Genomic DNA, 70,378 nt, shown 5'->3' with positions numbered 1-70,378 from the left:
CCCTGGCCCTCATGATGGGGGGGAGAAAGAAAGAAAGAAAGAGTGCAGCCTAACCCCTGACGTGGGGAAAAGTGGGTACCCTGGCCCTCATGGGGGGGGAGAAAGAAAGAAAGAAAGAGTGCAGCCTAACCCCTGACGTGGGGAAAAGTGGGTACCCTGGCCCTCATGATGGGGGGAGAAAGAAAGAAAGAAAGAGTGCAGCCTAACCCCTGACGTGGGGAAAAGTGGGTACCCTGGCCCTCATGGGGGGGGAGAAAGAAAGAAAGAAAGAGTGCAGCCTAACCCCTGACGTGGGGAAAAGTGGGTACCCTGGCCCTCATGGGGGGGGAGAAAGAAAGAAAGAAAGAGTGCAGCCTAACCCCTGACGTGGGGAAAAGTGGGTACCCTGGCCCTCATGGGGGGGGAGAAAGAAAGAAAGAAAGAGTGCAGCCTAACCCCTGACGTGGGGAAAAGTGGGTACCCTGGCCCTCATGATGGGGGGAGAAAGAAAGAAAGAAAGAGTGCAGCCTAACCCCTGACGTGGGGAAAAGTGGGTACCCTGGCCCTCATGATGGGGGGAGAAGAAAGAAAGAAAGAAAGAGTGCAGCCTAACCCCTGACGTGGGGAAAAGTGGGTACCCTGGCCCTCATGGGGGGGGAGAAAGAAAGAAAGAAAGAGTGCAGCCTAACCCCTGACGTGGGGAAAAGTGGGTACCCTGGCCCTCATGATGGGGGGGAGAAAGAAAGAAAGAAAGAGTGCAGCCTAACCCCTGACGTGGGGAAAAGTGGGTACCCTGGCCCTCATGATGGGGGGAGAAAGAAAGAAAGAAAGAGTGCAGCCTAACCCCTGACGTGGGGAAAAGTGGGTACCCTGGCCCTCATGATGGGGGGAGAAAGAAAGAAAGAAAGAGTGCAGCCTAACCCCTGACGTGGGGAAAAGTGGGTACCCTGGCCCTCATGATGGGGGGAGAAAGAAAGAAAGAAAGAGTGCAGCCTAACCCCTGACGTGGGGAAAAGTGGGTACCCTGGCCCTCATGATGGGGGGAGAAAGAAAGAAAGAAAGAGTGCAGCCTAACCCCTGACGTGGGGAAAAGTGGGTACCCTGGCCCTCATGGGGGGGGAGAAAGAAAGAAAGAAAGAGTGCAGCCTAACCCCTGACGTGGGGAAAAGTGGGTACCCTGGCCCTCATGGGGGGGGAGAAAGAAAGAAAGAAAGAGTGCAGCCTAACCCCTGACGTGGGGAAAAGTGGGTACCCTGGCCCTCATGGGGGGGGAGAAAGAAAGAAAGAAAGAGTGCAGCCTAACCCCTGACGTGGGGAAAAGTGGGTACCCTGGCCCTCATGATGGGGGGAGAAAGAAAGAAAGAAAGAGTGCAGCCTAACCCCTGACGTGGGGAAAAGTGGGTACCCTGGCCCTCATGGGGGGGGAGAAAGAAAGAAAGAAAGAGTGCAGCCTAACCCCTGACGTGGGGAAAAGTGGGTACCCTGGCCCTCATGATGGGGGGAGAAAGAAAGAAAGAAAGAGTGCAGCCTAACCCCTGACGTGGGGAAAAGTGGGTACCCTGGCCCTCATGGGGGGGGAGAAAGAAAGAAAGAAAGAGTGCAGCCTAACCCCTGACGTGGGGAAAAGTGGGTACCCTGGCCCTCATGGGGGGGGAGAAAGAAAGAAAGAAAGAGTGCAGCCTAACCCCTGACGTGGGGAAAAGTGGGTACCCTGGCCCTCATGGGGGGGGAGAAAGAAAGAAAGAAAGAGTGCAGCCTAACCCCTGACGTGGGGAAAAGTGGGTACCCTGGCCCTCATGGGGGGGGAGAAAGAAAGAAAGAAAGAGTGCAGCCTAACCCCTGACGTGGGGAAAAGTGGGTACCCTGGCCCTCATGATGGGGGGAGAAAGAAAGAAAGAAAGAGTGCAGCCTAACCCCTGACGTGGGGAAAAGTGGGTACCCTGGCCCTCATGATGGGGGGAGAAAGAAAGAAAGAAAGAGTGCAGCCTAACCCCTGACGTGGGGAAAAGTGGGTACCCTGGCCCTCATGGGGGGGGAGAAAGAAAGAAAGAAAGAGTGCAGCCTAACCCCTGACGTGGGGAAAAGTGGGTACCCTGGCCCTCATGATGGGGGGAGAAAGAAAGAAAGAAAGAGTGCAGCCTAACCCCTGACGTGGGGAAAAGTGGGTACCCTGGCCCTCATGAGGGGGGGAGAAAGAAAGAAAGAAAGAGTGCAGCCTAACCCCTGACGTGGGGAAAAGTGGGTACCCTGGCCCTCATGATGGGGGGAGAAAGAAAGAAAGAAAGAGTGCAGCCTAACCCCTGACGTGGGGAAAAGTGGGTACCCTGGCCCTCATGGGGGGGGAGAAAGAAAGAAAGAAAGAGTGCAGCCTAACCCCTGACGTGGGGAAAAGTGGGTACCCTGGCCCTCATGGGGGGGGAGAAAGAAAGAAAGAAAGAGTGCAGCCTAACCCCTGACGTGGGGAAAAGTGGGTACCCTGGCCCTCATGGGGGGGGAGAAAGAAAGAAAGAAAGAGTGCAGCCTAACCCCTGACGTGGGGAAAAGTGGGTACCCTGGCCCTCATGATGGGGGGAGAAAGAAAGAAAGAAAGAGTGCAGCCTAACCCCTGACGTGGGGAAAAGTGGGTACCCTGGCCCTCATGGGGGGGGAGAAAGAAAGAAAGAAAGAGTGCAGCCTAACCCCTGACGTGGGGAAAAGTGGGTACCCTGGCCCTCATGGGGGGGGAGAAAGAAAGAAAGAAAGAGTGCAGCCTAACCCCTGACGTGGGGAAAAGTGGGTACCCTGGCCCTCATGGGGGGGGAGAAAGAAAGAAAGAAAGAGTGCAGCCTAACCCCTGACGTGGGGAAAAGTGGGTACCCTGGCCCTCATGATGGGGGGAGAAAGAAAGAAAGAAAGAGTGCAGCCTAACCCCTGACGTGGGGAAAAGTGGGTACCCTGGCCCTCATGAGGGGGGGAGAAAGAAAGAAAGAAAGAGTGCAGCCTAACCCCTGACGTGGGGAAAAGTGGGTACCCTGGCCCTCATGGGGGGGGAGAAGAAAGAAAGAAAGAAAGAGTGCAGCCTAACCCCTGACGTGGGGAAAAGTGGGTACCCTGGCCCTCATGATGGGGGGAGAAAGAAAGAAAGAAAGAGTGCAGCCTAACCCCTGACGTGGGGAAAAGTGGGTACCCTGGCCCTCATGGGGGGGGAGAAAGAAAGAAAGAAAGAGTGCAGCCTAACCCCTGACGTGGGGAAAAGTGGGTACCCTGGCCCTCATGATGGGGGGAGAAAGAAAGAAAGAAAGAGTGCAGCCTAACCCCTGACGTGGGGAAAAGTGGGTACCCTGGCCCTCATGGGGGGGGAGAAAGAAAGAAAGAAAGAGTGCAGCCTAACCCCTGACGTGGGGAAAAGTGGGTACCCTGGCCCTCATGGGGGGGGAGAAAGAAAGAAAGAAAGAGTGCAGCCTAACCCCTGACGTGGGGAAAAGTGGGTACCCTGGCCCTCATGGGGGGGGAGAAAGAAAGAAAGAAAGAGTGCAGCCTAACCCCTGACGTGGGGAAAAGTGGGTACCCTGGCCCTCATGATGGGGGGAGAAAGAAAGAAAGAAAGAGTGCAGCCTAACCCCTGACGTGGGGAAAAGTGGGTACCCTGGCCCTCATGATGGGGGGAGAAAGAAAGAAAGAAAGAGTGCAGCCTAACCCCTGACGTGGGGAAAAGTGGGTACCCTGGCCCTCATGGGGGGGGAGAAAGAAAGAAAGAAAGAGTGCAGCCTAACCCCTGACGTGGGGAAAAGTGGGTACCCTGGCCCTCATGATGGGGGGAGAAAGAAAGAAAGAAAGAGTGCAGCCTAACCCCTGACGTGGGGAAAAGTGGGTACCCTGGCCCTCATGGGGGGGGAGAAAGAAAGAAAGAAAGAGTGCAGCCTAACCCCTGACGTGGGGAAAAGTGGGTACCCTGGCCCTCATGATGGGGGGAGAAAGAAAGAAAGAAAGAGTGCAGCCTAACCCCTGACGTGGGGAAAAGTGGGTACCCTGGCCCTCATGATGGGGGGAGAAAGAAAGAAAGAAAGAGTGCAGCCTAACCCCTGACGTGGGGAAAAGTGGGTACCCTGGCCCTCATGGGGGGGGAGAAAGAAAGAAAGAAAGAGTGCAGCCTAACCCCTGACGTGGGGAAAAGTGGGTACCCTGGCCCTCATGATGGGGGGAGAAAGAAAGAAAGAAAGAGTGCAGCCTAACCCCTGACGTGGGGAAAAGTGGGTACCCTGGCCCTCATGGGGGGGGAGAAAGAAAGAAAGAAAGAGTGCAGCCTAACCCCTGACGTGGGGAAAAGTGGGTACCCTGGCCCTCATGATGGGGGGAGAAAGAAAGAAAGAAAGAGTGCAGCCTAACCCCTGACGTGGGGAAAAGTGGGTACCCTGGCCCTCATGGGGGGGGAGAAAGAAAGAAAGAAAGAGTGCAGCCTAACCCCTGACGTGGGGAAAAGTGGGTACCCTGGCCCTCATGGGGGGGGAGAAAGAAAGAAAGAAAGAGTGCAGCCTAACCCCTGACGTGGGGAAAAGTGGGTACCCTGGCCCTCATGGGGGGGAGAAGAAAGAAAGAAAGAAAGAGTGCAGCCTAACCCCTGACGTGGGGAAAAGTGGGTACCCTGGCCCTCATGAGGGGGGGAGAAAGAAAGAAAGAAAGAGTGCAGCCTAACCCCTGACGTGGGGAAAAGTGGGTACCCTGGCCCTCATGATGGGGGGAGAAAGAAAGAAAGAAAGAGTGCAGCCTAACCCCTGACGTGGGGAAAAGTGGGTACCCTGGCCCTCATGGGGGGGGAGAAAGAAAGAAAGAAAGAGTGCAGCCTAACCCCTGACGTGGGGAAAAGTGGGTACCCTGGCCCTCATGATGGGGGGAGAAAGAAAGAAAGAAAGAGTGCAGCCTAACCCCTGACGTGGGGAAAAGTGGGTACCCTGGCCCTCATGGGGGGGAGAAAGAAAGAAAGAAAGAGTGCAGCCTAACCCCTGACGTGGGGAAAAGTGGGTACCCTGGCCCTCATGGGGGGGGAGAAAGAAAGAAAGAAAGAGTGCAGCCTAACCCCTGACGTGGGGAAAAGTGGGTACCCTGGCCCTCATGGGGGGGGAGAAAGAAAGAAAGAAAGAGTGCAGCCTAACCCCTGACGTGGGGAAAAGTGGGTACCCTGGCCCTCATGGGGGGGGAGAAAGAAAGAAAGAAAGAGTGCAGCCTAACCCCTGACGTGGGGAAAAGTGGGTACCCTGGCCCTCATGGGGGGGGAGAAAGAAAGAAAGAAAGAGTGCAGCCTAACCCCTGACGTGGGGAAAAGTGGGTACCCTGGCCCTCATGATGGGGGGAGAAAGAAAGAAAGAAAGAGTGCAGCCTAACCCCTGACGTGGGGAAAAGTGGGTACCCTGGCCCTCATGGGGGGGGAGAAAGAAAGAAAGAAAGAGTGCAGCCTAACCCCTGACGTGGGGAAAAGTGGGTACCCTGGCCCTCATGGGGGGGGAGAAAGAAAGAAAGAAAGAGTGCAGCCTAACCCCTGACGTGGGGAAAAGTGGGTACCCTGGCCCTCATGGGGGGGGAGAAAGAAAGAAAGAAAGAGTGCAGCCTAACCCCTGACGTGGGGAAAAGTGGGTACCCTGGCCCTCATGGGGGGGGAGAAAGAAAGAAAGAAAGAGTGCAGCCTAACCCCTGACGTGGGGAAAAGTGGGTACCCTGGCCCTCATGGGGGGGGAGAAAGAAAGAAAGAAAGAGTGCAGCCTAACCCCTGACGTGGGGAAAAGTGGGTACCCTGGCCCTCATGGGGGGGGAGAAAGAAAGAAAGAAAGAGTGCAGCCTAACCCCTGACGTGGGGAAAAGTGGGTACCCTGGCCCTCATGATGGGGGGAGAAGGAAGAAAGAAAGAAAGAGTGCAGCCTAACCCCTGACGTGGGGAAAAGTGGGTACCCTGGCCCTCATGATGGGGGGAGAAAGAAAGAAAGAAAGAGTGCAGCCTAACCCCTGACGTGGGGAAAAGTGGGTACCCTGGCCCTCATGATGGGGGGAGAAAGAAAGAAAGAAAGAGTGCAGCCTAACCCCTGACGTGGGGAAAAGTGGGTACCCTGTCCCTCATGGGGGGGGAGAAAGAAAGAAAGAAAGAGTGCAGCCTAACCCCTGACGTGGGGAAAAGTGGGTACCCTGGCCCTCATGGGGGGGGAGAAAGAAAGAAAGAAAGAGTGCAGCCTAACCCCTGACGTGGGGAAAAGTGGGTACCCTGGCCCTCATGGGGGGGGAGAAAGAAAGAAAGAAAGAGTGCAGCCTAACCCCTGACGTGGGGAAAAGTGGGTACCCTGGCCCTCATGATGGGGGGAGAAAGAAAGAAAGAAAGAGTGCAGCCTAACCCCTGACGTGGGGAAAAGTGGGTACCCTGGCCCTCATGATGGGGGGAGAAAGAAAGAAAGAAAGAGTGCAGCCTAACCCCTGACGTGGGGAAAAGTGGGTACCCTGGCCCTCATGATGGGGGGAGAAAGAAAGAAAGAAAGAGTGCAGCCTAACCCCTGACGTGGGGAAAAGTGGGTACCCTGGCCCTCATGATGGGGGGAGAAAGAAAGAAAGAAAGAGTGCAGCCTAACCCCTGACGTGGGGAAAAGTGGGTACCCTGGCCCTCATGGGGGGGGAGAAAGAAAGAAAGAAAGAGTGCAGCCTAACCCCTGACGTGGGGAAAAGTGGGTACCCTGGCCCTCATGGGGGGGGAGAAAGAAAGAAAGAAAGAGTGCAGCCTAACCCCTGACGTGGGGAAAAGTGGGTACCCTGGCCCTCATGAGGGGGGGAGAAAGAAAGAAAGAAAGAGTGCAGCCTAACCCCTGACGTGGGGAAAAGTGGGTACCCTGGCCCTCATGGGGGGGGGAGAAAGAAAGAAAGAAAGAGTGCAGCCTAACCCCTGACGTGGGGAAAAGTGGGTACCCTGGCCCTCATGATGGGGGGAGAAAGAAAGAAAGAAAGAGTGCAGCCTAACCCCTGACGTGGGGAAAAGTGGGTACCCTGGCCCTCATGGGGGGGGAGAAAGAAAGAAAGAAAGAGTGCAGCCTAACCCCTGACGTGGGGAAAAGTGGGTACCCTGGCCCTCATGGGGGGGGAGAAAGAAAGAAAGAAAGAGTGCAGCCTAACCCCTGACGTGGGGAAAAGTGGGTACCCTGGCCCTCATGGGGGGGGAGAAAGAAAGAAAGAAAGAGTGCAGCCTAACCCCTGACGTGGGGAAAAGTGGGTACCCTGGCCCTCATGGGGGGGGAGAAAGAAAGAAAGAAAGAGTGCAGCCTAACCCCTGACGTGGGGAAAAGTGGGTACCCTGGCCCTCATGAGGGGGGGAGAAAGAAAGAAAGAAAGAGTGCAGACTAACCCCTGACGTGGGGAAAAGTGGGTACCCTGGCCCTCATGAGGGGGGGAGAAAGAAAGAAAGAAAGAGTGCAGCCTAACCCCTGACGTGGGGAAAAGTGGGTACCCTGGCCCTCATGGGGGGGGAGAAAGAAAGAAAGAAAGAGTGCAGCCTAACCCCTGACGTGGGGAAAAGTGGGTACCCTGGCCCTCATGGGGGGGGAGAAAGAAAGAAAGAAAGAGTGCAGCCTAACCCCTGACGTGGGGAAAAGTGGGTACCCTGGCCCTCATGATGGGGGGAGAAAGAAAGAAAGAAAGAGTGCAGCCTAACCCCTGACGTGGGGAAAAGTGGGTACCCTGGCCCTCATGGGGGGGGAGAAAGAAAGAAAGAAAGAGTGCAGCCTAACCCCTGACGTGGGGAAAAGTGGGTACCCTGGCCCTCATGGGGGGGGAGAAAGAAAGAAAGAAAGAGTGCAGCCTAACCCCTGACGTGGGGAAAAGTGGGTACCCTGGCCCTCATGGGGGGGGAGAAAGAAAGAAAGAAAGAGTGCAGCCTAACCCCTGACGTGGGGAAAAGTGGGTACCCTGGCCCTCATGGGGGGGGAGAAAGAAAGAAAGAAAGAGTGCAGCCTAACCCCTGACGTGGGGAAAAGTGGGTACCCTGGCCCTCATGGGGGGGGAGAAAGAAAGAAAGAAAGAGTGCAGCCTAACCCCTGACGTGGGGAAAAGTGGGTACCCTGGCCCTCATGGGGGGGGAGAAAGAAAGAAGAAAGAAAGACTGCAGCCTAACCCCTGACGTGGGGAAAAGTGGGTACCCTGGCCCTCATGATGGGGGGAGAAAGAAAGAAAGAAAGAGTGCAGCCTAACCCCTGACGTGGGGAAAAGTGGGTACACTGGCCCTCATGATGGGGGGAGAAAGAAAGAAAGAAAGAGTGCAGCCTAACCCCTGACGTGGGGAAAAGTGGGTACCCTGGCCCTCATGAGGGGGGGAGAAAGAAAGAAAGAAAGAGTGCAGCCTAACCCCTGACGTGGGGAAAAGTGGGTACCCTGGCCCTCATGAGGGGGGGAGAAAGAAAGAAAGAAAGAGTGCAGCCTAACCCCTGACGTGGGGAAAAGTGGGTACCCTGGCCCTCATGATGGGGGGAGAAAGAAAGAAAGAAAGAGTGCAGCCTAACCCCTGACGTGGGGAAAAGTGGGTACCCTGGCCCTCATGATGGGGGGGAGAAAGAAAGAAAGAAAGAGTGCAGCCTAACCCCTGACGTGGGGAAAAGTGGGTACCCTGGCCCTCATGATGGGGGGGGAAGAAAGAAAGAAAGAAAGAGTGCAGCCTAACCCCTGACGTGGGGAAAAGTGGGTACCCTGGCCCTCATGATGGGGGGAGAAAGAAAGAAAGAAAGAAAGAGTGCAGCCTAACCCCTGACGTGGGGAAAAGTGGGTACCCTGGCCCTCATGGGGGGGGAGAAAGAAAGAAAGAAAGAGTGCAGCCTAACCCCGGACGTGGGGAAAAGTGGGTACCCGGGCCCTCATGTTGGGGGGAGAAAGAAAGAAAGAAAGAGTGCAGCCTAACCCCTGACGTGGGGAAAAGTGGGTACCCTGGCCCTCATGGGGGGGGAGAAGAAAGAAAGAAAGAAAGAGTGCAGCCTAACCCCTGACGTGGGGAAAAGTGGGTACCCTGGCCCTCATGGGGGGGGAGAAAGAAAGAAAGAAAGAGTGCAGCCTAACCCCTGACGTGGGGAAAAGTGGGTACCCTGGCCCTCATGATGGGGGGAGAAAGAAAGAAAGAAAGAGTGCAGCCTAACCCCTGACGTGGGGAAACGTGGGTACCCTGGCCCTCATGGGGGGGGAGAAAGAAAGAAAGAAAGAGTGCAGCCTAACCCCTGACGTGGGGAAAAGTGGGTACCCTGGCCCTCATGGGGGGGGAGAAAGAAAGAAAGAAAGAGTGCAGCCTAACCCCTGACGTGGGGAAAAGTGGGTACCCTGGCCCTCATGGGGGGGGAGAAAGAAAGAAAGAAAGAAAGAGTGCAGCCTAACCCCTGACGTGGGGAAAAGTGGGTACCCTGGCCCTCATGATGGGGGGAGAAAGAAAGAAAGAAAGAGTGCAGCCTAACCCCTGACGTGGGGAAAAGTGGGTACCCTGGCCCTCATGGGGGGGGAGAAAGAAAGAAAGAAAGAGTGCAGCCTAACCCCTGACGTGGGGAAAAGTGGGTACCCTGGCCCTCATGGGGGGGGAGAAAGAAAGAAAGAAAGAGTGCAGCCTAACCCCTGACGTGGGGAAAAGTGGGTACCCTGGCCCTCATGATGGGGGGAGAAAGAAAGAAAGAAAGAGTGCAGCCTAACCCCTGACGTGGGGAAAAGTGGGTACCCTGGCCCTCATGATGGGGGGAGAAAGAAAGAAAGAAGAAGAGTGCAGCCTAACCCCTGACGTGGGGAAAAGTGGGTACCCTGGCCCTCATGGGGGGGGAGAAAGAAAGAAAGAAAGAGTGCAGCCTAACCCCTGACGTGGGGAAAAGTGGGTACCCTGGCCCTCAGGGGGGGGGAGAAAGAAAGAAAGAAAGAAAGAGTGCAGCCTAACCCCTGACGTGGGGAAAAGTGGGTACCCTGGCCCTCATGGGGGGGGAGAAAGAAAGAAAGAAAGAGTGCAGCCTAACCCCTGACGTGGGGAAAAGTGGGTACCCTGGCCCTCATGGGGGGGGAGAAAGAAAGAAAGAAAGAAAGAGTGCAGCCTAACCCCTGACGTGGGGAAAAGTGGGTACCCTGGCCCTCATGATGGGGGGAGAAAGAAAGAAAGAAAGAGTGCAGCCTAACCCCTGACGTGGGGAAAAGTGGGTACCCTGGCCCTCATGAGGGGGGGAGAAAGAAAGAAAGAAAGAGTGCAGCCTAACCCCTGACGTGGGGAAAAGTGGGTACCCTGGCCCTCATGATGGGGGGAGAAAGAAAGAAAGAAAGAAAGAGTGCAGCCTAACCCCTGACGTGGGGAAAAGTGGGTACCCTGGCCCTCATGATGGGGGGAGAAAGAAAGAAAGAAAGAGTGCAGCCTAACCCCTGACGTGGGGAAAAGTGGGTACCCTGGCCCTCATGATGGGGGGAGAAAGAAAGAAAGAAAGAGTGCAGCCTAACCCCTGACGTGGGGAAAAGTGGGTACCCTGGCCCTCATGGGGGGGGAGAAAGAAAGAAAGAAAGAGTGCAGCCTAACCCCTGACGTGGGGAAAAGTGGGTACCCTGGCCCTCATGGGGGGGGAGAAAGAAAGAAAGAAAGAGTGCAGCCTAACCCCTGACGTGGGGAAAAGTGGGTACCCTGGCCCTCATGGGGGGGGAGAAAGAAAGAAAGAAAGAGTGCAGCCTAACCCCTGACGTGGGGAAAAGTGGGTACCCTGGCCCTCATGGGGGGGGAGAAAGAAAGAAAGAAAGAGTGCAGCCTAACCCCTGACGTGGGGAAAAGTGGGTACCCTGGCCCTCATGGGGGGGGAGAAAGAAAGAAAGAAAGAGTGCAGCCTAACCCCTGACGTGGGGAAAAGTGGGTACCCTGGCCCTCATGGGGGGGGAGAAAGAAAGAAAGAAAGAGTGCAGCCTAACCCCTGACGTGGGGAAAAGTGGGTACCCTGGCCCTCATGATGGGGGGAGAAAGAAAGAAAGAAAGAGTGCAGCCTAACCCCTGACGTGGGGAAAAGTGGGTACCCTGGCCCTCATGGGGGGGGAGAAAGAAAGAAAGAAAGAGTGCAGCCTAACCCCTGACGTGGGGAAAAGTGGGTACCCTGGCCCTCATGGTGGGGGGAGAAAGAAAGAAAGAAAGAGTGCAGCCTAACCCCTGACGTGGGGAAAAGTGGGTACCCTGGCCCTCATGAGGGGGGGAGAAAGAAAGAAAGAAAGAGTGCAGCCTAACCCCTGACGTGGGGAAAAGTGGGTACCCTGGCCCTCATGGGGGGGGAGAAAGAAAGAAAGAAAGAGTGCAGCCTAACCCCTGACGTGGGGAAAAGTGGGTACCCTGGCCCTCATGGGGGGGGAGAAGAAAGAAAGAAAGAAAGAGTGCAGCCTAACCCCTGACGTGGGGAAAAGTGGGTACCCTGGCCCTCATGATGGGGGGAGAAAGAAAGAAAGAAAGAGTGCAGCCTAACCCCTGACGTGGGGAAAAGTGGGTACCCTGGCCCTCATGGGGGGGGAGAAAGAAAGAAAGAAAGAGTGCAGCCTAACCCCTGACGTGGGGAAAAGTGGGTACCCTGGCCCTCATGGGGGGGGAGAAAGAAAGAAAGAAAGAGTGCAGCCTAACCCCTGACGTGGGGAAAAGTGGGTACCCTGGCCCTCATGCTGGGGGGAGAAAGAAAGAAAGAAAGAGTGCAGCCTAACCCCTGACGTGGGGAAAAGTGGGTACCCTGGCCCTCATGGGGGGGGAGAAAGAAAGAAAGAAAGAGTGCAGCCTAACCCCTGACGTGGGGAAAAGTGGGTACCCTGGCCCTCATGGGGGGGGAGAAAGAAAGAAAGAAAGAGTGCAGCCTAACCCCTGACGTGGGGAAAAGTGGGTACCCTGGCCCTCATGGGGGGGGAGAAAGAAAGAAAGAAAGAAAGAGTGCAGCCTAACCCCTGACGTGGGGAAAAGTGGGTACCCTGGCCCTCATGGGGGGGGAGAAAGAAAGAAAGAAAGAGTGCAGCCTAACCCCTGACGTGGGGAAAAGTGGGTACCCTGGCCCTCATGGGGGGGGAGAAAGAAAGAAAGAAAGAGTGCAGCCTAACCCCTGACGTGGGGAAAAGTGGGTACCCTGGCCCTCATGGGGGGGGAGAAAGAAAGAAAGAAAGAGTGCAGCCTAACCCCTGACGTGGGGAAAAGTGGGTACCCTGGCCCTCATGGGGGGGGAGAAAGAAAGAAAGAAAGAGTGCAGCCTAACCCCTGACGTGGGGAAAAGTGGGTACCCTGGCCCTCATGGGGGGGGAGAAAGAAAGAAAGAAAGAGTGCAGCCTAACCCCTGACGTGGGGAAAAGTGGGTACCCTGGCCCTCATGGGGGGGGAGAAAGAAAGAAAGAAAGAGTGCAGCCTAACCCCTGACGTGGGGAAAAGTGGGTACCCTGGCCCTCATGGGGGGGGAGAAAGAAAGAAAGAAAGAGTGCAGCCTAACCCCTGACGTGGGGAAAAGTGGGTACCCTGGCCCTCATGGGGGGGGAGAAAGAAAGAAAGAAAGAGTGCAGCCTAACCCCTGACGTGGGGAAAAGTGGGTACCCTGGCCCTCATGATGGGGGGAGAAAGAAAGAAAGAAAGAGTGCAGACTAACCCCTGACGTGGGGAAAAGTGGGTACCCTGGCCCTCATGGGGGGGGAGAAAGAAAGAAAGAAAGAAAGAGTGCAGCCTAACCCCTGACGTGGGGAAAAGTGGGTACCCTGGCCCTCATGGGGGGGGAGAAAGAAAGAAAGAAAGAAAGAGTGCAGCCTAACCCCTGACGTGGGGAAAAGTGGGTACCCTGGCCCTCATGGGGGGGGAGAAAGAAAGAAAGAAAGAAAGAGTGCAGCCTAACCCCTGACGTGGGGAAAAGTGGGTACCCTGGCCCTCATGGGGGGGGAGAAAGAAAGAAAGAAAGAGTGCAGCCTAACCCCTGACGTGGGGAAAAGTGGGTACCCTGGCCCTCATGGGGGGGGAGAAAGAAAGAAAGAAAGAGTGCAGCCTAACCCCTGACGTGGGGAAAAGTGGGTACCCTGGCCCTCATGGGGGGGGAGAAAGAAAGAAAGAAAGAGTGCAGCCTAACCCCTGACGTGGGGAAAAGTGGGTACCCTGGCCCTCATGGGGGGGGAGAAAGAAAGAAAGAAAGAGTGCAGCCTAACCCCTGACGTGGGGAAAAGTGGGTACCCTGGCCCTCATGGGGGGGGAGAAAGAAAGAAAGAAAGAAAGAGTGCAGCCTAACCCCTGACGTGGGGAAAAGTGGGTACCCTGGCCCTCATGATGGGGGGAGAAAGAAAGAAAGAAAGAGTGCAGCCTAACCCCTGACGTGGGGAAAAGTGGGTACCCTGGCCCTCATGATGGTGGGAGAAAGAAAGAAAGAAAGAGTGCAGCCTAACCCCTGACGTGGGGAAAAGTGGGTACCCTGGCCCTCATGGGGGGGGAGAAAGAAAGAAAGAAAGAGTGCAGCCTAACCCCTGACGTGGGGAAAAGTGGGTACCCTGGCCCTCATGGGGGGGGAGAAAGAAAGAAAGAAAGAGTGCAGCCTAACCCCTGACGTGGGGAAAAGTGGGTACCCTGGCCCTCATGGGGGGGGAGAAAGAAAGAAAGAAAGAGTGCAGCCTAACCCCTGACGTGGGGAAAAGTGGGTACCCTGGCCCTCATGGGGGGGGAGAAAGAAAGAAAGAAAGAAAGAGTGCAGCCTAACCCCTGACGTGGGGAAAAGTGGGTACCCTGGCCCTCATGGGGGGGGAGAAAGAAAGAAAGAAAGAAAGAGTGCAGCCTAACCCCTGACGTGGGGAAAAGTGGGTACCCTGGCCCTCATGGGGGGGGAGAAAGAAAGAAAGAAAGAGTGCAGCCTAACCCCTGACGTGGGGAAAAGTGGGTACCCTGGCCCTCATGGGGGGGGAGAAAGAAAGAAAGAAAGAGTGCAGCCTAACCCCTGACGTGGGGAAAAGTGGGTACCCTGGCCCTCATGGGGGGGGAGAAAGAAAGAAAGAAAGAGTGCAGCCTAACCCCTGACGTGGGGAAAAGTGGGTACCCTGGCCCTCATGGGGGGGGAGAAAGAAAGAAAGAAAGAGTGCAGCCTAACCCCTGACGTGGGGAAAAGTGGGTACCCTGGCCCTCATGGGGGGGGAGAAAGAAAGAAAGAAAGAAAGAGTGCAGCCTAACCCCTGACGTGGGGAAAAGTGGGTACCCTGGCCCTCATGGGGGGGGAGAAAGAAAGAAAGAAAAAAGAGTGCAGCCTAACCCCTGACGTGGGGAAAAGTGGGTACCCTGGCCCTCATGGGGGGGGAGAAAGAAAGAAAGAAAGAGTGCAGCCTAACCCCTGACGTGGGGAAAAGTGGGTACCCTGGCCCTCATGGGGGGGGAGAAAGAAAGAAAGAAAGAGTGCAGCCTAACCCCTGACGTGGGGAAAAGTGGGTACCCTGGCCCTCATGGGGGGGGAGAAAGAAAGAAAGAAAGAGTGCAGCCTAACCCCTGACGTGGGGAAAAGTGGGTACCCTGGCCCTCATGGGGGGGGAGAAAGAAAGAAAGAAAGAGTGCAGCCTAACCCCTGACGTGGGGAAAAGTGGGTACCCTGGCCCTCATGATGGGGGGAGAAAGAAAGAAAGAAAGAGTGCAGCCTAACCCCTGACGTGGGGAAAAGTGGGTACCCTGGCCCTCATGGGGGGGGAGAAAGAAAGAAAGAAAGAGTGCAGCCTAACCCCTGACGTGGGGAAAAGTGGGTACCCTGGCCCTCATGGGGGGGGAGAAAGAAAGAAAGAAAGAGTGCAGCCTAACCCCTGACGTGGGGAAAAGTGGGTACCCTGGCCCTCATGGGGGGGGAGAAAGAAAGAATGAAGAAAGAGTGCAGCCTAACCCCTGACGTGGGGAAAAGTGGGTACCCTGGCCCTCATGTGGGGGGAGAAAGAAAGAAAGAAAGAAAGAGTGCAGCCTAACCCCTGACGTGGGGAAAAGTGGGTACCCTGGCCCTCATGGGGGGGGAGAAAGAAAGAAAGAAAGAGTGCAGCCTAACCCCTGACGTGGGGAAAAGTGGGTACCCTGGCCCTCATGGGGGGGGAGAAAGAAAGAAAGAAAGAGTGCAGCCTAACCCCTGACGTGGGGAAAAGTGCGTACCCTGGCCCTCATGAGGGGGGGAGAAAGAAAGAAAGAAAGAGTGCAGCCTAACCCCTGACGTGGGGAAAAGTGGGTACCCTGGCCCTCATGGGGGGGGAGAAAGAAAGAAAGAAAGAGTGCAGCCTAACCCCTGACGTGGGGAAAAGTGGGTACCCTGGCCCTCATGGGGGGGGAGAAAGAAAGAAAGAAAGAGTGCAGCCTAACCCCTGACGTGGGGAAAAGTGGGTACCCTGGCCCTCATGGGGGGGGAGAAAGAAAGAAAGAAAGAGTGCAGCCTAACCCCTGACGTGGGGAAAAGTGGGTACCCTGGCCCTCATGGGGGGGGAGAAAGAAAGAAAGAAAGAGTGCAGCCTAACCCCTGACGTGGGGAAAAGTGGGTACCCTGGCCCTCATGGGGGGGGAGAAAGAAAGAAAGAAAGAAAGAGTGCAGCCTAACCCCTGACGTGGGGAAAAGTGGGTACCCTGGCCCTCATGGGGGGGGAGAAAGAAAGAAAGAAAGAAAGAGTGCAGCCTAACCCCTGACGTGGGGAAAAGTGGGTACCCTGGCCCTCATGATGGGGGGGAGAAAGAAAGAAAGAAAGAGTGCAGCCTAACCCCTGACGTGGGGAAAAGTGGGTACCCTGGCCCTCATGATGGGGGGAGAAAGAAAGAAAGAAAGAGTGCAGCCTAACCCCTGACGTGGGGAAAAGTGGGTACCCTGGCCCTCATGGGGGGGGAGAAAGAAAGAAAGAAAGAGTGCAGCCTAACCCCTGATGTGGGGAAAAGTGGGTACCCTGGCCCTCATGATGGGGGGAGAAGAAAGAAAGAAAGAAAGAGTGCAGCCTAACCCCTGACGTGGGGAAAAGTGGGTACCCTGGCCCTCATGGGGGGGAGAAGAAAAAAGAAAGAGTGCAGCCTAACCCCTGACGTGGGGAAAAGTGGGTACCCTGGCCCTCATGGGGGGGAGAAGAAGAAGAAAGAGTGCAGCCTAACCCCTGACGTGGGGAAAAGTGGGTACCCTAGCCCTCATGGGGGGGGAAAAAAGAGTGCAGCCTAACCCCTGACGTGGGGAAAAGTGGGTACCCTGGCCCTCATGGGGGGGGAAAAAAAGAGTGCAGCCTAACCCCTGACGTGGGGAAAAGTGGGTACCCTGGCCCTCATGGGGGGGGAAAAAAAGAGTGCAGCCTAACCCCTGACGTGGGAAAAAGTGGGTACCCTGGCCCTCATGGGGGGGGAAAAAAAGAGTGCAGCCTAACCCCTGACGTGAGGAAAAGTGGGTACCCTGGCCCTCATGGGGGGGGGAAAAAAGAGTGCAGCCTAACCCCTGACGTGGGGAAAAGTGGGTACCCTGGCCCTCATGGGGGGGAAAAAAATAGTGCAGCCTAACCCTAATGTCAGGAAGAGTGCGGCCTAACCCGAATGTCAGGAAGAGTGCGGCCTAACCCGAATGTCAGGAAGAGTGCAGCATAATCCTAATGTCTGGAAGAGTGCGGCCTAACCCTAATGTCATGAAGAGTGCACCCTAACCCTAATGTCAGGAAGTCTGTACCCTAACACTAATTTCAGAAAGAGTGCACCATAACCCTAATGTCAGGAAGAGTGCACCCAAACCCTAATGTCAGGAAGAGTGTACCCTAACCCTAATGTCAGGAAGAGTGCACCCAAACCCTAATGTCAGGAAGAGTGTACCCTAACCCTAATGTCAGGAAGAGTGTACCCTAACCCTAGTGACGACCCTAGCCCTAGCGGCGACCCGGGACGGATCTACCTAGCGCCTAATTTGCCTTGCCTTGCCGTCATCTATCATCTCTCATCTGCCATCTATCATCTGCCATGTATCATGTATACATCTGTCATCATCTATCATCTACCATCGATCATGTACTCATCTAACATCATCTATCATCTAGCATTGACTTACCTGCAAAATTGACTTACCTGCAAAATTGACTTACCTGCCAAAACATCATAGGGGTACAGAAACAACCCATACAAGTACAAGATCAATAGCCCCTCCCATCCACCCCCACCCTCTGCTTTTTCAGTTAAGGCAACAATTACAACAAGTTACAGTCAGGGAGGAAAAAATCATAGGGGTACAGGAACAACCAATACAAGTACAAGATCAATACTCCATCCCATCCACCCTCACCCTCTCCTTTTTCAATTAACACAACAATTACAACAAGTTACAGTCAGGGAGGAAAACATCATAGGGGTACAGAAACAACCCATACAAGATCAATAGTCCATCCAATCCACCCCCACCCTCTCCTTTTTCAGTTAAGGCAACAATTATAACAAGTTACAGTCAGGGAGGAAAACATCATAGGGGTAGAGAAACAACCCATACAAGATCAATAGTCCATCCCATCCACCCTCACCCTCTCTTTTTTCAATTAACACAGCAATTACAACAAGTTACAGTCAGGGAGGAAAAAATCATAGGGGTACAGAAACAACCAATACAAGTACAAGATCAATAGTCCATCCCATCCACCCTCACCCTCTCCTTTTTCAATTAACACAACAATCATAACAAGTTACAGTCAGGGAGGAAAACATCATAGTGGTACAGAAACAATCCATACAAGATTAATAGCCCCTCCCATCCACCCCCACCCTCTGCTTTTTCAGTTAAGGCAACAATTACAACAAGTTACAGTCAGGGAGGAAAAAATCATAGGGGTACAGAAACAACCAATACAAGTACAAGATCAATAGCCCCTCCCATCCACCCCCACCCTCTGCTTTTTCAGTTAAGGCAACAATTACAACAAGTTACAGTCAGGGAGGAAAAAATCATAGGGGTACAGAAACAACCCATACAAGATCAATAGTCCATCCCATCCACCCTCACCCTCTCCTTTTTCAATTAACACAACAATCATAACAAGTTACAGTCAGGGAGGAAAACATCATAGTGGTACAGAAACAATCCATACAAGATTAATAGCCCCTCCCATCCACCCCCACCCTCTGCTTTTTCAGTTAAGGCAACAATTACAACAAGTTACAGTCAGGGAGGAAAAAATCATAGGGGTACAGAAACAACCAATACAAGTACAAGATCAATAGCCCCTCCCATCCACCCCCACCCTCTGCTTTTTCAGTTAAGGCAACAATTACAACAAGTTACAGTCAGGGAGGAAAAAATCATAGGGGTACAGAAACAACCCATACAAGATCAATAGTCCATCCCATCCACCCTCACCCTCTCCTTTTTCAATTAACACAACAATCATAACAAGTTACAGTCAGGGAGGGAAACATCTTATATGTACAGAAACAACCCATACAAGTACAAGATCAATAGTCCCTCCCATCCACCCCCACCCTCTGCTTTTTCAGTTAAGGCAACAATTACAACAAGTTACAGTCAGGGAGGAAAAAATCATAGGGGTACAGGAACAACCAATACAAGTACAAGATCAATAGTCCCTCCCATCCACCCTCACCCTCTCCTTTTTCAATTAACACAACAATTATAACAAGTTATATTCAGGGAGAAAAACATCATAGTGGTACAGAAACAATCCATACAAGATTAATAGTCCATCCCATCCACCCTCACCCTCTTTTTCAATTAACACAACAATCATAACAAGTTACAGTCAGGGAGGAAAACATCATAGGGGTACAGAAACAACCCATACAAGATCAATAGTCCATCCCATCCACACTCACCCTCTCCCTTTTTAAGGCAACAATTATAACAAGTTATAATCAGGCAGGAAAAAATCATAGGGGTACAGAAACAACCCATACAAGTACAACATCAATGGCCAGTCCCATCCACCCTCAGCCTCTCCCTTTTCAGTTCAGACAGTAAGTACAACAAGTTAAAGTCTGGGAGAAAAACATTATAGTGGTACAGAAACAACTCATACAAGATCAATAGTCCCTCCCATCCACCCCCGCCCTCTTCGTTTTCAGTTAAGGCAACAATTATAACAAGTTATAGTCAGGGAGGGAAACATCATAGGGGTACAGAATCAACCCATACAAGATCAATAGTCCATCCCATCCACCCTCACCCTCTCCTTTTTCAATTAACACAACAATTACAACAAGTTACAGTCAGGGAGGAAAAAATCATAGGGGTACAGAAGCAACCAATACAAGTACAAGATCAATAGTCCCTCCCATCCACCCTCACCCTCTGCTTTTTCAATTAACACAACAATTATAACAAGTTATATTCAGGGAGAAAAACATCATAGTGGTACAGAAACAATCCATACAAGATTAATAGTCCATCCCATCCACCCTCACCCTCTTTTTCAATTAACACAACAATCATAACAAGTTACAGTCAGGAAGGAAAACATCATAGGGGTACAGAAACAACCCATACAAGATGAATAGTCCATCCCATCCACACTCACCCTCTCCCTTTTTAAGGCAACAATTATAACAAGTTATAATCAGGCAGGAAAACATCATAGGGGTACAGAAACAACCCATAAAAGTACAACATCGATGGCCAGTCCCATCCACCCTTACCCTCTCCTTTTTCAGTTCAGACAACAAGTACAACAAGTTACAGTCTGGGAGAAAAACATCATAGTGGTACAGAAACAACCCATACTGTTGGGGGTCGAGCATGGGTGCTTGAACAGGCCTACAGCAAGCTGTGAGAAAGTGAACTTATGACCCCAGGTTAAAAGAAGAAGAAGTGTCAAGATCAGCAAAACAGGAATCCAATAACAGGATGCCGGTAATTGCAGAAGCATGATGTAATGCTAAGCTGATGCGAAGGTGTGAAACCAATCAGGAGAGGTAAAGGGGAGCGTGTATCCCTCATGGGCAAAGTGAAGCAGCCAATCAAGTAATGCGTGATCGCGTGTAAGACAGTATATTAAGAGCAGCTTTGTAATCAATAAACGGAGCATTTTGTGAACCTATATCGTATCGGTGTTTTCTCCCCTCCACCTGGCCGCGGCATTCTGGTGACCCTACGTGATACCAGGAGAGAGAGAGACCGTGGACGAGAGAAGGTGGAGATCCCGGCTGCCCGAGAGAGGCAGGCTGCCCGAGAGAGGCAGGAAAAGAGCTCAAATTACGTGGCCACGGCTGACCGGTGAGTCAGGCAGACTGCGGTCTGGTTCGGGATGGGTTTCGCTGTATCAGCGATAGAAAAGGCTACGACAGAAGGAGTGCTATGTGTAGCGAAGAAAACAGGGTACTCAATACCCCGACAGGAACTTGTGGACTTTTTATTTTGGTGCTGACGAAGGGGGTTGTTAGAAAATACGGGACAGTTATTCTCCAAAGATCAATGGCGTAAGACAGGGGAAGAATTGTGGGAGTCGGTGAAGCTTTTAATCTCGAGACTTGGGAGAAAATTACTAAGGAAGAAGCCCCTGATTTATGGATGTTTTCAGTCCTTCCTAAGGTGAAGGGAGCAACCCTTAAAGAGACAGACCTAAAGTTAATGTTGAAATGGTCGAAGACACGTTACCCAGAGATTTATGAGTCTACCGGATTTGAGATATCCTTGTGGAATGGGGCATGAGTTAAGCTGTGGAATGCAGCTACAAAAGGCAATGATGCTGTGAAAAGTTTGTCAGTCATTTGGAGAACTGTTTTAGAGATGTTAAAGTAAAAAAAAAAATGAGATCATGGAGATCAGCGTGCCCCCCCCCCCCCCCCGAACCTCCACTGGTTGCCGCTGCAGCAGCGAAGACTGAGGACGGGGATGAAGACGATCCTTTCGACCTGAGCCCTATTGACCCCGAGATGGAGCCTGTGCACGTTCATCAGTTTGCTGTTGCTGCTCCTGAGATTCTGATGCCTGATAATGCTGATGCTGACCTGGATGGTGCTTTTGACCTGGAGCCTATTCATCCGGAAAAGAAGCCTGATTTATATCCCCCATATCCTCATGATAAATGGGTAGCTGTAAAGGGAGAAGTGAGATGGGTGGGGGATGTGGATGTATTGCACAGTTTCCCATGGTGTGTGTGCTTCCCACCCGAGATGGGAAGGTCTCTTGTATGCTCTTATCAGGGGTATCGGGCAGAATGTGTAAGACCGTGGAGTTGGGACCCCGTATACTACTCCTTTGATACAGTCGCTCTGTGATACTCAAGTACTAGAAGTTGGTAAATATAAGTATGTCCATGTTTCTATCTACCCTTGGAAACCTTTATAGATATTGCTGGCAACTTCCTCCAACATAGGCTGGCCACCTGTGTCGGAACGAGTGTGCATTTTGGTCAGTATAAAAGCCCAAGCCTCATGCGATGTAAGGGAGGCAGAGCCTCTGCGGGGACGCCTGCTAAGGTTCAGCCTGCCACCTTGCACTGCGATGATGCTTCTCGGAGCTGGTTTCCTGATAGTCTTTACAGGGTCCTTGTGCCACGTCCTGTATGTGGGACTGTGTAGTGGGAACAATGATTGTCTGGATTTTGTGTTTCAAATATTGTAGTTGTGTGGAGTGTGCTTGTGGGATCCCATATGTGTGTGTGTGTGTCTGTGTGTGTGTGTGATGAGGGCAGACAGTGTTCTGTATATTTTTTGTTGTCAGGTTCATGTAAAAGTTTTAACAGGTAGCAGTTTAACCTTTCGGGCAAGAAAAGGTTAATGCAAAAGCGCAGTTGCCGATAGGCCGGTGGTTTTAGCTGTGCAAAGCAGGGTGAGCAACTTTGAAAAAAAAAAAACAACAACAACAAAAAACAACAACAACAAAAAAAATCACTTGAGGGCAACTGAAAATTAACAGCTTGAATATGCATGCTTGTAAAGTAGCTATTATTAGAGGTTGTGATTTTGTGTATAAAACCACCTGTATTTACTAGCCAGTTGCTAATAAGAAACTATACGTTGTATTGTATGGATTTGTCACTTGTAAAAGAGATGTTAAAGAAAGCAAATTTGCAGTAGCTGCTAGAAAATACTAAGGCAAAAGCTAGAAAGATTCTAAGATGATGGTACTGTTATAAAGCAAGTAATGGAACAAATTAAGAGGGTGGGAGAACTCCACTGGTAAGAAGTTTCTTTGGTTAGTCCCTCGCTGCCATTAGCATCTTCAACATGCTGATGCACTCTGTGATAGTTACTCTGCTAATGTAAATCTGTGTGTGCTTTGCTGTAGTAGTGACTTGTTACTGGGTTAAGCAGGTGAAACTCTGCATTGACAACAAGGTGCAAGGACAGAGATTGACCAAATGCCTGCTACCACAGTCAAGGGCAAGACTGGGTTGGCCTCTGTGTTTGCCACCAAGAAGAACCTTTAGCTTCGCTGCTGGCTGCAACCCAGCAGGCGTAGAGCAGTGGAGACACATGTCATGCCAGACCTTGATGTGAGGGATGGCCTCCGCTGTTATCAGAGAGCCATCCAGGAGAAAAAGGGTAGGCCCAGCTGTGTACAGCTATCAACAGGACCATACTGGCTGCCAGCAAAACATACCAAGCCGCAGAACTCAACCACATAAAGAAACAGCAATGGTAGAAATCTTTGTAAAATCTTTGTAATATCTGTGCTATTATGTGTGACCATGGGTAATGGAAAAGTATACTGAGCATATCTGTTAAATCCCAACTATTCCAACCTGTTACATGGTGTGTAGGATTCACTGATATGCCACATGTTATAAAGGTTCAAGTGACTTCAAATCAGACTAATCTTACTGAAATAATGCTACCTAGAGTAGTGGGTTGTTATATTACACAAGTCAAGCAGTGATAGAGCAGACACAATAAATTGTCAAAAACTTTTCGTAAAACTAAAAAGGGGGAGATGTGGAGACAGTGTTCTCACAGGAAAATGAATATTTGGTACATGAGCTCTGAATAACTCTGAGGGATACAGCAAGGCCATGGGAGGCCCGAGGAAGCCTAAGCAAGCAAGATAAGAAGAAGCTGTAATTCACTGAGTTATGAGAACTGTGGACTGTTGGCAAGCATTCGAGGTCAAGTTCTCACACCTGTGTTTAACCAATTATATGTTAGTCACTAAGGGTCTTCACGACAAGTATCCAATCATGATATGCCAAATTGCTGTAGGTGTGTGTAAGCAATAGTATATAAGGAGTTAAAGCTTTGCAATAAATGGCTTTTTGTCTGATCAAAAAAAAAAAAAAAAGGGGGGGGGAGTGTAACTCCTTGACTGTTAACACTGTACAGTTTACTTCTGCAGCTGCTTCACATCCCCTTTGCATTAGAATGCTTCTGGGCATGTGTTGTATGAATCTTTCTGATCATTCTGAATCTATTCACAAGAATTTGTTTGAACTTAAAGAAAATATGAAAGAACTTACTGTAGAAACAAATCCTATAGACTCTTGGTTAAAATCGTTAGGAATAAGTAGTTGGTTAAGGAGTTTAATCATGATGTTTAGCGGACCAATAATGATTATGTTGTTAATTTTGTTTTTTGGACCTTGTTTGTTACAATGTATTATGCAACGCATGCAGCAGATGACAAACGCCTTATTTGAAAAAAGAGGGGGAGATGTTGGGGGTCGAGCATGGGCGCTTGAAGAGGCCTACAGCAAGCTGTGAGAAAGTGAACTTATGACCCCAGGTTAAAAGAAGAAGAAGTGTCAAGATCAGCAAAACAGGAATGCAATAACAGGATGCCAGTAATTGCAGAAGCATGATGTAACGCTAAGCTGAAGCGAAGGCGTGAAACCAATCAGGAGAGGTAAAGGGGAGCGTGTATCCCTCGTGGGCAAAGTGAAGCAGCCAATCAAGTAATGCGTGATCACGTGTAAGACAGTATATTAAGAGCAGCTTTGTAATCAATAAACGGAGCATTTTGTGAACCTACATCGTATCGGTGTTTTCTCCCCTCCACCTGGCCGCGGCACCATACAAGATCAATAGTCCCTCCCATCCAGCCTCACCCTCTCCTTTTTCAGTTAAGGCAACTATTCTAACAAGTTACAGTCAGGGAGGAAAACATCATAGGGGTACAGAAACAACCCATACAAGTACAAAATCAATAGTCCCTCTCATCCACCCTCACCCTCTCCATTTTTTTATTAACACAACAAAAAGCATTTCTACAAGTCCGCACTCATGCAATTCTTGCAGAGCCAAGGCCACGCAGTGAGCGATCCCAATACCCTGAGCCTTGTTGCTGGACAAGAAGATTCTTGGCAGGCATAAGCAAGGTCAATTGTCTTGTTATGCTTCTGTAATTTCCCATGTTTTCGTGCAGAGAATGATCTCTGCCAAGGCTGTAGTTTCCCACGGTGTTTTTACAAATACAGTATTACAAAATACACAAATGCAATTTTACAAATACAAGAACAAACAAGTTATAAACATTAGCTTTGTAAACAGTAGTAACCTCTAGACTCACCAATTAGAGCTCAGTATCCAAGGTTGCTCAGCTTTCCCCTTGAGTCAGCTACATCCACCTGCTAAACATGCACAGAGTTACCCACATGAATTCAAGCTAAATAGATTAGCCTAAAGAGAAAGAGGTTCAGTATCGCAGCAAAAACCTGGACATTTCTCAGCTTTGCAGAGCCTAACATTTACTCCCAACACAACCCTTTCTTCTACCCATTCCCCAAGAACTATTCACACACCAAACCCGACGTTCATTTTCTCCTGCTCCACAGCTCCCTGCTGTGCTAAAAGACTTGCTAGTGTAGCTGAAAAAGGGACCTGTTCTTTCTGTGTGCTGACCGGCAGCACAACCAGACTATCGCAAGGAAATCGCAGAACAATTTACAGCTTAGCTGACTTTTAAAGATTCAAGAGCTTGGCCCAACAGGAGCTAAGCTTGTCTGACTGTTCCAAAGCAAACACCATTACATTTATAAGGAAGCAACCTATCCAAGGACACTGTGATACCAAAGAAAGGCAGTGCAAAAAAGCAGACAATGCTTCAGATGGAGCAAACCTCTGAAGAGTCAATGACTTCAAAAGAAGTGATTATGCTGCTGGACAAGGTAGTGCCTTTGCCCTGAGCTTTCAAAGCAGATCAGCAAGATACATGCTTGCCTCAGTGCTGAAGTTCCAGCTGAATGCACTGTTATTCTCTCTACTTCCACCTACTTACCAGAAGCAGCTTCCTCAGTATGCTCGTCCGCAGTGCCACATCTTCTTTTGCTGCGTCAAACACAAGGCCAGGAAGTGCATCCAGTAAGTAAACTCCCCAAGAGGTGAAGGACAGGAACTAATAAGAAAAAAAATAATTACTAAAATAGTTGCACTGAAGTAAAACAGAAAACTGATGTCAAAGCTGGAAACACAGTGCTCCAATCCCAAATCTGCTTCATGCCTTTAGCCCTTCCATTACCACTCTGCAGCCCCACGCAGTAGCTCACTCTAAACTGTACATGCATTCTCACTAGCTCCCGGTCAGTGGTACAGAGGGAAGGGACTGGGGCTTGACAAGGTCTGGTTTGTTCTCATTATGGTGACGGCGTATTGAAGCTCTCCGGCTTCCAGGCACAAAGGGGAAAATACTGTGACACGCCCTGACAACAGGGGGTCACGCTGCCAGGCCACCAGCAGCACAGGCAGCCATGCAGGCAGAGACCCAGATCCTGACTACAGGCAGGTCGCATTGCCTGCACCACGACTAAGTGGCTTGGCGCCGTCTTTGGAAAGAAGGGGCGAGTCCAGACCATCCCTCCGCTCGTGGACTTAGGGAAGACGCCCCTGTTACTGCACAGAGACCTGCTCTCCTTCCAGGGAGGCTTAAGCTAAGCTGCAGCAATTTTAACAGGTGCCTAAAGGACAAGCTCACTCACTCCCTCACATTGATAGACAAGGACAAGACAAACACAAACCAAAACGTCCCAAAAAGGGAGACGGTCTCTGTGCAGCCACTGTCTGGGGAGTCACCCTACTCACCAAGCAAGAGAGGAGAGCCTCAGACCATGCCCAGGGCTGCATGGAAGCCGGAGAGCTTCAACAGGCCAAGGGCCAGATGCTGTGACACGCCCTGACAACAGGGGGTCAGGCTGGGTAGGCCACCAGCAGGCAGAGAGCTGCTGGGGCAGAGGAGAGGGACAGGGAAATGGCCCTCCCCTGCTTACAGGGTGGCCTGGGGGTCCAAGAGAGCTCTATTTCCCCCTCGGGTGCGGAGACGCTGGCTCTCACCCTCCTTACAGGGTTGCCACGCTCTCCGGGCAGCCAAAGGAGCAAGACGGCCAAAGGCCAAAACCAAGAGTAGCAAAGACCTGAGCCCTGCTTACAGGGAGGTCGCCCAGCACACAACGCTCCTCAGGGCCCCCCAAAGGTGCCATCATGCTCTTACGTGACCTCGCCCTGTGCCCACAGGGATTCCCTTTGCCCAGGGTGCCTTTCTCATGCCCCCTCTTCTGCCCGACGCCGCTCCTCACCTCGCCGTTACACACGCCACCTCTTCTCTCTTCTCTTGACATGCAGCCTCTTCTTTTTTGATCTTCCAAGGTCAGGCTACATGCAAAATTACACAAAAATAAAAGTTCTTTGCTTCTTCAAGAAAGAAATAAACCTTAAAATCCCTTAAAATGTGGCTATACATTTATAAATAACCAGGTCCCCTATTATAATCAATATCTTATAGATATGATGTTCAAGTGAGAAGATATGCACAAAATGACCATAATTCCAGTGATTTGTACTTCTGAAGCAATTTTCCAGGTTCCCCATGTAAACCCATCCGATAAATAGAGGTATTCTAATGGAAAAAAAGTTTCCCAAGTATCCACTCTAGTCTAAAGACAAGTTCTCTCAGTGTCAGCTTACCACAAATAAATGATTGAGTTTAGCTCATAAATGTCATCTGAAAGCAAATTTAAGATTGCTGCCTCCAATTTCCATACTAAAATGGCAAGTTCCATGTTAAAGGCCACTGCCTGACACACAGGAAGAACCTTCTCCCAGTTTCACAACAAAGCTTTGGCACACAAGTACTTCAATTAACTAGGCAAGGATCTAATTACACTCCTTATAGAAAGGCTGATAGATACATGGGTTTATGTATTTCATTTTACAGTAACCAAAACTTAAACCTACCCATACACCTCAGAAACCATCACTGTTAAATTTTGCTCTCAAACATTTTTCTACCACAGCTTCCTTAACACAGATTTGATTAAGCATCACTGGGAAGTGTTCATGATTTCAGTTTCTGTGACTACTACTAGTAGCTTAGAGCTCTGTGCTCTGGTATAAACTGAGTACAGACTCTGGGACAGTAACTCCTCCAACACAAAGCTGGCATGAAACAAGAGGATTAAGTCTTATAGTAGTGCTATTACCACAAGGGTGTTGAGAGGTTAAGACTGGTGATAAGTGACAACAGCTTTTATTTAATCATCCACTTCAATGGGGTAAAAAAAGTCAAAAAAGTACTCATGTAAAAATTGAAGACTTTAAGAGCAAAGTAGAGCATATTGCCAGGAGAGCACAGATAGAGCATGTTACATCCTAGGAAGCTCATGCATAGAAGCCCTGATCATTACACTGCCCTGATTGGCACCAGTACAGAACATTATTTAACAGGTACCACCCATCAGGTTCTGCTTTTTTCATTTAGCATTTGCACTTCTGTCTCTCCAGCTTTGCTAAATTCTTGTTCCAAGCATACAACCTGCTTTTTCCAGATGAAAACACACCAAACTCAAGCAAGTATAAAACCCAGCAACAAATTTCCACAATAACAACAAATACTCCTCTCCTGCAGCAGCCATCAAAATCCATACATCCTACATGTAGGCTTTCTAGAACATACTACACTTCATTGCATTGCCCTATGGGAGAAACTAGGCAGCCACTATGCAGACAGCTGACTCAAACATGTCTATGAAAAGCCATCACCCAACAGTTAGCATGACATCGCACAAAAAAACTAACTCAGCTCTCTAGCTTCAATAAAGACCTAGAAACACCAATTGATTAAGAACTCCAGTAGATATTACATACCCAAAATTGAAAGTAATCAAGAATTTAGAAAGATCATTCTGTAACCCATTAAAATTTCCCCTCTTTTCACCCTAAGGGAACTTCTCCATGCAGGGAGGAAAATGCCCACCCCCCAGAGATGAGCAAGTCTCTTAAAACATGATCATGAACTTTTCAAGTGAGATGTGGAGCAGTTAAGTATAAAAATTAAACCCTGTGTTTGTTTATTTTCTATTAGTCTGTGAGTGATTTAAAGGTTTTCTCCTGATGAAGAAAAGAGCAGCTCAGAAGCTGAATGCCAACAAAACTGCTCAGCTCCCCTCCATGGGTTAAGAAAGGATCAAATACCGAATTGGGTAAAAGTCTGACAAGTACTAAATCCAAGAAAATTGCTCTCTGCTTCTGACCATCTTGGCAGGGGAAAAAAAAAAAAAAAAAAAAAGCTTTTTGTTATTTCTAATTTCTAATGACATGCACAGTTAGAACCAAATGTAACAAGAGCTAGTACTTGGTACTGTTTTCCTCTCTCTCCCCATAACTTAATAGGCTAATCCTCTAGCACTTGTTTCTAGAAGCTGAGAATACCATGCTGTGTGCAGGTTATGCTCACTTAGAGGGCACAAAGACTCAAAAATATCTCAGGAGCCCCAGTCCTATGAAGAACTCAGTTTTATGACTAACCCTGTGAACCTGGGCCAAAATCAATTCGATAGAAGGTCCAAGTTATCTAGAGCCAATGCAGAAGCACAAAATAGGCTATTGTAACAAGGACTAACTTTATACAACTGTACATATACAAATAATCACAAGACATACTTTTTAACTACATCATATACATATAACAAAGGGTCTCAATGCATTAAATCTAGCACCACTGCTGTATAGCCTTAAACATCTCTTCAGCAATGTAATCATTACCACCACACAGGTATACTTCCTTTCCATAAGGCATTCCTTCCCCAACCAGCATAGAAACAGGGTTAGACACAGCTGCAGCCTCCCAAACAAAATGATTCACTCACTGCCCTGAAGCAAAGTAACAGAAACCTCACCAGGCTGAATAAGATGGACCAACACCTGCATCACTGGTTCAACCAGCTCTGTCAGGCCTTGAACTCACCTGAGAGAGCAAACACCATGCTAAGACATCTTTTCCTAGCCAAACCCAGAAAGTGCACTATTGCGTAGCTGTGCACACACAATAGAACTTGTTCAGTTATTGAGACATGTAGGAAGTTTGATTAGTATCTGAATGTTTGCTTTTAATATCCTTGCAGCTCCTGCTTAGTCTTATTCTGAAGGGCTTTTAGCACCTGGTAGTTGTAGCAACTCTGAGGAGCACTAGAGCACACAAACACACAAACTAGCTTCCAAATGCATTTGAGACACATCAATAGAAGTTATGTTTGCAAATATACATAGAAACACTTAAACATGTTCAGCACACTGCTTTAAAAAGTAAAGTCTTATCAGTAAAAGTAGTAAGGCTCAACACTTACCTTGGTTTAGCTGCATTACAGATGACTGCTTGAGGCTGGCTGAAGCTCCTGGTAATGGATTTTGAATGGAGTTCGCTTTCTCCACCTCCTGTTTCAGAAGCCTCTTACTCTCTTTCGATGTACATCTTCCCATGTCTCTCCAATTAGCCAGTTAACTCAGTCAAACTGGGAGTTGTGTCAGCCTCAGCAAGACTCTCCCCACAAGCTTGATATGAAACATTGCAATTAAAAGCCATTTCCAAGTCCAATCACACATATAGCAGAGAAAGGGCACACCAGCCCCACATACTTTGCCTTGCAGTGGTACTTCTGGGGCAGCACTTCATGGCACTTGGAAAACAAACATAATTTGCTCCTTAGACTGCAGGCCTTTACCTGCAGCTCTTCACTGTAGTGCCTCAAACAGGTCTAAGGAGTTAGTTCATAACTCAGCAGCCAAATATTTTGCTCAAGGCAAAGAAATCCATGCAAAAGGCCCAGAGAAGCCCAGCTGTTCTCTGTGGATGAGGCAGTTGGTGAGGCAGAGCACACAGCACTCCCGGCTCCCTGGCAAGAGGCCCCTCTGGTGCCGCAGCACAGGCTCACCCTCAGAGCCATATCCTCCACACTGCCCACAAACCTTGCAGGGATCTCCACAGCCCTCAGGAAACAAGAGCAGACCAGGCCACCTCTGGGCTCCCACAGCAGGAGAAGAGACCTCTGCCAGCCTAAGCCCAATTTCAAGGTACCCAAGAAGAGAAGGTCCAGCAGCAGCCAAGTCCAGCCAGGAGTCTATCAGGCTTGTGAACAAGCAGCAATCCAGTCCACAAATCACCATCAGGTCCAGCAATTGCCAAGCTGCTCTATAATCATATAGAAGATCAAGCCGGGCAGTCAGTCTGAAGTCCAGACTAACAATCTTCACAGGCAGGGACAGAGCTGAAGAGCAGCATTCCTCCAACAGAGTTCTAAAGAAAACTGAGGTACAGAGCTCGGTTTAAATAGGGCTCCTGGGTGTGGTCTGGTGCACAGGTGAGGCTGTTTAGGGTCATTAAGGCTTACTAATGCCCTCAGTGCCTTAACGAGGCACCTGAGAGCAATGGAAAATTCTAGTTCTATCCACAGGGCCCACAGAGTGAGGTGTGATTGCAGTGTTGTGATGGGGTTTTGTTCCATCTGTTAGCTGGTTGGTCTTCTTCCTCACCTAGCCCCAGAGACATTCTATCAAATGAATGTTCTGTGCATGAGAAGACGCAACCACTTCATTTGTGTGTGATTCAGTAAATCCTCTTGGAGACTTTATGATTCTGTTCAGTTCTGGGAGACTTTGGAAGAGTGGGTACATAAACACAACCCTCAGGAAGGCACACACCATTCTGAATGGGCAGTTCCTAATAGCCCCTGTACTGTTTATTTCACATTAATTTCACCCTACAATGAAGTAAGGTGTTCACTTTCCATTCAGATCTGAATAGAAATTTAAGACAGAATTTTTATTCTACCCATTCCTTACTAGTTTTAAACTGTTTTTGGTTACCTCTTAGATATTTATGGTCTTTTCTGTCCTGTTTTAAGCTGCTCTTGCCTATTTCTAATCTGCTTCAGGCTACCCATTTCTAACCTGGTCTTGCCCTTCATAGCTTGGTTTAACTCCTGTATGGTCATTTTTATCTTACTCTTCTCCGTTTCTAAACCTTTTTTAGATTCTTTTGGCAAATTGTAAACAATGGAGAGGCTTTTCCATCTTATTCTGCCCATTCCTTACTAGTTTTAAGCTGGTTTTGGCTCCTTCTTCAATATTTGTGGTCATTTCTGGCCTGTTTTAAGCTGCTCTTGCCTACTTCTAATGTGCTTCAGGCTATTTCTAACCTCTTGATGCCCATTTCTAATTCTTCTGAAGCCATTCTGGCAGTTTCCAAACCATTTTGGTCCATTTCCTACCCATTTCTAGCCTGGTCTTGCCCTTTCCTAACTTGGTTTAACTCCTGTATGGTCATTTTTATCTTATTTGTGTTTGTGTTTGGAATGATTTGGTTTTGTCAGACCTGGTTCTCAGGCTCCTCAGGAGCCCGGTTGCTTTGCTCTTGGGTCTGTGCATGTGATCCGGGCAGATGTGCTGCTCCGTCTGGGAGGTACTGTGCCTGTGTAGGTTATTCTCTGTTTGTTGGTGTCACAGCATGTGTAGTGTTTTGTGTGTGTGTGTTTGCCTTGGAGCTGCTCTACTCATGGTGTGTATTTGGGCCAGGTGCAGCATCTGTAGTGCAAGTCTGTGTGTATTATGATCAGAGGCAGATCTTGAGCATTTCCTTGGGATGGAGGTTACAGGTTCTGGGCTCAGCAATGGTCTCTAGACATAAAAGCTGTGTGGGTATTAACATAGTAGTTGTTTAGCAACTCGGTGATAATTTGGCCAGTGTTTTTGTTCAGATCTCTGCTCTGAAGCAGTTGTCAACGTGATGAAAGCAGGCTTGAAGCAAGGCTCTGTGGCAGAGATGCAGAGCAGCCGGCAGACACTCTTGCAGCCCCGACAGTGATCCCATAAGGATGACATGACAATGATCGGCAGGGCTGGAAGGGGGGGGGGGTGGCGGGCGTTTCGGCGGCTGGCGCCGCTCGCTGTTGCCATCTTGTGTCCAGGTTAGGTACTGCAGCCCTGCCTCCGCGCATGAGCCGTGGTGCTCCCTGTCCCCGGAAGTGGCTGGTGTCACGTGGTGCCCGCCGGTTTCCGGCGGGCTGTAGCAAGCGCGGCTCCATGCGGCCGCAGTCTGGTGGCCGCCCGCCGGCTCCGGTCCCTCCGCGCCGTTTCGGTGTGGCAGGCGCAGCCCCCGGGAGCAGCATGGCGGCGGGCAGGGTCCGGGTCCAGGTCCGGGTCCCGGCAGCAGCAGGTGAGAGCCGAGCCCACCGCGGGGCCGGGCTTACCGGGGAGGGGAGCGGGCCCGGCCGCCCGGCCGTGCCTTGGACGTGCGCAGAGGGGCCTCTCCTGCCTGCTGGCCGCTCGGCACGGGAAGCCTCTCGGTGCTCGGTACTGAGGGGAGTGAAGGCACGGGGGGGGGGGGGGGGGGGGGGTTACCTGGAGGTCCGTAATTCACACTGTACCTGCACTGGGAGGGAAAGGGGCCAGGGTTGAAATAGCTGTTTCTAAAGCAGCCAAGGCGTTCCCTGCTTGTTTTCTCTGATCTAATCTTGTGCTTAGTTGGGAAATTAGACTGTTGACTGTAGCTTTAAGGTGCTGAAGGATCTGGAGACTGGGATTCTCGGAGAAATGAGAAGGGGGAAGGGTGCATTGCCCTCCTTTTGTTCTGCACACAGACCTTGCTGGGCTGAGCCCTGGGGGAGGCCAGCTCATCCCAGCCTTTCTGTTAAGGACTTCAGTTGCTGCTGTTGCTCTCCTGCTTTCGCCCGTCTTTGGACAACTGCTTAGCTCCAGTAAAGCCATCAGGCTTCTTCATAAATGCTTCTTATTCCAGATGCAGAGGCAGCTCAAGCACAGGCCCTCGCTAATGGCTGCAGTGGCTGCGGCTGTTGGGTTTCATAGGTAAGAATTTTTGTAGGGGATTGTCTCTCCTGTGAAATGCTTGCATGGGATTTGTCCATAAAAAAATCCCTCACTGTTCTCTTTTCTCCACTGCTTGGCTGTGAGAGCAGGAAGCAGCAGAATCCGTGGCAGAGATAGATAAAGAAGAGCACGGGGAAGAAGCAAGCCCAGATGGCAGGGAGAAAGAGAACCAGCAGTATCCAGGTCAGGCAGAAACTGCCCCTCCCAGAGCAGAGTCCCAACAGCTGAGAAGCTGGAGCATCATGCCCAGGGAATGGATCTTGCATGTTGGCTGTCTGAGAAGCTGCACAGTGAGAAACAGGTCGCTAGGTTCAGGTAAGCCTCAGTAAGACTAATTCTAAACAATTAACAGGCATTTCCATTTTACTTCATCCCATTCCTGACTAGTTCTAAGCTATTTTTGGTTACTTAAGTATTTATGGTCATTTCTGGCCTGTTTTAAGCTGCTCTTGCCTATTTCTAATGTGCTTCAGGCTATTTCTAACCTCTTGATGCCCATTTCTAATTCTTCTGAAGCCATTCTGGCAGTTTCCAAACCATTTTGGTCCATTTCCTACCCATTTCTAGCCTGGTCTTGCCCTTCCTAGCTTGGTTTAACTCCTGTATGGTCATTTTTATCTTACTCTTCTGCATTTCTAAACCTTTTTTAGATTCTTTTGGCACATTGTAAACAATGGAGAGGCTTTTCCATCTTATTCTGCCCAGTCCTTACTAGTTTTAAGCTGGTTTTGGCTACTTCTTTAGTATTTGTGGTCATTTCTGGCCTGTTTTAAGCTGCTCTTGCCTATTTCTAATGTGCTTCAGGCTATTTCTAACCTCTTGATGCCCATTTCTAATTCTTCTGAAGCCATTCTGGCAGTTTCCAAACCATTTTGGTCCATTTCCTACCCATTTCTAGCCTGGTTTTGCCGTTTCCTAGCTTGGTTTAACTCCTGTATGGTCATTTTTATCTTACTCTTCTCCGTTTCTAAACCTTTTTTAGATTCTTTTGGCACATTGTAAACAATGGAGAGGCTTTTCCATCTTATTCTGCCCAATCCTTACTAGATTTAAGCTGGTTTTGGCTCCTTCTTTAGTATTTGTGGTCATTTTTGGCCTGTTTTAAGCTGCTCTTGCCTATTTCTAATGTGCTTCAGGCTATTTCTAACCTCTTGATGCCCATTTCTAATTCTTCTGAAGCCATTCTGGCAGTTTCCAAACCATTTTGGTCCATTTCCTACCCATTTCTAGCCTGGTTTTGCCGTTTCCTAGCTTGGTTTAACTCCTGTATGGTCATTTTTATTTTACTCTTCTCCGTTTCTAAACCTTTTTTAGATTCTTTTGGCACATTGTAAACAATGGAGAGGCTTTTCCATCTTATTCTGCCCAATCCTTACTAGTTTTAAGCTGGTTTTGGCTCCTTCTTCAATATTTGTGGTCATTTCTGGGCTGTTTTAAGCTGCTCTTGCCTTTTTCTAATGTGCTTCAGGCTATTTCTAACCTCTTGATGCCCATTTCTAATTCTTCTGAAGCCATTCTGGCAGTTTCCAAACCATTTTGGTTCATTTCCTACCCATTTCTAGCCTGGTCTTCCCCTTCCTAGCTTGGTTTAACTCCTGTATGGTCATTTTTATCTTACTCTTCTGCATTTCTAAACCTTTTTTAGATTCTTTTGGCACATTGTAAACAATGGAGAGGCTTTTCCATCTTATTCTGCCCATTCCTTACTAGTTTTAAGCTGGTTTTGGCTACTTCTTTAGTATTTGTGGTCATTTTTGGCCTGTTTTAAGCTGCTCTTGCCTATTTCTAATGTGCTTCAGGCTATTTCTAACCTCTTGATGCCCATTTCTAATTCTTCTGAAGCCATTCTGGCAGTTTCCAAACCATTTTGGTCCATTTCCTACCCATTTCTAGCCTGGTCTTGCCCTTCCTAGCTTGGTTTAACTCCTGTATGGTCATTTTTATCTTACTCTTCTCCGTTTCTAAACCTTTTTTAGATTCTTTTGGCACATTGTAAACAATGGAGAGGCTTTTCCATCTTATTCTGCCCATTCCTTACTAGTTTTAAGCTGGTTTTGGCTACTTCTTTAGTATTTGTGGTCATTTTTGGCCTGTTTTAAGCTGCTCTTGCCTATTTCTAATGTGCTTCAGGCTATTTCTAACCTCTTGATGCCCATTTCTAATTCTTCTGAAGCCATTCTGGCAGTTTCCAAACCATTTTGGTCCATTTCCTACCCATTTCTAGCCTGGTTTTGCCGTTTCCTAGCTTGGTTTAACTCCTGTATGGTCATTTTTATTTTACTCTTCTCCGTTTCTAAACCTTTTTTAGATTCTTTTGGCACATTGTAAACAATGGAGAGGCTTTTCCATCTTATTCTGCCCATTCCTTACTAGTTTTAAGCTGGTTTTGGCTCCTTCTTCAATATTTGTGGTCATTTCTGGGCTGTTTTAAGCTGCTCTTGCCTTTTTCTAATGTGCTTCAGGCTATTTCTAACCTCTTGATGCCCATTTCTAATTCTTCTGAAGCCATTCTGGCAGTTTCCAAACCATTTTGGTCCATTTCCTACCCATTTCTAGCCTGGTCTTGCCCTTCCTAGCTTGGTTTAACTCCTGTATGGTCATTTTTATCTTACTGTTCTGCATTTCTAAACCTTTTTTAGATTCTTTTGGCACATTGTAAAGAATGGAGAGGCTTTTCCATCTTATTCTGCCCATTCCTTACTAGTTTTAAGCTGGTTTTGGCTACTTCTTTAGTATTTGTGGTCATTTTTGGCCTGTTTTAAGCTGCTCTTGCCTATTTCTAATGTGCTTCAGGCTATTTCTAACCTCTTGATGCCCATTTCTAATTCTTCTGAAGCCATTCTGGCAGTTTCCAAACCATTTTGGTCCATTTCCTACCCATTTCTAGCCTGGTCTTGCCCTTCCTAGCTTGGTTTAACTCCTGTATGGTCATTTTTATCTTACTGTTCTGCATTTCTAAACCTTTTTTAGATTCTTTTGGCACATTGTAAACAATGGAGAGGCTTTTCCATCTTATTCTGCCCATTCCTTACTAGTTTTAAGCTGGTTTTGGCTACTTCTTTAGTATTTGTGGTCATTTTTGGCCTGTTTTAAGCTGCTCTTGCCTATTTCTAATGTGCTTCAGGCTATTTCTAACCTCTTGATGCCCATTTCTAATTCTTCTGAAGCCATTCTGGCAGTTTCCAAACCATTTTGGTCCATTTCCTACCCATTTCTAGCCTGGTTTTGCCGTTTCCTAGCTTGGTTTAACTCCTGTATGGTCATTTTTATCTTACTCTTCTCCGTTTCTAAACCTTTTTTAGATTCTTTTGGCACATTGTAAACAATGGAGAGGCTTTTCCATCTTATTCTGCCCAGTCCTTACTAGTTTTAAGCTGGTTTTGGCTCCTTCTTTAGTATTTGTGGTCATTTCTGGCCTGTTTTAAGCTGCTCTTGCCTATTTCTAATGTGCTTCAGGCTATTTCTAACCTCTTGATGCCCATTTCTAATTCTTCTGAAGCCATTCTGGCAGTTTCCAAACCATTTTGGTCCATTTCCTACCCATTTCTAGCCTGGTCTTCCCCTTCCTAGCTTGGTTTAACTCCTGTATGGTCATTTTTATCTTACTCTTCTGCATTTCTAAACCTTTTTTAGATTCTTTTGGCACATTGTAAACAATGGAGAGGCTTTTCCATCTTATTCTGCCCAGTCCTTACTAGTTTTAAGCTGGTTTTGGCTCCTTCTTTAGTATTTGTGGTCATTTTTGGCCTGTTTTAAGCTGCTCTTGCCTATTTCTAATGTGCTTCAGGCTATTTCTAACCTCTTGATGCCCATTTCTAATTCTTCTGAAGCCATTCTGGCAGTTTCCAAACCATTTTGGTCCATTTCCTACCCATTTCTAGCCTGGTTTTGCCGTTTCCTAGCTTGGTTTAACTCCTGTATGGTCATTTTTATTTTACTCTTCTCCGTTTCTAAACCTTTTTTAGATTCTTTTGGCACATTGTAAACAATGGAGAGGCTTTTCCATCTTATTCTGCCCAATCCTTACTAGTTTTAAGCTGGTTTTGGCTCCTTCTTCAATATTGGTGGTCATTTCTGGGCTGTTTTAAGCTGCTCTTGCCTTTTTCTAATGTGCTTCAGGCTATTTCTAACCTCTTGATGCCCATTTCTAATTCTTCTGAAGCCATTCTGGCAGTTTCCAAACCATTTTGGTCCATTTCCTACCCATTTCTAGCCTGGTCTTGCCCTTCCTAGCTTGGTTTAACTCCTGTATGGTCATTTTTATCTTACTGTTCTGCATTTCTAAACCTTTTTTAGATTCTTTTGGCACATTGTAAAGAATGGAGAGGCTTTTCCATCTTATTCTGCCCATTCCTTACTAGTTTTAAGCTGGTTTTGGCTACTTCTTTAGTATTTGTGGTCATTTTTGGCCTGTTTTAAGCTGCTCTTGCCTATTTCTAATGTGCTTCAGGCTATTTCTAACCTCTTGATGCCCATTTCTAATTCTTCTGAAGCCATTCTGGCAGTTTCCAAACCATTTTGGTCCATTTCCTACCCATTTCTAGCCTGGTTTTGCCGTTTCCTAGCTTGGTTTAACTCCTGTATGGTCATTTTTATTTTACTCTTCTCCGTTTCTAAACCTTTTTTAGATTCTTTTGGCACATTGTAAACAATGGAGAGGCTTTTCCATCTTATTCTGCCCAATCCTTACTAGTTTTAAGCTGGTTTTGGCTCCTTCTTCAATATTTGTGGTCATTTCTGGGCTGTTTTAAGCTGCTCTTGCCTTTTTCTAATGTGCTTCAGGCTATTTCTAACCTCTTGATGCCCATTTCTAATTCTTCTGAAGCCATTCTGGCAGTTTCCAAACCATTTTGGTTCATTTCCTACCCATTTCTAGCCTGGTCTTCCCCTTCCTAGCTTGGTTTAACTCCTGTATGGTCATTTTTATCTTACTCTTCTGCATTTCTAAACCTTTTTTAGATTCTTTTGGCACATTGTAAACAATGGAGAGGCTTTTCCATCTTATTCTGCCCATTCCTTACTAGTTTTAAGCTGGTTTTGGCTACTTCTTTAGTATTTGTGGTCATTTTTGGCCTGTTTTAAGCTGCTCTTGCCTATTTCTAATGTGCTTCAGGCTATTTCTAACCTCTTGATGCCCATTTCTAATTCTTCTGAAGCCATTCTGGCAGTTTCCAAACCATTTTGGTCCATTTCCTACCCATTTCTAGCCTGGTCTTGCCCTTCCTAGCTTGGTTTAACTCCTGTATGGTCATTTTTATCTTACTCTTCTCCGTTTCTAAACCTTTTTTAGATTCTTTTGGCACATTGTAAACAATGGAGAGGCTTTTCCATCTTATTCTGCCCATTCCTTACTAGTTTTAAGCTGGTTTTGGCTACTTTAGTATTTGTGGTCATTTTTGGCCTGTTTTAAGCTGCTCTTGCCTATTTCTAATGTGCTTCAGGCTATTTCTAACCTCTTGATGCCCATTTCTAATTCTTCTGAAGCCATTCTGGCAGTTTCCAAACCATTTTGGTCCATTTCCTACCCATTTCTAGCCTGGTTTTGCCGTTTCCTAGCTTGGTTTAACTCCTGTATGGTCATTTTTATTTTACTCTTCTCCGTTTCTAAACCTTTTTTAGATTCTTTTGGCACATTGTAAACAATGGAGAGGCTTTTCCATCTTATTCTGCCCAATCCTTACTAGTTTTAAGCTGGTTTTGGCTCCTTCTTCAATATTTGTGGTCATTTCTGGGCTGTTTTAAGCTGCTCTTGCCTTTTTCTAATGTGCTTCAGGCTATTTCTAACCTCTTGATGCCCATTTCTAATTCTTCTGAAGCCATTCTGGCAGTTTCCAAACCATTTTGGTTCATTTCCTACCCATTTCTAGCCTGGTCTTCCCCTTCCTAGCTTGGTTTAACTCCTGTATGGTCATTTTTATCTTACTCTTCTGCATTTCTAAACCTTTTTTAGATTCTTTTGGCACATTGTAAACAATGGAGAGGCTTTTCCATCTTATTCTGCCCATTCCTTACTAGTTTTAAGCTGGTTTTGGCTACTTCTTTAGTATTTGTGGTCATTTTTGGCCTGTTTTAAGCTGCTCTTGCCTATTTCTAATGTGCTTCAGGCTATTTCTAACCTCTTGATGCCCATTTCTAATTCTTCTGAAGCCATTCTGGCAGTTTCCAAACCATTTTGGTCCATTTCCTACCCATTTCTAGCCTGGTTTTGCCGTTTCCTAGCTTGGTTTAACTCCTGTATGGTCATTTTTATTTTACTCTTCTCCGTTTCTAAACCTTTTTTAGATTCTTTTGGCACATTGTAAACAATGGAGAGGCTTTTCCATCTTATTCTGCCCAATCCTTACTAGTTTTAAGCTGGTTTTGGCTCCTTCTTCAATATTTGTGGTCATTTCTGGGCTGTTTTAAGCTGCTCTTGCCTTTTTCTAATGTGCTTCAGGCTATTTCTAACCTCTTGATGCCCATTTCTAATTCTTCTGAAGCCATTCTGGCAGTTTCCAAACCATTTTGGTTCATTTCCTACCCATTTCTAGCCTGGTCTTCCCCTTCCTAGCTTGGTTTAACTCCTGTATGGTCATTTTTATCTTACTGTTCTGCATTTCTAAACCTTTTTTAGATTCTTTTGGCACATTGTAAAGAATGGAGAGGCTTTTCCATCTTATTCTGCCCATTCCTTACTAGTTTTAAGCTGGTTTTGGCTACTTCTTTAGTATTTGTGGTCATTTTTGGCCTGTTTTAAGCTGCTCTTGCCTATTTCTAATGTGCTTCAGGCTATTTCTAACCTCTTGATGCCCATTTCTAATTCTTCTGAAGCCATTCTGGCAGTTTCCAAACCATTTTGGTCCATTTCCTACCCATTTCTAGCCTGGTTTTGCCGTTTCCTAGCTTGGTTTAACTCCTGTATGGTCATTTTTATCTTACTCTTCTCCGTTTCTAAACCTTTTTTAGATTCTTTTGGCACATTGTAAACAATGGAGAGGCTTTTCCATCTTATTCTGCCCAGTCCTTACTAGTTTTAAGCTGGTTTTGGCTCCTTCTTTAGTATTTGTGGTCATTTCTGGCCTGTTTTAAGCTGCTCTTGCCTATTTCTAATGTGCTTCAGGCTATTTCTAACCTCTTGATGCCCATTTCTAATTCTTCTGAAGCCATTCTGGCAGTTTCCAAACCATTTTGGTCCATTTCCTACCCATTTCTAGCCTGGTCTTGCCCTTCCTAGCTTGGTTTAACTCCTGTATGGTCATTTTTATCTTACTGTTCTGCATTTCTAAACCTTTTTTAGATTCTTTTGGCACATTGTAAAGAATGGAGAGGCTTTTCCATCTTATTCTGCCCATTCCTTACTAGTTTTAAGCTGGTTTTGGCTACTTCTTTAGTATTTGTGGTCATTTTTGGCCTGTTTTAAGCTGCTCTTGCCTATTTCTAATGTGCTTCAGGCTATTTCTAACCTCTTGATGCCCATTTCTAATTCTTCTGAAGCCATTCTGGCAGTTTCCAAACCATTTTGGTCCATTTCCTACCCATTTCTAGCCTGGTTTTGCCGTTTCCTAGCTTGGTTTAACTCCTGTATGGTCATTTTTATCTTACTCTTCTCCGTTTCTAAACCTTTTTTAGATTCTTTTGGCACATTGTAAACAATGGAGAGGCTTTTCCATCTTATTCTGCCCAGTCCTTACTAGTTTTAAGCTGGTTTTGGCTCCTTCTTTAGTATTTGTGGTCATTTCTGGCCTGTTTTAAGCTGCTCTTGCCTTTTTCTAATGTGCTTCAGGCTATTTCTAACCTCTTGATGCCCATTTCTAATTCTTCTGAAGCCATTCTGGCAGTTTCCAAACCATTTTGGTTCATTTCCTACCCATTTCTAGCCTGGTCTTCCCCTTCCTAGCTTGGTTTAACTCCTGTATGGTCATTTTTATCTTACTCTTCTGCATTTCTAAACCTTTTTTAGATTCTTTTGGCACATTGTAAACAATGGAGAGGCTTTTCCATCTTATTCTGCCCATTCCTTACTAGTTTTAAGCTGGTTTTGGCTACTTCTTTAGTATTTGTGGTCATTTTTGGCCTGTTTTAAGCTGCTCTTGCCTATTTCTAATGTGCTTCAGGCTATTTCTAACCTCTTGATGCCCATTTCTAATTCTTCTGAAGCCATTCTGGCAGTTTCCAAACCATTTTGGTCCATTTCCTACCCATTTCTAGCCTGGTTTTGCCGTTTCCTAGCTTGGTTTAACTCCTGTATGGTCATTTTTATTTTACTCTTCTCCGTTTCTAAACCTTTTTTAGATTCTTTTGGCACATTGTAAACAATGGAGAGGCTTTTCCATCTTATTCTGCCCATTCCTTACTAGTTTTAAGCTGGTTTTGGCTACTTCTTTAGTATTTGTGGTCATTTTTGGCCTGTTTTAAGCTGCTCTTGCCTATTTCTAATGTGCTTCAGGCTATTTCTAACCTCTTGATGCCCATTTCTAATTCTTCTGAAGCCATTCTGGCAGTTTCCAAACCATTTTGGTCCATTTCCTACCCATTTCTAGCCTGGTCTTCCCCTTCCTAGCTTGGTTTAACTCCTGTATGGTCATTTTTATCTTACTCTTCTGCATTTCTAAACCTTTTTTAGATTCTTTTGGCACATTGTAAACAATGGAGAGGCTTTTCCATCTTATTCTGCCCATTCCTTACTAGTTTTAAGCTGGTTTTGGCTACTTCTTTAGTATTTGTGGTCATTTTTGGCCTGTTTTAAGCTGCTCTTGCCTATTTCTAATGTGCTTCAGGCTATTTCTAACCTCTTGATGCCCATTTCTAATTCTTCTGAAGCCATTCTGGCAGTTTCCAAACCATTTTGGTCCATTTCCTACCCATTTCTAGCCTGGTCTTGCCCTTCCTAGCTTGGTTTAACTCCTGTATGGTCATTTTTATCTTACTCTTCTGCATTTCTAAACCTTTTTTAGATTCTTTTGGCACATTGTAAAGAATGGAGAGGCTTTTCCATCTTATTCTGCCCAGTCCTTACTAGTTTTAAGCTGGTTTTGGCTCCTTCTTTAGTATTTGTGGTCATTTCTGGCCTGTTTTAAGCTGCTCTTGCCTATTTCTAATGTGCTTCAGGCTATTTCTAACCTCTTGATGCCCATTTCTAATTCTTCTGAAGCCATTCTGGCAGTTTCCAAACCATTTTGGTCCATTTCCTACCCATTTCTAGCCTGGTTTTGCCGTTTCCTAGCTTGGTTTAACTCCTGTATGGTCATTTTTATCTTACTCTTCTCCGTTTCTAAACCTTTTTTAGATTCTTTTGGCACATTGTAAACAATGGAGAGGCTTTTCCATCTTGTTCTGCCCATTCCTTACTAGTTTTAAACTGTTTCTTTGTTACTTCTATTTGTGGTAATTTCTGTCCTGTTTTAAGCTGCTCTTGGTTATTTGTAATCTTCTTTAGGCTATTTCTAACCTATTGATGCCCACTTGTTTCTCTTTTGAAGCCATTCTGGCTGTTTCCAAGCCCTTTTGGTCCATTTCTTGTCATGTGTTGTCCCCCCCAATACGGCATCTGCTTTTCCCCACCACGCCAATTTGTCTTCCCCCCCGCCACTCCCCCCTGTTCTTCTATCCCGTATCCCACTCTTCACCCCTTTCTCATCATCTATCCCTTTTAACCGCCATTATTCCCACACCCCCACCCCCCTTCTCTACCATCTGTCCCCCCTAACAGCCATTCTCCCCCCCTTCCCCACTATCTCTCCCATTTAAACCCCTTTCCTCCGTCATCACAACAGTCTTCCCGCCCACCAAAGCCCGAACTAACCTTCGTCCAGCAAGTCTCGATCTTTACCGCGCCGAGCTAAACCCTGCTGAGCTCCGTAACCGTGCACGTACAGAAAACAAAGCTGCGTTCCAGCCCTCACCGCTGTCTGCTCCTTCCCGGGCACTGCCATCGCTCCCTCACAGAAAAGGACACCGCTGATTGGCCACCGGTCTCTAGGCGGGAAAACGGCCCCTCAGCCGTGCGGCCCGGGATTGGACGGCGCTGACCCTCCGCCCCGCCCCCCCGGGTGGCTTCAGCTCTGCTCGGCTCACTTCGGGTTAGCATAGCCTGCGTTAGTTTACCACGGCTGTGTGGTTTGGCCTAGCCTGGGGAAGCATAGCATAGCCTCCATCCAGCGTGAGATTAAGATGAGTGAGATTAGACCTGGGTGAGATTGACTGGGGGGAGACTGACCCTAGTCAGATTTGTCCTGGGTCAGATTTGTCCCTGGTCAGATTACCCCAGGGGTCAGATTAGCTCGAGTCAGGTTAGTCCGGGTCAGATTAGTCCGGGTCAGATTAGCCCGGTCAGATTAGCCCAGGTCGGATTATCCCGGGTCAGATTAGCTTGGGTGACCCGGTTTGGATCATCCCGGGTCATTTAGCTCAGATAAGAGACAGGTGAGATTAGACGGGTGAGATTATCCTAGCCTCCTTAACTTAGTTTAGTCTGAGTTACCTCGAGTTAGTCTTGGTTAACCTGGATTAGCCTATCCTCAGTTAGCCTGGGTTAGATGAGCCTGGATTAGATGGGGTTAGCCTACCCTATCATAGGGCGGGGTATATGGGAGGACAATACTGGGGTTTTGGGGATATGGAGTCCCTACATGGGGGTCTGTGGGGGGATTTGGGGGTCTGGAGTCCCTGCATGGGGGTCTATGGGTGTATCTGGGGGTCTGGAGTCCCTACATGGGGGTCTGGGGGGATTTGGGGGTCTGAAGTCCCAGTATGGGGGTCTGTGGGGGGATTTGGAGTCCCTGTATGGGGGTCTATGGAGGGATTTGGGGGTCTGGAGTCTCTCCGTGGTGTTTTGTAGGGGTGTGGAGACCCCTTATGGGGTGTATGGGGGAATACGGGGGGATATGGGGTTCTGGAGTCCCTAGATGACGTGTGGGGCAATAGGGGGGGGATACGGGGTTCTGTGGGGCTTTATGAGGGGTATCTGGAGTTCTGCATTCCCATTATGGGGTTCTGTGGGGGCCCTGCGAGCCCCGAGAGGAGGGAACGGGACGGGAACGGAGCTTCCGGCCGCGCCGCGCTCGTCAGGGCCATCTTGGAACAAAAAATGGCGGCAGCGCAGGCGCGGTGCGGCCGTTACCACGGCAACGCGGACGCCATGAGGGGTGAGGTGCCGTACTCAGGCTAGCACCTCACCAAGATGGCCGCCCCGTAGTGCCGTACGTCAAAATGGCGTCTCACTAATTTGGCCTGTCCCGGCGCCCGTACTCAAGATGGCGCCTATCAAGTGGCATCAGTGCACCCCCCCCCCCCCGTGCCCGCCCCTGTCTCCCCTCTCCCCATGGCGGCGCAGAGCCGCGCTCCCCCCCAGCCGCCTCCCTCCCCTCTCCTCACGGCTCCTGCTCCCGCACCTCTCTCTGCACCTCCTCCATGGCCGCCCTATGGCGGCGGGCGGGGCGGGGAGTGGCGGGAGGGGGCAGGAGGAGGAAGGGAACCGAGTGGTTCCGGGAGGAGCCGACACCTCCCATTGCCCCCCCCGCCGGGCACGGCTCAGCCCGGATCGGCACGGCACGGCTCGGCTCGGCCCAGGGTAGAACCGGGGCACCGAGGGGGTCTGGGGCAGGCCGGCAGCCGGAGGGGGGCAGTCGCGGGGGGGCGGCGCTGCTGTCCCGGCCTGCAGCGGGGACCGTGTCCCCCTTCCCATCCCTCCTGCCGGAGGCACTCGTGTTCCCCGCGGCCGCTCCGGGTCACGGTCTCCACGGCAACAGCTGCTGCCGCCGCTCCGGGTCACGGTCTCCACGGCAACAGCTGCTGCCGCCGCTGCTGCACGGACTCGGCATCCACCTCCTGCACGGCGCCACCACCGTGGTCTTTGGGGTACGGACAAACGGGGGGGGGGGGGAGAGACACTGGGGGTGCTGCGACCCATGGAGAGCCGCAGAAACAGTTTGCCAGGGCTTCCCCAAGGTGCTCGATTGTTTTGTTCTGTGTGCAGGATGTTTCTCATCACACCCCAAAGCTTTTCGAGGAGTCAAACGCATCGGTTTCCCTCTCTTCCCCCAAGAAAGGGGAAGTTTGTGGCCGGTTGCAATGATAGCACCTGGAGTGGTGCTGCCCTGAAACAGGATGAAATGGCTGCATCCTTCCGGGAGGCTGCCTCCGAAAGCAGAATTGCCCTGTGAGCTGGAGAGGTGCCCCTGCAGTGAGGGCCCGTGCCCAGGGAGGCATGGGGAGCTGGGGACTTGGCACTTTCCTGCCTATCATAGAGGACTGTGATGTACGATGGTAATGAATGCATCTTTATTTATAGATATGATACTATGAAATAGCTTTATTATCCCTTGCTAAAAATGCTTCCTTTTTTGCTTTCTTAGCAGTCAGTGCAAAAATTCAAGTTAATATCATAATATCATGGTAAAAGCTGCAAGCTCTGAAGTGGTACAGGCTGGCAGGAAGCTCCCAGTGTATGGTTTGGTGTGAGCAGCACCGATGTATTAGGTTTGGCATAGTAGTACATGGGTTTTTTTTCTTGTTTTTAGTGGCCATCTATGCCATCTATGCATCTATGCTTAACTTGTTAACAATTTATGTTCATATGTACGAGGAGGAGGAACATAAAGATGATGTAAGGATAGACAGGTTTGTAAAACCAGCCATTTCTTCAAGGGACGGCTGCTGCAGCAATACCCTGCTTGCACGATGCCCTATATGAGTGTCTGTTTTGAGCGAGTTTTACACGTGACCTGCACCCTGATCATGCGTTCTTTTTAGGCTGCACACCCGCCTATCAGCCTCATCAGCGTTGATGCTGTGGACCCACATCAGTGGTTTCTTGAGCTTTGAGAAAAACCCAGTTCTTGTTCTTAGATAAATACAAGAACCCTTCTGTTTCAGAGCAGCGTGCAGCCATGTGCACACTGTGTGTGCCAGAACAGACCCTTTCAAGAGCTCCAGAAGACTTTTTTAGCCTCTTTCTTTCATCTGCAAGACCAAAAAGGAAAGAGAGGTTTCTGCAACTGGGAAGCAGGAGAAGAGAGTGGAGGTATGTCTGGTAATCGTAGCACATGCTTCTCTGACCTTGCCGAGAGAGGAAATCCATTTACTCTCTGCTTTCATCGATTGGTCTGTAATTTGCCTGTAGTTATCCTCCCCATTTCTACATTTTACAGAATCATGGAATGGTTCATGTTGGAAGGGACCTTAAAGCTCATCCAGCTCCAACCCCTGCCACAGGCAGGCAGGGACACCTCACACTAGAGCAGGTTGCTCCAAGCCCCTGTGTCCAACCTGGACTTGAACACTGCCAGGGATGGGGCAGCCACAGCTTCTCTGTGCACCCTGTGCCAGCGCCTCAGCACCCTCACGGGGAACAGCTTCTGCCTAAGAGCTCAGCTCAGTTTCCCCTCGGGCAGGTTCAAGCCATTCCCCTTGGCCTGTCCCTACAGGCCCTTGTCCCAAGCCCCTCTCCAGGTTTCCTGCAGCCCCTTTAGGCACTGGAGCTGCTCTCAGGTCTCCCCTTCAGGAGCCTTCTCTTGTCCAGGCTGCCCCAGCCCAGCTCTCTCAGCCTGGCTCCAGAGCATAGCTGCTCCAGCCCTCGCAGCAGCTCCATGGTTTCCTCTGGCTCGCTTGAGCAGCTCCACGTCCCTCTTGAGCTGGGGCTGAAGATGTGGATGCAGGACTTTGTTTCCTCTTACATTGGCATAATGCAGAGTGACACTTTAACAGCTGGACAGATGTAGATTCTCCTACCTGGGGCCAGTAAATGAGAGCAAAACCACATCCTCTGCTTGAACAAGGAAGAAATTATTTTGTTCACCTTGTTTACGTGCTTAATTCAAGAAGTTTTTTCCCTTCCAGTCAATTACATTCACGTAATTGAAAACATTGTCCCAGGAAATCTCAGCTTGGTTTGCTTTCCTGCTCGGAGACCATTGCGCTGCTTTTTGCTTAAACAGCAATTGCTTTGCTTGCAGGCTGTTTTGCAGCAGCTCTATGGCTATGGGGAATTACCAGTGTTTTTCTAATCATCCTGTTGGATGTTGTGACAATGCAGGTCCCCGGTTTCCTCTTGACATTTGGGTACTGCCAGCAGAGTTTGCAGCCCTTGGTGTTGTCTTTGTTGAATTAGGACCTGCACTGCTGAGGAGAAGGCAAGGCCTGGAGGGAGGGAGGGAGAACCAGGAACAGGTCAGCCCCAGTATTTTTCTGTAATGAGGGTGGTAAAGCACTGGCAGAGGTTGGCCAGAGAGGTGGTGGATGCCCCATCCCTGGGGACATTCAAGGCCAGGCTGGATGTGGTTCTGAGCACCCTGATGGAGTTGAAGATGTCCCTGCTCATGGCAGGGGAGGTTAGACCAGATGACCTTTAAAGGTTCCTTCCAACCAAAACCATCCTGTGCTCATATGATTAGAACCCCAGGGAATGCAGGCATTTCCCTACAGCTGCTGAGGGTCTCTTTAGAAGCCCAAGGCCACAGTTACCCTTCTTTCTTAGGGAAGGGCTTCCCGTCCTCACGCTCTTTGGTGTGTCTGGTGGCATTGTGCCCATGCCGAAGCTTGTCTTTGGCACCTTGAGCTAAAGTGCTTCACTGACATGAGGTTAAATTCATCTGGAGGAGCCTGTTTTAATGCAGCCAGGGAGGGGAAACTGGCTTATTATTTGCAGTACTGAGCTCTGTTCAGCAGGTGGGTCACGGTAAATGTTTGCTGCCACAAGTACCAGTACCAGTGCGAGTAACACCCAGCTCTGGGCAAATGCACCTTGATTTCAACCTATTTGAACTGGTCACTTACCAGCATAGCAAGTATCACATCCTGCAGGCAAAGCTGCTCAGGTGCAGCTGATGGATCCCTGAGCCCAGCAGGAGGCCTGAGGCTGCTTTTCCATTTACCTCTAAGAGCAATGACATTGGAACCACGGCAGGACGTAGAGCTTTCGTGTGCATAACCCCAAATGTATCTGCCTTTCCTAGCCTGCCAGGCAGGCAGCGTTAGTGCCGCTTTCTAGCTCACTAAAGGGTATTATCTGCTCAACATTTTCCAGTGACAAGACTTCACCTGTACCGTAGCTGATGGTGGGCTCACAGACCAGAACACACACAGCCTATTGCACAGATCGGCTTTCCTGGCAGCCCCGGGCAGCACTTGCAGGGACAGAGGTGTGTACTTAGCCCCTGATTCCAAGAAGATGCCGTAACATGGCTGTTTCTAACTCATTTATGCCCACTTCTAAACTGTTTTATTTGCTATTTCTAAATTCTTTCTGCCATTTCCAACCCGTGTTTGGTCACTTCTAACCCTTTTAAAGCCATTTCTTAAAATTTCCCTCTTTTTTTGGCCCTTTTCTCACTCTGTTTAAGCCACTTTTTTATTTCTCTAACCCATTTTTTCCCATTTGTCAGCAGCTTTAAGCCTTTTTTGACGATTTCTAACACAATTGTGGCCACTTCTAACTAGATTTAAACCCATTTTTAGCCATTTGCAACCCTTATATGTCCAATTCTAACCTGGTTTAAGCCATTTTGTCCATTTCTAAACTATTTTTTCTTCTAACCATTTTTTTTTGCCACTTCAAACACATTTTTGCCCATTTCTGAGCCTGGTTTAAGCCATTTTTCCCCATTTCTACCCTATTTTAAGCCATTTTAGTCTATTTCAAAACAATTCATGGCCATTTCTATCCCAGTTTTGCCCATTTCTTACCAGTTTTAAGCCGTTTTTGGCAATTTCTAACCCATCTTTCCCATTTCTAACCCCTTTAAAGCTTTTTTGGGGGCTATTTCTGACCTGTCTGTGGCTGTTTCTGTCCCATATTTATCCACATCTTCCGCATTGTAGGCCATTTTTGCCCACTTCTAACCCATTTTTACCCATTTCTTGATTGTTTTAATCCATTTTGGGCCACTTGTGTTCCACTTTGGACCATTTGTAAGGTGTTTTGAACCATTTTTTTCATTTTCTAACCCATGTTTGCCCATTTCTTATCTCATTTTAGGTATGGGACGCCTAAAAATAGTTACTGAAAGAGACTAAAAGACAAGGACAGCTGGAAAAAACATGAATGAAAAAGGAAATAAAATGTGTAAAGAAAATAAAAAGCAAAAGAGAAGAATGTGATTATAAATCCCCACAAAGCAAACACAAAGCAATAAAAGTCTGAAAGAATCTCGAATAGAAGTTCCTTAAGCAACTTTGCCCCAGCCCCAATATTGCAAACTGTCCCCACTCAGCAGCTGGGGTCCCCGGAGGCTGTCAACGGGGAGGGGAGCCGCCGTTGCTCTAAGGCCGTTGCTTCTGCAGCGTGTGCTGCCACCTCGTGTCCAAGCGTCGGTACTGCAGGTGCTGGAGGTGGGGGGGCACGGCGTAGCTCGGGGCACTGCTCGCTGCTGCCATCCTGTGTCCAAAGCTCGGTACTGCAGGTGCCGGAGATGCGGGAGGGGAAGCAAAGGGGTGGCTCAGAGCAAAGGGAGGTGCTGCCCTCCTGTGGCCAAAAGTACGAACTGCACCCCAAGAGGCCGGAGCCGCCCGAAGGGAACCGAGCGGAGCCGAAGCCGCCTGAGGGGGACGGAGCCGCCCGGAGGGACCGGAGTGGCTTCCATGGGGTCCCAGGGGAGCCGACAGCTGCCATTGCCCCCCCCGTTTGCCTCCGCCAAGTCCCGTTACCCCCATGATTCGCCTCGGCTCGGTACGGTACGGTCCGGACCCGGTTCGGCGGCACAACCCGCACCCCGACTGGCTGAGACGCCTGTCAGTCACTCTTACTCCCGCCCCGCTTCCGTTCGGCTTCTACACTGGCCCCCCCACTCCTCTGATTGGCTGCGGCGCTTGTCAGTCACGCCTAGTCCCGCCCGGCTCCGGCGGCGCCGGATCACTGCTCTGATTGGCTGCGGCGGTTGTCAATCACGCTTAGTCCCGCCCGGCGCCGACGGCGCCCCCCCACTCCTCTGATTGGCTGCGGCGGTTATCAATCACGCTTAGTCCCGCCCGGCGCCGACGGCGCCCCCCCACTCCTCTGATTGGCTGCGGCAGTTGTCAATCACGCTTAGTCCCGCCCGGCGCCGGCGGCGCCCCCCCACTCCTCTGATTGGCTGCGGCGGTTGTCAATCACGCTTAGTCCCGCCCGGCGCCGACGGCGCCCCCCCACGCCTCTGATTGGCTGCGGCGGTTGTCAATCACGCTTAGTCCCGCCCGGCGCCGACGGCGCCCCCCCACGCCTCTGATTGGCTGCGGCGCTTGTCAATCACGCTTAGTCCCGCCCGGCGCCGGCTCCGCCCCCCCACTCCTCTGATTGGCTGCGGCAGTTGTCAATCACGCTTAGTCCCGCCCGGCGCCGGCGGCGCCCCCCCACTCCTCTGATTGGCTGCGGCGGTTGTCAATCACGCTTAGTCCCGCCCGGCGCCGGCGGCGCCCCCCCACGCCTCTGATTGGCTGCGGCGCTTGTCAATCACGCTTAGTCCCGCCCGGCGCCGACGGCGCCCCCCCACGCCTCTGATTGGCTGCGGCGCTTGTCAATCACGCTTAGTCCCGCCCGGCGCCGACGGCGCCCCCCCACGCCTCTGATTGGCTGCGGCGGTTGTCACTCACGCTTAGTCCCGCCCGGCGCCGGCTCCGCCCCCCACTCCTCTGATTGGCTGATGCGCACGTGACCCGCTCCTAGCCACGCCCCTCTCCGGCTCCGCCCCCTCTCTCCTCTGATTGGCTGATGCGCACGTGACCCGCTCCTAGCCACGCCCCTCGCCGGCTCCGCCCCCCCCCTCCTCTGATTGGCTGATGAGTACGTCACCCGCTCGTAGCCACGCCCCTCGCCGGCTCCGCCCCCCCACTCTTCTGATTGGCTGATGAGCACGTCACCCGCTCCTAGCCACGCCCCTCTCCGACACCGCCCCCCCACTCCTCTGATTGGCTGAGGCGAAGCCGAACCCTCCCGAAGCGGCGGAACCGGCCGAAGAGAACCGAGCGGAGCCGAAGCCGCCTGAGGGGGACGGAGCCGCCCGAAGGGAACCGAGCGGAGCCGAAGCCGCCTGAGGGGGACGGAGCCGCCCGGAGGGACCGGAGTGGCTTCCATGGGGTCCCAGGGGAGCCGACAGCTGCCATTGCCCCCCCCGTTTGCCTCCGCCGAGTCCCGTTACCCCCATGATTCGCCTCGGTTCGGTACGGTACGGTCCGGGCCCGGTTCGGCGGCACAACCCGCACCCCGACTGGCTGAGACGCCTGTCAGTCACTCTTACTCCCGCCCCGCTTCCGTTCGGCTTCTACACTGGCCCCCCCACTCCTCTGATTGGCTGCGGCGCTTGTCAGTCACGCCTAGTCCCGCCCGGCTCCGGCGGCGCCGGATCACTGCTCTGATTGGCTGCGGCGGTTGTCAATCACGCTTAGTCCCGCCCGGCGCCGGCGGCGCCCCCCCACTCCTCTGATTGGCTGCGGCGGTTGTCTATCACGCTTAGTCCCGCCCGGCGCCGACGGCGCCCCCCCACGCCTCTGATTGGCTGCGGCGGTTGTCAATCACGCTTAGTCCCGCCCGGCGCCCACGGCGCCCCCCCACGCCTCTGATTGGCTGCGGCGGTTGTCAATCACGCTTAGTCCCGCCCGGCGCCCACGGCGCCCCCCACGCCTCTGATTGGCTGCGGCGCTTGTCAATCACGCTTAGTCCCGCCCGGCGCCGGCTCCGCCCCCCACTCCTCTGATTGGCTGAGGCGCACGTGACCCGCTCCTAGCCACGCCCCTCTCCGGCTCCGCCCCCCCTCCTCTGATTGGCTGATGAGTACGTCACCCGCTCGTAGCCACGCCCCTCGCCGGCTCCGCCCCCCCACTCTTCTGATTGGCTGATGAGCACGTCACCCGCTCGTAGTCACGCCCCTTTCGGTCATCGCCCCCCCACTCCTCTGATTGGCTGAGGCTCCACCCGCGCAGCCGCTTTTCTTCACCGTGTGCAGTACCGAACTTTGGCCACATGATGGCAGCACCAGTCGTCTCTCGGCGCTGCACCTCCGCTTTCCCGACCCGGTTTGCCGCTGATTGCCGCCCGAAGGACACACGGTAGTACCGGACAGCGGCCCCCAGCCGCTTTCTCCCCCGTCTCCCCCCATTTCAATGCTGAATTTTCGACAGAGCGGCCCCCCCCTCCCGTCTTCACCGACACATGACGGCAGCAGCGAGCGGCTTCCGGAGCCGCTCCGCCCCCCCCACCTCCACCACCTGCAGTACCGCCGTTCGGACGCACGGTGGCAGCACACGCTCCCTTTTTCGGTGCCGCAGGGGAAACGGGCTCCGGAGCTGCTGCTCCGCGCCCGGCTTCAGTCCTCCGTGGAATGCTCCTCGGAGCGGTGCTTTTGGTTTTGCAAACGCCGCAGGCATCACCTGCACACACAGAGCTCCTGCCCTCGCTTGGCCACCTGAAATTCAGAGGGAGCTCTGCACACGGCCTCTCCGGTGCCCGATCTCTGGATCTCTCTCTAAGAGATGGGGCTGTTCTCTGGATAAAGCACGCCGGGGTTTGCTCTGTTGAAGAGCCCTTTTCTCCCTGGATCTCCTCCTGGGCTGCAGCCATCAGCCAAAACGGAAAGCACTGCTCATCCTACCTCTTTTACCCCAGGTGCTGCTTTGCCCCCAGATCATTGAGGGAGGAGTTGTGGCTGCTGCCTGGGGTATAAAGGCGCAGTGTTGCCGGGAGAGGCTCATTCAGCTCTCGGGCTTCAGCGGGGTCAGTTCTCTGTGCTGTGCTTTGTGTTTTGTAGCTTTGGAGTCTTGCGGCGTTTTGTGCTGTTGTGCTGGGATGTTTGCCGTAATGGAATCAGCTGAGTGCGGAGCATCAGGACCTCTCAAGGCTTCCCAGTGAGTGCATTAACAAGTGTCTCTGTACGGCTTTCTTTTCAGGGCTGTTATATTTATATTGTTATAATTTTATTATACTTGTCAGTCACAGCACACGGAGCGCGAGCGTCCAGCCCGGCTCCCACAGTTGGGGAGCCGCTACCGAAAGCTGGTGCTGGGCATCCCCTACACACGGAGGCACCCGGAGCGGTGCCACCAGTATGCCGAGCAAGCCTGGGTAGGGGATGGCCAGCGACAGCTTTTCCGGACAGATTTCAGCCGTCCATGCCTCAGTTTTCCTACCTATAAGCCAGGAACAACAGCAATTCTCCCCTGCTTCCCTGCGCTTCCCAGTTTGCCGGTTTTATTTATTCTCTTCTCTGTTCCTTTGAAAGGCAGCTCCCACCCGTAAGCACCAAAGAGTCCTCCTCAGCCTCGGGTCTGAGTCAGCTCCCCGGGCATGGGGCATTCTGTGCTGCAGGGAACAGAGCGTGCGGGCGACACGGGTCCTGCATGGACAGTAAGTAAAGGGCTCAAAGGAAAAGAGGGGGAAACAGAAAAGTCTAAAGCCATTTTTCAGGGTTCCAGCCCCTTCCCCAAATTGGTTGCTTCTTTTTGGCACTTCCCGCTGTTTCGAAGAGCTTTAATGATGCTGGGTTGTATGAGCCGATAGGCTCAGAGCCCCGCAGTCATGCTTTTGCTGGGCTGATGTTGTCAATTCTCCTTTGTTTTCCCTCAGCCTCGTTGCTGCTCTCGTCTGCGTGCGATCATCCAGGGTGAGACCAGGGGACATACTAGGAAGACTGCTTGGGATGCCTTCCGTCTTCTCCCTGCGTACCAGGAACTCTGTCATCTGACGGTGAGTAATACCAGTGTGCTTTTGTACACGGTATGCAGCCTGCCAAAGTGTTTTGCTTCCAAGTTACCATTGTGTATTACCCAAAAGCAACTGAGACATTTGGGGTTAGCTTTGTATATAGATACAGATGAGGCATCTGAAGCGTGTCTGTCTGTAAAAAATACCTACATTTAGATCAGACTCAAATCTCTCTGGAGAAGATGTTGTTCCTTATGGTCCTGCTGAAGTCTGTTTGGAAGAGATACCAAGCAATAGTGGCTCTGTCTAAATAACAAGTATTATTAGTTTGGGCCTGTTTTATTGGCTGGAAAGGCTTCTGAAGAAGCACACCAGCGTACTGGGAATATAATGGGAGGTGTAAAGGGCTTTGTTAACCTTTACTGGGACTTGAACGCTTGTGGTGGAAGGAAAATTTGGCAGGCATAGGTGTTAGTTTGTATAAGGGAAGCCTTAGGTTGGGTGGTGTCAGTGTCGGTTTGGGTCTTACAGGGGTCAGGTTGGATACTGCTGGTGGCCCTTTGGGAGCCATTGGTGTTAGGATGGATAGTACAGAGTGGGTGAGGTTGGAAGGGATTTCCTGCTGTTTACTCCAAGCCCTTGCTCAGCCTCTGGTGCCTTGTCCTCTCTGAACATCTCCAAGATCTCTACAAGTTCTTTGGGCAACGTGTTCTGGTGATTGGTTTGTTTGAGAGTAAACCTTTTCTCTTAATGTTTAAATGAACTTTCCTGCCCTGTGTTTCGTTTCCTGCCCATTGCCTCTGTCTGTGGTTTTGGTTGTGTTGTGACACGGGGAACAGCTCCATGGGGTGCTACAAAATGTCATCAGACAGCCTGGGTGACCTTTGAAGGTACCACCTTTTCCATTGGCAGTGAGATAAGAACCTGGTTTGGGTTTTTGCCTTCCCCTACATGTGTTTGCCTTCCCCCTGATGTGTTTGGAAAATAAAGCTAGGACTGCTGGCTTTTGTGTTGCAAGGAGGGGAACAGGTAGGCAGAGGTATTTGTAGAATATAATGCATCCCATTTTTATTTTATGTAGATGAGGTGCCAACCAGCAATTAATAATGTGGGAAGTTAACCAGATTTGAAGAAACATGAAAGAGGGTTTATGAGTGAATCAGAACTGAGCAGATGACCTGCTTTGATTGAGCTCTATGCACTTGCTGGAATGTTTTTCTTTTTTTGGGGTTTTTTTTTTTTGGTCAGTTGAGGGAGTCAGTGCTGACATGCTGTAGAGAAGTCAATTGGTGAATCTGGGTGAAACTGGCTCAGTTTAATTTGTATACACAGCCCCACAAACATAGGAATTTGTAATCCCTGTGATGGATTTGAAATGAAAATCTACTGCTGTGACATGTGAGGGTGAGCGGACATTGCAATTGCCAGACAGAACACCAGACTTTAACAGTAAAATTCGCTCATCTCATGCAGAAGTGGAGCAGCAGACTGGGTATTATGGTGCAGTTCAGGGCTCAAACTCAGAGAAGCTGTGCTTCAGCTCCTGTTTTCCTAGCATTTAACCATACGAAGAACCTATGGAGAAGCTTGGTTGCAACTTGTGGTCTGCTAGGGTAGTGAAGGAAGTAGGCTGTGAGGGAGATCAGGTCTTTTAAGTTTTAGGTTGCTACTTCTTTGGGCACTTGGAGGACTAGTTTCAGTCTGTTACTGTTCTCTGCTGGTAACAAGGAGTAGCTGATGACTAAGACAGTCAAGGTAACCAGATGGTCCATTGGGCCGTTCCACCTTTCACTTGTACGTGACAGGACTGAGTGGCACAAGCAAGCAACCTATCCTGTCCTGTAAACTCCATTACTATTTATTCCCTTTTTTTCTCAACTTAAACCACATAAAAGCAGCTACTTTTCTTTCCGGGCATAGAAACAATGTTCTCCCTGTAATGAGCTGCTCCATGGTGTGTTCCTACCCATGGATATCATTAAAATAATAAACTCCAGATCATTAATTTGCTGCACACTGCTTGCTGTGTTAATGGCTGCTGCCTTTCCTTCCCGTCATCCTTGATGATACTGAGGGCAGGTGGCTGTTTCTGGGAGGAGCAGTCTGGTTTCCCATGGAGAAGCTGAATTGTTTCATCTCACTCTCCATCACTGGCAATGGCAAACAAGGCTCTTAGATAAATGCATATTGGTGCTTTTTTTCCTTCCTGTTGGAAAAGGTGGTACAGGCTATGTTTGTGTGTGTGTGTTCCAGTATCCAGGGGCTGGTTCATAGCCTGTTGAGCTGTGCTAGATAGTAAAATATGTTACCTCTTCTGAGAACTGATAAATATGCTTAAAAGTCTTCTGTGGAGGTATATAGATAAACTTGAAGTATCTCAGATATATGGTGCTAGATATGTTTGCTAAGGGTTTATATACACTTTGAATTGAGATATGAGTAGTGATCATCAGGGAAGAAATCTTTTCATTAACTTGATTAGGCCACAGATCCTTATACCCTGTCTTGACAGTTCTTGGACAACAACAGTCTTGCCTTAAATGGCATAGATCAAGGTCAGTCAGTAGAATATGAGATGTCTTATAAGTATCCTTACTCTATCCCCCAGTATCATGAATATTTAAAGAACTAATAACTATTTTCAGTGTATACGCAGGTAAGCTTTATCCAAGTAGACAGGTGCTCATTGTGAAGTACAGTTTTAGTCCCTTCTTTGTAATTCTTCTGTATATAGGTTGTGGTAATGGAGAGACAGAAGTGTTTGGCACTGCTGCCAGATTGTAACCAGACCTTACCTCTGCCTTTTTCTTCTCCTTGTAGCTCCTCCAGATGGACCTCCTTTCCAGCTGAACTCAATCACCACTGCACTGATTTCAGGCCTTGTCCACCTAGGAGTCACAAACGTTTTCTTTTTCGTATGTTCCTTAACTCTTCTGTGCAGAAAGTGGCATGACAGTTCAGTCTTGAGTGGCATCTGAAATGCAGGTTTCAGCTGAAACCGGTGATTTACTTGCACTTTTTCTGTGGGGCTGTCTTTCTTGTCCATGAAATATGATTCCATTAAAAAATGTTGACACAATGTTCCAGCTGTATCCAGCTTCTATACCAGCTGTTCTGTATTTTTATTTTGCTAGATTATGTTGTGTAGGTAAAGCAGCAGTGGTATTGGTAACATTCAGAAATGCTCATAAGTTCATACACACGTAGTAAGATAAGGATCTCGTCTATTTTGTCATGGCATTTTTCACATGTTTGCTTCTCAGAAGGACTTTGTTTTATTCTATCTTGGTTAAAAATAAAAACAAACCAAAACTTGCGACACGCTTAGAATAAGTGATTTTGTGTATTGTTCATTTGGAAGTGTTTTTAGATGTATCTTCCATTGGATTGTGATGATAACATGTGAAGGACATAATTTGGTTGCATGTCTTTAAGTCATATAGTTTAAGGCAAACTGCACTTGGTCCCAGGGAATGATGCTGCAGTTCTTGAGGTGGAAAAATCTTTTTCCAGCAAAATCGTTGTGTAAGAAGCAGTGAAAACTTTAACTAATGTTTACCATCAAGTTAATTATGCACAGATGCACAAGTGTCCCAGGCCAAGTGGAATTCTGACCTTTGGCCATCAGAATTGATGAATGGCTTTTGTGGCAAATGAGGAGTGCCAGCAGAAGGGATTCAGGGCCTTGTGTGACTCCTTGGGAGAAGGCTTGGTTTGGAAAAGAGGTCAGATGTGGACTTTGGGTTTCGTTTACCCACATCTATAATGGGGTCAAGAGTAGTTCCACATAGTTCAGTGTGTGGTTCATACTCTGTCCCATGAGGTGGGTCTTCTGTGGCCTAAGTCCAGTTTATTTAAGAACGTTTCATGTGCAGAGCAGTTCACAGCCTGAATTGGTTTAATCTGCAACATCTGGAAATAACTTTACCGAAGTCCCCTGACAGTGAAGACTAAGCCATTACAGAAGGTAAGTCCTTGTAGCCACTGAGAGCTGGCTAAACTTGCCCCTTGAGGTGGTAGAAAAACTGACAGTCCAGAAGGCATTTAGGCACAGGGGTAGAACAAATAAATTCTGTTTAAGGGCCTCTCACTCGGGCACAATCATATGATAAACCATTTAAACAGTTTCCAGTGTATGGTGCTGCGTGGCAGCCTTGGAGCCCAGACAAAGCCACCCTGAGCGCTCTGCAGTTGCTGAAGTAGGTGTGCTCTCCAGCTTCTTTGGAATTCCTGCTTCGGCTTTATAAATCCCTTGGTGATCCTTCTGAGAAAATGCCAGTGTCAGAGCAAATTATTATTACTACTGACATGATAATAAAAGGTGAAATCAGATGTTGCTTGGAAAATTGAATTCCTGCTATAAAATGATGCTGTCAGGGCTGTGCATTGCACAGTACCTGCATTTGCTCATTTAAAGTAGTATGTCATCTACTCTACAGCTGCTTTTCAGCTCCTCCCCTCTCCTCCCAGTAATTGGCAAATGATGGGATGTGGTTACATGGCCATTTACAGTACTTATTAGCATTTCATTTATAACATTATCATCCAAACCAGATTTAATTGCTGTCTGGGTGTAAACATTTCTATCTTGCAAATGGCAACTCCATTCACTTCTCTGCCACTGAGGAATACGGTATATTCTCAGAAGAGAAAACACAAATTTGTCACGGATGGCTGCATCCACTGTACCTGAAGAAGAAAGAGCTTAAAAGACGCTGTGGCTCCTTGGGAGTATAGACAAGGATAACAGCATAAATTGCATTCAAATATTTGCAAATATGGTACAGTAATTTGGCATGGCTCCTTTGGTTTTTATCTCATAGGAGGGAAATGTTATAAATTTTCTGATTTAGTATCCTAAAGATCACAAAGTCTCGCTCTTAAAAGTGTTTGTGAGAGCATCCGCAGCCTTGCCACTGTACGATTGTTCCCAAAAGAGCATCTGTCTGTGCTTTGCCAAACCTGTGTTTAAATATAAGTGTTGATAGCTTGGCATTCATTTCTGTTGGAGAGATGCTAAGCAGTGGTCAGGGAATTTTTCCTTGGTGTTTAGTCCCAAACTTCATTATATTTCTCCCCCTGTACTTACCTGGACGTATTTTTAGCTATCCACATTTAAATCCCCTTCAAGGGATGTATGAACCCCTTCAGGAGCTGCTGCTTTCCACAATATGGTGCTTTTTAAATTTTTTTTTTAAATGTTGATATGTTTGGGTTTTTTTCTTCAAAAGTATTAAAGCAGAATATTTATTAGCTTGATTTCTAGCCTGTGAAAATACAAGGAAATGAGTAGATGAAGTCTGTATGGAATATATGGAATCAGTCTGACAATGGATAAAAATAGGTACTGGAATCTCTCACAGAATGGATATTTTGGATTTCTTTTGTTTTAAGTGTTAATGCTTTGCATGTAGATGAGGTTTAATGCAAGCCATGTTCAAAGTATTACTCTTAAGTTTTAAGACCTAAGTCACTGAGAATCTTCCCATGCAGACTATGTCTATCACACTGCCTACGTCCTCAGAGAATAGCAGCAGAAGCTGTTAAATAAAAAACCTCCAAATAATAAAACAACCAAACCCAAACCACAAAGGGATCTGTCCTTAGTGTAATTCCTGAGAGAAAGCAGGAGCAGCTCGGGGTGTGTGATGCATGTAGGATGATCATTCATTTCTAATCTTGTGGAAGTGTGTAGTGACAGAAAACAATCCAGAAATGTGTATTTTTGTGCAGTTCATATTATTACAGTACACATACAAATACATGGGCAGCCCACTAGAGTTCATATAGTGTGATATATGAAACATCTGCTTTATGTATTAGGAAACCTGGACTTTGACAAACTCAACTGGAAGTATGGGATGGCAAGAGATGAAACAGGCCACTTGAGAAACTTATGATATAGATAGGTGTCTGCTTTTTCAGGAGTTGCTTGACAAGAAGGGAGCTGTAACTTGGCCTATTTTCTCATTGGCAAATAGGAGAATCCTCAGGAAGCCACAGCTGGCTGCTTTTCCTTCAGCAGGGCTGTGCAGATGAAGAAATAGGGCTCCAGCAAAGCCAGGGAGTAAAGTCAGGACTGGCACTATGGGTGAGAGCACGTGGGATTTTGCCAGGTGTTAAAAGGATAGACAGGCTCTGGGAATAAACACGTTGCCTTTGTGACTGCTCAGGAACCAGTGACGATCCCAAGTGTCTGGTAACACTGCAGGAGTTCACGTGTTCAGACAAGGCTATTTCTTCAGCATTCGGTGGGGGGGTGCTGCTCCTGAGCAATGTCCTTGAACAGCAGGAAGGTGAGCTCCTGCTCCTTGCATTCTGAACTGAGGCTTGGCATCAGCCTGGGAGGATCTCTGTTGTGCACAACATAGTTATAGTGCACATGAAATAACAGACTGGTTCCAGGTATGCTTCTGTATTGGAGAGTTCATTCTGACTTCTGGATTTATCCTGCATATTTTGGTTTGTTTTTTTGTTGCTGATGATTTAATGCCACGGTGTTGCTGTGTGTGCTTCTTTGATCGTCTTGTACTCTGGAAATGAACAGTCTCATCAGTACCCTCAAATGATCTTTTGATAGTGGTCTGTAATATCTATTCTATAATATACAGTCTTATGTTCTAGACAAACTTTTTCTGAAACAGCTGAATTGCTTATTGGGGACATAATTACCCTGTGTTGTAGTTACTTCTGCTGTTTGCTGCTTTGTCATTAAAAAGTGATAAAATTAATACTTTTGATCACTGCTTGTCCCCACCTCCTCTACTGTCCAGCCTCTTGGTTGATAGAAGTTTATTTAGGCTGGAGATCCACAGGAACCTTGCTGGAGATTACTAAACTGCTATGGTGGATGTAAATCATTTGCTTAGAGAGAGGAAGAAGCTGCATAATCAATTATTGATCTCTCCTGCTCTGTGCTTCCTCCTCTGATTGAATCTTCCAAAATACTGATACAGACTTAGAGCGAGAAAAAAGTATGAGATGGGGATGAATGTGCCTGACCTTCCCGTGGGGTGGAGGCAGTTCAAGAGCTGTAAGACAGGCAGAGCGTGAGAGGTGAAGTCATCTGGCAGTATATGACATTGTATAGCTGCTGAGAGAGAAAGTTTCAGAGGGACTGGTACTAAACGTTCCCATTTTGGGTAAGAACCCCATTCAGAGCAGCACCAAGATACATGAACCAAGTCATTGCCAAACATGGGGCCAGAATTAAGGTTCTCTGTAGTGCATGACTGCTTTCCTGTCTGGTCAAAAAGACTGAATCCAGCAGCTGTCTGGGATATGCTGGGGAAAAAACATAGGTTGACAGTTTATTAAAAAGGCTGACTGTTCATGCCTCAGCTGCTTGAAAGGGTGAGAGTTTTTGAAGGCGCTTGCTACCTTTCTGTTGGAACGATTGTTTAATGAGATTTGACTGCTGTACTGAGGGTTATCTTGAGGATATATCTCAAGAGGTACATGGGATCCTTATAATGTTTCTTTGTGGACCCAGGGCCACAGTCTCTGGGATTTTGATGGTTAAATCGAGCCCTAGAGTTTTGTTAGGAGCATCTTTAACAGGTACAAAGGAAAGGCTTTTTAAACAGCCTTAACTCATTTGAAGTTGTCACCCTGTGGACAGGAAAAAATAAAGTGAAGCAAGCCCCACACATACCACGTGGCAGAGACCAATCCACCTCAAACCAAAATCAATTTTATGCTTCCTGTTATTGTGTTAGATAGAGGATTGAAAACTTGCTTTTTCAATTGATTTGTTTTCTACTGCAAAACTAATTATGTCCAGTGCATTTGTTCCTCTACCTGCCTCTGGAGGAGAAAATATATTGGCAACGGTGGCTCCTGTCCTTTGCTCAGGCAGCTGTGTCAATATCCCCATTGCTTCATTGTTTGTTGAAGGGTGAAAGATCCCAAATTTCAGCCAAGTCCTCCATGCATTCATTCTTTCAAAACGCCCTTTTCAGCCCTGGCAGCCCCCAGACACACGCTGTTGATTGCAGCCACCCACAGTGATGCCTTCAAAGGCAGAGTGAATACATGGATGCACATCAAGAGGAATCTGGCCCTAGGAGTGGTGGTTGCTAACACATTTTGCCTTTACCAGGGATTTTCAGAGATGTCAAATCAAGGACCTGAATTTCTGAGGGTTTTGGAACTGCAATGTAGTGAGCTATAAGAGGACTTTTTCTGCTATTTTTGGTTGGGTTTTTTGATAGTTTGGAAAAGTGAGAGCCTGGGAGGAAACCCTCCCTTTGTTTTAGCAGTTTTTAAGCCTAAAATGTTGCTTTTCTGGAGATGCTTGGTAGACACGCAGGTAACCAGCTGTTCCTGGGGTTCCTGTCTGGATTACTGCTGTGCAACTCTTCTAATGCCAGTGGTGACTGCAGAGTGGATATCGTGGTCCATACCAGCCTCAGAGATATGGTGGCATAGTCCAATTTAAAGTTTAGTGAGCCACAGTCTTCACATGTAGCTCTTCCTCTTAAGGTGTGAAAGTTGCAGAGTGCCACATGTTTCACTGAAGATGGCAGCAAACTCCCATGCCCATACTGGATCCTCCTAAATCCTATAGACATACTGGATAATGCAGCAGATCTGCTGAGAAAGAGCTTTCCACAGGAACAAAGTTGGTTTCTAACTAAATGTAATGGCTCTGAGATGGACTTTTCAGAGTAATGGTTTCCCCAGATAGTAAGGGCTGCATTGGGCAGTAGAAGCTTCTGTTGACATTGCCTTGCTAAAGAGCAGGTCTCAAGGCACCAAAACAGCTAGTAAGCTTGTCCTCTGCAGCAGGGCCCTGGCTGCCACAGAGCTCTGGTGCAGTGTGTTGGGAATTCCACAGCAGATCCCCTATATATGAAAAAGCAGAAGGGTTTTAATAAATTAAACGTGAGCTTCTCCAATGCAGTCACTTCATTTGCTGCTCACTAATACGTATTTTGTTATTTTCTGTTTGTTTCACGCTGTCATCTGCTTTCAGTTTTCAAAATGCTAGGGATGTTTGTTTTGTTGGCAGGTAATAGTATCGTAGATGCCAATGGCGAATCCAGAAGCATTTGGATATGCCAGGATGCTGATCTGTGTGGTGCATGCTCCTTCTTAGCTGGGACAGCCTGTGTAGAATGGGAGGAATTGGCACATGAAGGAGGAAACAAATAAGCACAACACACTTCTTGTCCCTAGAAGCAGTAGAGCAACTGGGGATTTTCTGACAGGTGAAATATTGATGAGCTGGTCCTCTCTGAGGACTCAGGGGCTTTTGAAGCCCTGAACACTTCCTGTGAGAGGCTCAGTGCTTCAAAACCTTGAGCTTAGATGTAATTCAGCCTCAGATATGGGGGAATGATGTTTTCATGTTTTTTCATGCTTTGGGGTCCTTGGAGCAGAGGTGAACAATTCAAGTACTGATGGGCAGTGGAAGACTTCAATTTACCTGTCCTCCTTCAGCACCACTCCTTCTCCTGCCCCACTGCATGCAGCCGCCTGCTATGTGTCATCTGCTACCTGCAGTGCCCTGTTTTTCCACAATGTCCCTGGCTTTTGGCAGTGCTTTATTTTTGTTGGCTGCAATTGGCCTAGCTTACGTGTTTGCTGTGTCATCAGTTAATATATTAATGTCATACTTAAACAGTAATGTAATTAGCCATTTCTCTCACTTTATAACTTATGGATATAAGGCAAGCACTGTCTTTAATATAGCATTATGTGTGTTTAATATAGCATTTTCAGCCCTGGCAGCCCCCAGACACACGCTGTTGATTGCAGCCACCCACAGTGATGCCTTCAAAGGCAGAGTGAATACATGGATGCACATCAAGAGGAATCTGGCCCTAGGAGTGGTGGTTGCTAACACCACTGTGTTTAATATAGCATTATTTGTGTTTAATATAGCATTATTTGGAGTTACAGTTTTAGTCCAGAGGTTCAGTAATCATTAATCTCTTAGTTAGATGCTATATTGCATGCAGATGTCCCTTCCAACCTGAATGATGCTATGATAGTAATTAGTGCCCCAGCCATACTGTCTTTCTGTGACCATGGAACTTTCTCTAGAATTATGAGTTGTGAATTTGAAGAAACCACCCAGCTGTGAGTTGTGATACAGTATTACTTTTATGAGATTAGTGGCAGTTGTAAAGAAGATGTAATTTATCCTGTTGATCTCCAAAGAATCAGATTGATGGGGACACACATCTGTGCTTCTAGTAATTTTTACAGGATTGATTAGAGTGGGCAAAATTAATACTCTCAAGTTCCAAATGCATTAGTGGGTACCAAAAATCACAACGCTCTACACCTAGCTATCAAACCCAGTAACTTCTCCTTGATATCTTCAGTACAATTAAACACGTTCAGTACAAAAATCTTTGCTATACCAAAATTGGAACAAGTAGCATGAGCATAGAATAAAGTAGATTTAGTATAAAATAATTCAGGGATTTCATTCTTGATTGCATGTATAGGTTTGGTGCTTAAATCATTAAAACATCACTTGTAGAGAGCTGAAATTTTTAGGTAAGTTGAACTTCCTGCAAAACAACCACAAAACTGCAAGTTTAAAATACTTAAGTAATCTGGGGTTCTTCAGACTATAAAATAGTTTGGTGCAGGTCATGGATTACCATGTCCAGGTTAACATGCATGTCACCTATAAAGAAAAGTGACTATTGTGCATCTTTGTGCCAAAATAGTGCTATAGATGAGATGCTTCTCATTTTCAGTAACAAAGACAGTGTATGTGGATAAATCACAAAGTGTGCTTTCCTCTTTAAGTTAATGGGGGTCGTTTTTAGGGTGAAACAGATTACTTGAAAGGAAGAGCACCACCTTGTGACACCAAGAATAATGCTGCTGTGGTACTCAGGAAAGGAAAGGAGTAGATTTATTTGCGTTCATCATCTAACAGGATTTGTAGAGCTGGGTTTTCTCTTTCATTTGCCGTTTCTTTTAAGTTCTAACAAGGGAACTGATCTTTTCCAAGGGATGCAAATTCAGCAAAACAGCTTTATTTCATCAATATGAAAATCTCATTTTCCAATTTAATCTCAAATTTCACATTTTTAATAGATTCACTTCAGAGAAAAATTGCTATGAATTCTTAGCAGATTTTAAAGCTGTCAAATAAACTATCAGGCCTTGAAAACATAAATGTGGTTTTCTTTTACAGACTTCTTACCCATTCTTCTTTCAGAAACTGTAAGGAAAGAGGGGTTTTATAAGCTCTCTTAGTAGCATGCAGGGACCTTCCTATTTAGGCTTGTACAGCTAAAGTGTTTGTATGCTCACATCCAGTTTGTGGGGAGACTCTCAGGGAAGCAGCTCCATCCTAGCGCACAGGACCATCAGCCAGACCTGTCCGTTTTTCCTCTCCTCGGCTGTCAGATGGGATGTTCAGTCAGACTAAACCAGGTTCTCACTGCCTGGACAGAGCATGGATCAGGACAGGGTCAACACTACTGGCACAAATTCCTTCTGACAAAGTTTTGCATGAGCAGGGGCTTTGGCAAGGATCAGTTGTTCAGGTACAGTGTTCAATAATCCATGCAGGAGAGCATGAGCTCTGTCAGAGAACTGGGGGGAGGCTGGCTTTACTTTTATAGAAAACAGAGTCTTTGGCGAGTTTAGAATACGTTGACTGGAAAACCACAGGTTTAATGGATGCAGGAACATCAGCAATGAGCATAGGTGGGGGTTGGTTTTCTTCTTTTTTCTTCTTTTTTCTTTTTTTCCCCCTGAAGTGTAAACTTTTCCAGAATCCAGAGCAGACACGTTTGTTAGTGAGGGCATTTTATTACTATTGCCTGAGGCATTTATCTCCATACCAGATTAGCATTTACTGCTGAGTTCTGTTGTGCTGTTTACTAACTGTGACATAGCTGAGCCTGGAAAGCTGGATCTCACCTGCCTTTCCAATAAAATGTCATTTTGTGCTTTCTGACTTGTCTGCTTAAAAGCCTGTTGGTTTTTTTTCAAATGCATATTTATATTTTAATGATGAATCCAGCAGTTTGAAACCAAGCCTAAAGCGGGCTCAGAGGATAAAACCAGGAATTCTCTTCCTTAGTCATGACATGCTTTAGTTTAGTTTAGCCAAAGATCTGTCAATCTTGTTCAGTGTGAGTAAGATCACACCGGAGAGATTTGAACGACTGCAACATTCAGTAAGATTGTTCCGCTAGGACAGACTATGATCTGGCACTGTCAGGTACCAAACTAATCCTGCAGTGTTAACAGGATTGGAAATTTATTTGTACCAGGTTAAGACTGGCCGGTGCGGCTGAAGTCGAGAAGTGCACAGTGATTGAATGTAATCCTGGATACCACTATTGCACAGTGCCTAGTCCAGTTCCTGTAGTTTGAAAAGGCACTTCATGGATTATGTCTCTAGAAAGAAACAGGGACAGAAGTCAAAGATACTCCTGAAGCTGTTCACTAATGAAGGAGAAAGGACAGACCTAGAGCTGAGTAAAGGGAGAAAAAATATTGCTTGAATGAGTTTTACTCTGCTTTTGCCTGGGACGAATAAAAGATGCTGTGATTTACCATCATTCCTAATTTCCTTGGCAACGTTCTGCATGTTGGGAGGTGGCTGTTTGAAAGTCATATGAAAGGAAAAGCCCTTGGAAAACTACAGTCTGATACAGGACTTTTTTCTTTCTCTAGAACAAAGCAGTTATAAACATGTACATATGTTTAGTTTTGTTGGGGTTTTTGTTTTGAAAGAGACTATAGAAGGGCCCATTTATGTGTTGCAGGCTAATTCCATCTGCTGATAAAATACACATTAGAACTCTTTTAATCCAATAAGGGATGTCCTGCATCTTTTACTGATTGCTGGTATGAAGTGCACAAAATAGAATGGTAGCTATTAGCTTGCTTTAGGAGACTTACAGATAAATAACATGTTTTGGTCATTCTGTAACATTTGTTGAGAGCTGTTTTTCTTCTTCATGTACAATTCCTGTTCCATTTTCATAGAAAAAAGAGAGAACATGATCTGTTTGGGGACTTTAACAGTTGTACAAGGTTTTCAATTGTTTGACTGATTAAAACCCTTGTATCAGGTACACAAAGGTATTTTAAAACCCCACAAGCACCTTCTGTCAGCAACCAAATAGTTTGTGTTTTGAGGAAAGATGCTTGCACATCCTCTTCTGCCTTTGCGCATTGATCCAGTAAAACTTTTGAAGTCGTCTTTGTTAGAGGAGAAAAAATTGAAGCCTGAGTTTGAACAGAACTGTTAATAACCTGAATATTCCAGCAGATCAGGGAACATTTCAGTCTGTTTCCTTCTCCTCTTGGGAACCTTTTATTTCAGAGTGGGAAAGGGCAGGACTTTGAAAGAGGTGCTGGGCCATGATCTGACAGTGGCTGCTCCGCACTGTTAGAATGGCAATACCCAGCTCTATTGGCATGAGTTTTGAAAATGATGATTTATTTTGGTAAAACTGTGAGCACTGCAAGTACTGCAAAGGGAGGAATCAGCTGCCTAGGCTGAGAGCCCTCATTTCACCTGTGATCAAAGAAATCTGATCTGACCTTCAAGCAGCTTTCCCCCCCGTTACCTTTGGACTGGCAAATCTTGTCCTGAGGTCCTCATCTCCTTTCATCAGGTGAACAGGAAGCCTGGCCACCCAGCTCTAAGCTGCAAGTTCCCTGCTGTGGACGTGAGGGCTGCCAGTGTGGTGGTCCAGCCTCTGAGTCACTCATGGCTCATCACTGAGTATTTTTCCACGCAGGTGTTCTGCTAAGTCTGTATTTAGGAGACAAACTGAGAAAATTAATTTCAGGACAGAACCATCAAATCGATTTTCTCCTTTTCGCTGCTGAATTTTGTTTTTACCAAATGCAAACAAATTTTGCTGCCAAAACCTACATAATATCTGCAGAAGAGAATATGAAAGAAGTTATTTACCGTTTTTATAGAGTAATGTGTTGTTGTTTTTATAGAGTAATGTGTTGTTCTTTCCTGTGTTTTTTTGTTTGTAAGTTTTTCCTTCCCTTTTAAATAAACCATCAACAGAAAATATAATCTTGATTGCACTCCTCTGTTGGCACAACTCCATTTACTTAAAATTCCCATACAGTTGAAAATCTTCTTAATTTTAGCAAAAAAAATCAATGAAACAAAAAACATTAATCCCTGTGAGTTCTTTACATTTTCAGGACTAGAATAGAAGTCTCACAAGTTAGGGGTAGGGAGATTTTCACTCTATCTTTCTTTTTCATTTCCCACAGGCATATTAGGCAACAGAACTAGCAGGTGTGATTCATAGAAGCTGGGAAGACTGTAGCTTACTCGTGCCCCTTCCACTCACATGATACAAGACAATCAGTTCCTTTAAAAGAAATGTCTGCAAAAACCATCATAGCAAGATCCAAGCCTAAATTACTTTTTGCTGGGATAGTCAGGATCAGAACAGCACATGCTGGTCTCTCTGCCTAAAATGCCTTGTAAAGTGCATTTCAAGTTCATTTAGAGGCTGTCCTATCAACAATCCCATTAGAACTGGCCATCTTCTCCTTCCTGCCTGTGTTCACTGTTACACCCCTTCTTTTTAAGAACAGCAAAAACTGCTTATTTGGACAAGCATTACTGCTATGTGTTTCAATGGCATGGTGACTTCCTTTGTAGAAAGAAGTGAGTAGCTCTGTATTTGTTCTTCCATATAATTCCTGCAGTCATCACTCTATTTGATCTGTTTCCATGGTCTAGTCTATATTCAATTCTTTCTCCTGCACCTATGACTTGGTGAGCTTCCAAAAGTAGTCCAGCCTCAACTGTGTTTTCTTAATTTTGGTAAGGCTTCCCTTAGGAATGTGGGACCAGGGGTTCTGGTTACAGTGAAAAAATGCTTGAGTCACTCTCTTACATGATATGTTTGAGTACTGAGAGGAATTCATATCATACAGCACCTGAAACCCATATGCATTTTCTTTTCTATGCAGGGCATCCTCTCTTTCTTCCTATCCCTTTCTAAATCCCTTTAAAATCTGTTTTATGATACCATTTCTGATACTCTATCTTGTCTCTATGACTACAGTCGATTTTTGCTATTGTAACTACTTTCTCACAGATGACCCTGGCGTAAAGAAATATTGGATAGGTAGAAAACTTTGCTAGAGGAGTTCTGGGGGAATCATTACTCATAATGCAGTGGTCCCTCCTCACTAGCAGGCACTTCTCATTTTCTTACCATATTTTCAGGCATGATCTCTGAACTGAAACCTCATCTTCCTTTTCTTTGGGGAAGAGGAAGACAAGGAATTCACATCCCTATTTAGTTAGCCAGTTTTACTAAGGAAACAAAAATATCCAAAGACTTGGTGGTAATTTCAGAGGAACTCAGATGTCTGCAAAACTCTTTCCTTTTAAGAGCATTTTTTGTTGCAGTTACGATTATCTGGTTCTGTGGGATTTCCTTTTTTCCTTCCTAATGGTGTGCCTGAGACTATCTTTCCAGTCTTTTAGTTAGGCTGAGCTGCAGAATTTTAGCTCATGTATATAATGCCAAAATCTGAGACCAGAAGAGAGGTTTTATTGGACCAATGAAGGGACAGCAGAAAAATTCTCATTTGTGTGCTGCTGCTGCTCTAAAGGCCCCAGATGAGGAATTTTCTCCTCTGAGATTGGGCCCAAATTGAAGATTTTCAGTAATGAAGTCATGTAATCCTCATTTGTTTAATAGTAAACTGCCCAGTAAGTCATTTATGTAGCATGGCACCATGAAGTAATTAATCCATAAAAACTGACTCCATCCCCCGGGAATCTGGATGTTTGTTTTAGCATGAGTAAGCATTTTAAAGCTGAATAGTACCACTAACACATTGATTAATTCTGTCCTACAAATCTGTTCATTACATAATGCTCTCATTCTTGCAAACTTTCTAATCTGTTCCTAATGCCTTCTTCCAAAATATCCTGTCTCCTCCTTTACACTCCCCCTGTTGTCCTTTGCATAGTAAAACTAACCATGAACAAGAAATGGTTTGCTAAATGTAAAGCAGAGTCTTTGGAATATGAGATCTTTGATCTCTGTGGGTTTTGAACTTTTACATTCTAAGGTTTTCCAATTAAAGCATGAATCGCAGAACTTCATAGGAAAGCAAAAGGTAACTTTCTGTCATCTGGATTTCTCAATTTTCCCTATGTACCAGGGATTAATGTTGCACACAGTTCAGCACCAGTGGCCTTGCTGTGACATTAAATTGATTATAGCGGTGTCTGGGAATTAGGGGTGGTAAAATGTACACTGTTTTATGTGTGCATTACATGTGTTAGCTTTATCCATGTAGTAATTTACCAAATCTCATTTTGTTCTACAACTGCATGTATTGACAGCAGAAGTATTGATGGTGTTTTAATTTTGGTAAAAAGCAGGGGGAGCGGGGGAGAAGACAGCACTGGAATGAGAACATTCTCTTGGCATCCAGATTTATGGATGTGGTAAATAGAAACAGAAGAATTAATTTTGTAAATGCTTAATTCACAAAACAAGTTTATGTCTGCCAGGGTTAATTGCATTATTGAGTCTGAAATGTAAAGAAAGGCAACATACAAGATGACAAAATGAAAAATAGCTCAGTTTTCCTTATACTTGCCCTGTAAGGTTGGGTTTTCCTTTTTACAGAGTTTTAAAGGGCCTTGGAGAAAATGCATGTTGCCAAGATTAAGTCCAAATAATGCTTTGTTCTTCCATGGTGCTTTCTGTGGCTTCTTTGCCCTCTCGATGTGATAAGAGTTTTTATAACCTTGAAGCAGCCACAATTAGATACAAAGGATCTTGTTAGGGAAAATGTCTCTTTTCATCAGTTAAACTAAGGAAATGATGTTCCAGACTTGGCATCTGGTGTGTTGTGCCTTTGCT

General features: G+C 47.7%; 2 long non-coding RNA genes across 5 annotated transcripts; both read left to right on the top strand.

The window, feature by feature from the left end:
* Positions 1–44,358: 44,358 nt before the first annotated feature.
* LOC117436669 (uncharacterized) lies at positions 44,359–48,945 on the top strand. 3 transcript variants are annotated; one of them, XR_004549996.1, is made up of 4 exons: positions 44,359–44,764; positions 45,787–45,929; positions 47,931–48,045; positions 48,882–48,945. It is a non-coding gene; the product is annotated as an uncharacterized lncRNA (long non-coding RNA). The 3 variants fall into 3 exon arrangements; XR_004549995.1 differs by having other exon boundaries at positions 45,782–45,929; XR_004549994.1 differs by lacking the exon at positions 44,359–44,764 and having other exon boundaries at positions 44,785–45,929.
* Positions 48,946–51,803: 2,858 nt separating this feature from the next.
* Positions 51,804–56,829, top strand: LOC117436686 (uncharacterized). 2 transcript variants are annotated; one of them, XR_004550027.1, is made up of 5 exons: positions 51,804–51,922; positions 52,621–52,717; positions 53,092–53,216; positions 53,436–53,555; positions 56,334–56,829. It is a non-coding gene; the product is annotated as an uncharacterized lncRNA (long non-coding RNA). The 2 variants fall into 2 exon arrangements; XR_004550028.1 differs by lacking the exon at positions 51,804–51,922 and adding an exon at positions 51,999–52,478.
* Positions 56,830–70,378: the final 13,549 nt, after the last annotated feature.

This window comes from Melopsittacus undulatus, chromosome 9 (genome assembly GCF_012275295.1).
Source record: "Melopsittacus undulatus isolate bMelUnd1 chromosome 9, bMelUnd1.mat.Z, whole genome shotgun sequence".
In the NCBI taxonomy this organism is placed as follows: Eukaryota; Metazoa; Chordata; class Aves; order Psittaciformes; family Psittaculidae; genus Melopsittacus; species Melopsittacus undulatus.
The sequence above is the reverse complement of the archived record's forward strand: the minus strand, read 5'-3'. Positions and strand labels throughout refer to the sequence as shown.